Consider the following 72,089-nt stretch of genomic DNA (forward strand, 5'->3'; position numbering starts at 1 on the left):
CGATGTTGCGCCGACCATCTGACCTACACTATTCCATTTTCATCCATATGTCTATCCAATGACCACTTAAATGCCCTTAAAGTTGGCGAGTCTACTACTGTTGCAGGCAGGGCGTTCCACGCCCCTACTACTCTCTGCGTAAAGAAACTACCTCTGATATCTGTCCTATATCTTTCACCCCTCAACTTAAAGCTATGTCCCCTCGTGTTTGCCATCATCCGAGGAAAAAGACTCTCACTATCCACCCTATCTAACCCTCTGATTATCTTGTATGTCTCTATTAAGTCACCTCTCCTCCTCCTTCTCTCTAACGAAAACAACCCCAAGTCCCTCAGCCTTTCCTCGTAAGACCTTCCTTCCATACCAGGCAACATCCTAGTAAATCTCCTCTGCACCCTTTCCAAAGCTTCCACATCCTTCCTATAATGCGGTGACCAGAACTGCACGCAATACTCAAGGTGCGGCCTCACCAGAGTTTTGTACAGCTGCATCATGACCTCGTGGCTCCGAAACTCGACCCCCCTACTAATAAAAGCTAACACACCATATGCCTTCTTAACAGCCCTATTAACCTGGGTAGCAACTTTCAGGGATTTATGTACCTGGATACCAAGATCTCTCTGCTCATCTACACTACCAAGAATCTTCCCATTAGCCCAGTACTCTGCATTGCTGTTACTCCTTCCAAAGTGAATCACCTCACACTTCTCCGCATTAAACTCCATTTGCCATCTCTCAGCCCAGCTCTGCAGCCCATCTATGTCCCTCTGTACCCGACAACACCCTTCGACACTATCCACAACTCCACCGACCTTCGTGTCATCCGCAAATTTACTAACCCACCCTTCTACACCCTCATCCAGGTCATTTATAAAAATGACAAACAGCAGTGGCCCCAAAACAGAACCTTGCGGTACACCACTAGTAACTAAACTCCAGGATGAACATTTGCCATCAACCACCACCCTCTGTCTTCTTTCAGCTAGCCAATTTCTGATCCAAAGCTCTAAATCACCTTCAACCCCATACTTCCGTATTTTCTGCAATAGCCTACCGTGGGGAACCTTATCAAACGCCTTACTGAAATCCATATACACCACATCCACGGCTTTACCCTCATCCACCTGTTTGGTCACCTTCTCGAAAAACTCAGTAAGGTTTGTGAGGCACGACCTACCTTTCACAAAACCGTGCTGACTATCGCAAATGAACTTATTCTTTTCAAGATGATTATAAATCCTATCTCTTGTAACCCTTTCCAACATTTTACCCACAACCGAAGTAAGGCTCACAGGTCTATAATTACCAGGGCTGTCTCTACTCCCCTTCTTGAACAAGGGGACAACATTTGCTATCCTCCAGTCCTCCGGCACTACTCCTGTCGACAATGACGACATAAAGATCAACAACAACGGCTCTGCAATCTCCTCCCTGGCTTCCCAGAGAATCCTAGGATAAATCCCATCTGGCCCAGGGGACTTATCTATTTTCACACTTTCCAAAATTGCTAACACCTCCTCCTTGTGAATCTCAATCCCATCTAGCCTAGTAGGCTGTATCTCAGTAATCTCCTCGGCAACATTTTCTTTCTCTACTGTAAATACTGACGAAAAATATTCATTTAACGCTTCCCCTATCTCCTCTGATTCTGCACACACCTTCCCACTACTATCCTTGATTGGCCCTGTTCTAACTCTTATCATTCGTTTATTCCTGATATACCTATAGAAAGCCTTAGGGTTTTCTTTGATCCTATCCGCCAATGACTTCTCGTGTCCTCTCCTTGCTCTTCTTAGCCCTCCCTTTAGATCCTTCCTGGCTAGCTTGTAACTCTCAAGCGCCCTAACTGAGCCTTCACGTCTCATCCTAACATAAGCCGCCCTCTTCCTCTTGACAAGCGCTTCAACTTCTTGAGTAAACCACGGCTCCCTCGCTCGACAACTTCCTCCCTGCCTGACAGGTACATACTTATCAAGGACTCGCATTAGCTGCTCCTTGAATAAGCTCCACATTTCGTTTGTGCCCATCCCCTGCAGTTTCCTTCCCCATCCTACACATCCTAAATCTTGCCTAATCGCATCATAATTTCCTTTCCCCCAGCTATAATTCTTGCCCTGCGGTATATACCTGTCCCTGCCCATCGCTAAGGTAAACCTAACCGAATTGTGATCACTATCGCCAAAGTGTTCACCGACATCTAAATCGAACACCTGGCCGGGTTCATTACCCAGTACCAAATCCAATGTGGCATCGCCCCTGGTTGGCCTGTCCACATACTGTGTCAGAAAACCCTCCTGCACACACTGGACAAAAACAGACCCATCTAAAGTACTCGAACTATAGTATTTCCAGTCAATATTTGGAAAGTTAAAGTCCCCCATAACCACTACCCTGTTACTCTCGCTCCTGTCGAGAATCATCTTTGCTATCCTTTCCTCTACATCTCTGGAACTATTCGGAGGTCTATAGAAAACTCCCAACAGGGTGACCTCTCCTCTCCTGTTTCTAACCTCGGCCCATACTACCTCAGTAGACGAGTCCTCAAACGTCCTTTCTGCCGCTGTAATACTTTCCTTGATTAACAATGCCACACCCCCCCCTCTTTTACCCTCTTCTCTGTTCTTACTGAGGTTGAAAAAACATCTGGAAATCTAAAGCCGGTAACTAGTAAAATGTGACCTTGAGATGTCTGATTGTCGTAAATACTCAGCTGGCTGCCCACTGTAATGGAGACCCACTTATTTCAAGGTTATGCCTTTGAGGGATTAGTGACAGTGAGCATTATCTCTCTGCCTAGCTATAATATGTGCTCACTAACCTACACTGGCAAGCATGGACTCAATGGGCCAAATGGCCTGCAAATGGCTCCAGGTTAAATAACACCTCAATTTTAAAATTCTCATCCTTGTTTTCAAATTTAAACAACAGCAGCATTAGCTATTACTAGAAAAAAAACCAATAAATCTTAATGAGATAAATCTATATAGATGAAAAGCTCCTTATTTCCCTCGCCCACATGCACGCACACATACATTCAAAAAAATACAACAGTTAACCGGGGGGGAGGAAAAAAAAGGGATTCTGGTGTACATCTGTTTCATATGAATAAAAGGAATAATAAGATAATTCAGTTTGTCACTTTCTGGTAGGAAATCCTTGCAGTTGGGTGAGGTGTCCCAGAGTCGAATAGTCGGCTGCCACTCAAAGTCGCTCCAGGCGAGGTTGCTGAACAGACTGTGATGGGTAGGCGCTCGAGGCTATTCGGTTACAGCAGGCGTCACATAAATTTTCAAGCAGGCGTGTAGCAACAGGTCTGCTTAGGACTCACAGCAGCAGTATAGCAGTAGAAGCTTCAGGTGTTGCTCTGAGGAGGTCAAAACTTCTGGTTGGCTTCCTTAAAACTGCTTGCTTTCCTATTCTGTATATATTCTGTATACGAAGTCAACATGCAAACATTTCAGCTATTTGCAGGAATCCATGTCCACTGAAAATCCTTTTACAGTTTTTTTTTAAAAAACACACAGAATTCTAAGATTTCGTACAAAAATTAAAACCTCTTGTAACACTTGGGATGAAGCGTCATTGGCAAAGTTGGCAGATATTGCCCATACCTGGTTGCCCTTGAGAAGGTGGTGGTGAGCCGCCTTCTTGAACCGCTGCAGTCCGTGTGGTGTCGGTACACCCACAGTGCTGTTGGAGGGGTGGGAGAGGTTCCAAAAGTTTGATCCAGTGATGATGAAAGATCAGTGATATATAACTGAGTTGGGATCGCATGTGTCTCTTGGAGGGGAACTTGCAGGTGATGCTAATCGCTTGCACTTTGTCCTTTTGGGTGGGATGGATAGATTTGGGAAACACTGCCTGAAAAGTCTTGGTGAGTTGCTGCAGTGCATCTTGTAGATGGTACACACTGCCGCCACTGTGCGTCGGTGATGGAGGGAGTGAATGTTTAAGGTGGTGGATGGGGTAGCCGATCAAGCGGGCTGCTTTGTCCTGGATGGGTGTCGAGCTTCTTGAGTGTTGTTGGAGCTGCGCCCATCCAGGCAAGTGGAGAGTGTTCCGTCACACTCGTGACGTGTGCCTTGTAGATGGAGGACAGGCGTTGGGGAGACAGGAGGTGAGTGACTCGCCACAGCTTCTGAACTTCTCTAACAACCCTGGGATTCATGTGGCTGGCCAATTGAATTCCTGTTCAATAGCAATGCCCAGGGCAGGATGGTGTGGGACTGGAGTCATATGTCGATCAGAGCAGTTAGGGACGGCAGTTCTCTTCTCCAAATTGTTCGACTTTTATGACAATGTAGTCATTTACTTCAAATACCATCCTTCCAATTACCAGACTTACTGAATTCAGTTTTGCAGTTTTTCTGCTGCTACAAAAGTATTAATGAAGTACGTCCTCTGCCTTACTGCCCGCAGCCTGAGCAGGTACCAAAACATAATCCGAAATGGTACAAACCGCATAGTCATCCACCAAAAATAGAGGAGCTGATCATTTATCGCACGGCTGTGGGTGTCAAGTTACTGAATGAAAATTGGCGCCTGCGTTTACCTGCATTAATGAGATGACTGCACCTCACTCAGTGTGGTTAACTGGCGAGGAAGTACTTTGGGAGGTCCGGAGGCTGTGAGCGGCGCTATGCAGATGCAGGTTATTCTCCTCCTGCTTCCACTGCGGTTTCGAAAGATGGCAAATGCGCGAAGTTCTGTGCCATTCATTGCAAAGGACAGAACCTTCCCATAGTGACCTTCCTTACGAACAGAATGTACTTTCTTTCAGATGACTGATGTACTTCGGGCTTAGGCAATGAGCTCTGGTCCCTGGAGTGGGGTTTGAACCCGTGACCTTTGACACCGAGGCGTGAGTGCTCCCACTGGGGCAGAGCTGACACGTCATCCAACAACCATTCCCCTTCCCTCTTCCACCCTCCCACTCCCTCACCCCTCTCTCCCCCTCTTCTCTGCCCGTCTCTCCCCCCTCTCCCTTCCCCCCCCTCCCTCTATCCCTCTCTCTGTATCCCTCTCCCTCCTCTCTACACCGACACCCTCCCCTCGACCCTCCCCATGTCCCCCTTCCCATTCAACCCCCTCTTCCCCTTTCCCCCTCTACCCCTTCCCCACCCCATCTCCCTTCCCCCTCTTCCCATCTCCCTATACTCCTCTCCCCTGCCCTCTTCCTTCCATCCACCTCCCCTCCCCACCCTCGCTTTCTCTCCTCACCTCTCTTCCTCTACCCTCCCACTCCCCCTCTTCCCCTTCCGCCTCCCCTTCCCCTCCCCCTCCCCCCTTCCCCTCGCCCCTCCGCCATCCCCTCCCCTTTCCCTGCCCCCTCTCCTTTCCTCTCCCCTTTCCCTTTCCCCTCCGCCTTCCCCTCCCCTCTCCTTTCCCCTTCCCCCTCCCCTCTCCTTTCCCCTTCCCCCTCCCCTCTCCTTTCCCCTTCCCCCTCCCCCTTCCTCTCCCCTCCCCCTCTCCCTTCCTCTCCCCTCCCCCTCTCCTTTCCTCTCCCCTCCCCCTCTCCCTTCCTCTCCCCTCCCCCTCTCCTTTCCTCTCCCCTCTCCCTCTCCCTTCCTCTCCCCTCCCCCTCTCCCTTCCCCCCCTCCCCCTCCCCGCTCCCCTTTCCTCTCCCCTTATCCCCCCTCCACGCTCCCCTTTTCTCTCCCCTTACCCCCCTCCCCTTTCTCCTCCCCCTTCCTCTCCCCTCCCCCTTCCTCTCCCCTCCCCCTCTCCCTTCCTCTCCCCTCCCCCCTCACATTCCCCCTTCCCCCTCACCCTTCCCCCTTCCCCGCTCCCCTTATTCCCCTCCCCCTTCCCGCCTCCCCTTTCCCCTCCCCCTCTCCCTTCCATTCCCCCCTCCCCCATTCCCTTTCCCCCCTCCTCTCCCCAGGAACACTGGGCTGTCCAAGACCGGGGAGGAGGGGCACTGGGCTGAGTGAGACCGGGGAGGAGGGACACTGGGCTGTCTGGAAAGGGGACTGTGCCTTTAAAAGCGGCATGCTGCAGCGGGGAGAGATGCTGTCCACGACCCATCCCCCCTCAGAGGCAAATGAAGAGCTGAGAAGTGTGGCTGTCAGAGGCACACCCACAGCAGACTGCCAATGGCAGTGGGGAGGATGAACAGGATGCTGTGACGTGACGAAAGAGGCTTTCTACTCAGCCGGACGGGAGGAGGAAACAGCTGAAACTGCACGTTGTGGCCAGGAAGCTTTGTACAGGCATCTCCCTCAGTCCGGCTACTTTGAAACAAAGTCTGGGAGACCCTTTCCACACTCTCTGCGCTAAAACACGACAGAGGAATTTCTGTTAACCGCTGTTCACTTTTACAATCTCTCTCCAGCAGATAAAATGATAGCCTCCCACCTTCTGGCGTATTTCTTTACCGAGCTGAAACACGATCAAGTGCAGAAGGTAAGAGATTGCATCAATTGTTCTGACAAAAAAAAAATGCCCACTTTCCCTTCGCACCGCTGAGTTACAATGGTTTCCTTCTGCATTCTCCTTCACATTCCCCTTGTGCTGATGATGCCCGGGTGTCATTTCCCCCAATTGAGGACTCAGGACATCTTGTGAAACTGACCTGAAATGTCACGAAGGGGGGTGGGTTTGGGAGAAGGGGTGTAGTGGGGGCTAATACTGCTTTATGTGGCTCCTCACCAACTACGACAATTGTAGGTGAGCCTCTCTGAGAGAGTCTGGCACAGCAGAGTGGGGAGCTGTGGGACTTCATTCATTCTGAAAAGGTTTGTGAGGGGACAGGATGAATGGGCTGCATGTTTCAGTTTGCCACATGCTCAGATGTCTGTATTGACAGCTTAGCAAGCACTATCACACTTGGGAACAGCATTTGCAGGAGGATTTGGGGGTGCCGATGGAATCTGCGTCTCCAGTGCTGTGACTGAGTGCTCAGCGATGCTCTGCTCTCTTCTGTACGTGATCGCTGGGATTAAAGTGCTTTTTTTTAAAGTCTTGACCGATGGCTTTAGATTTTCTTGTTGCTGTGTTGTTACTAGTGTGTCCTGAGCACCAAAATTCCCACCGAATCATCAGTTCTCTGCCTCAGAGAGTTATGGAGGCTGGGTCACTAAATGTATTTAAAAAGGAGGTCGATCGCTTTTTTGAGCTCTCAGGGAGTCTCCAAAGGCTTCTCGTCCCTTCCTCGTGTGCTCCTGATGAGCTGCCTGAGGCCTAATAACTCACCGCAGACCGTGAATGGATCTTGGCATCTTTTTGGTGTGAAGGCGCAGCTATTGACCGGCTTCATCAGCTGACTCATGGAGCTGCTCACCGGCCGCACTTTCAGGAGGAACTCGTGGGGAATGCCAGAATCTTACAGCGCAGAAGAAAGCCATTTGGCCCATCGTGTCTGTGCTAGCACTTTGAACGAGTTGTTAAGTGGTCCACAACCGCAACCCATTCCCCATAGCCCGACAGACTTTTACTTTACAAGTATCTAATTTCCTTAGAAAACGAAACCTTGCTTGCTTCCACCCAGCATTTCAGGCAGGGAATTCCCGATCACAAATCTGCTGCATCCCAAATGCTCTCCTTATCAATCCCGGGGCCCCTCCTGCCAATGTACTTTTCCCCAATTATCTTCAATCTGTAACCTGTGGTTGCTAACCTTTCTGCCGCTGCTTAAGCATTCACCCGACTTATTCTATCAAAATCCTTCATGATTTTGAACACCGAAGAGCATGAGTAGGCCACTCGGCCCCTTGAGGCAGTACTATCATGGCTAATCTGATTGTAACCTCAGCTCCACATTCCCGTCTACCCGCAATAACCTTTCACCAACCCCCCCCCCTTGCTTATCAAGAATCTATCTACCCCTGCCTTAAAAATATTCAAAGACTCTGCTTCCGCCACCTTTTGAGGAAGAGAATTCCAAAGGCTCACCACCTCATGAGAGAAAAAAATGTCTCCTCATCTCTGTCTTAAATGGGTGACCCCTTATTTTTAAACAGTGACCCCTAGTTCTAGATTCTCCCACAAGGGGAAACATCCTTTCCACATCCACCCTGTCAAGACCCCTGTTTCAGTGAAGTCACCTCTTCAAAAAAAAAGGTCACCATTTTTAATCACAAAAGAAAGGTAGTTGACTTGGCCATGAAATTGGTTAAAAAAATGCAATGTAGATTGAAGAGGAATTGGTGTCAAATCTGAGAAAAACTTTCATTCAAAGGGAAGTGGCTTTCCAGCCACAGTAGCACATAATACTGGAAAAGTCCCAAAGGTTTATTTTTTATTCAGAGATACAGCACTGAATGAGGCCCTTCGGCCCACCGAGTCTGTGCCGACCGTCAACCACCCATTTATACTAATCCTACACTAATCCCATATTCCGACCACATCCCCACCTGTCCCTATATTCTCCTATCACCTACCTACACGAGGGGCAATTTTATAATGGCCAATTTACCTGTTAACCTGCAAGTCTTTGGCTGTGGGAGGAAACCGGAGCACTCGGAGGAAACCCACACAGACACAGGGAGAACTTGCAAACTCCGCACAGGCAGTACCCAGAACTGAACCCGGGTCGCTGGAGCTGTGAGGCTGCGGTGCTAACCCTGTGCTGCCAACACATCTTCAGGACATAGAAACATGGAAACTAGGAGCAGGAGTAGGCCATTCGGCCCTTCGAGCCTGCTCTGCCATTCATTATGATCATGGCTGATCATCCAACTCAGTAACCTGTTCCCGCTTTCCCCCCCATATCCTTTCGACCCAAGAGCTATATCTAACTCCTTCTCGAAAACATACAATGTTTTGGCCTCAACTGCTTTCTGCGGTAGTGAATTCCACAGGCTCACCACTCTCTGGGTGAAGAAATTTCTCCTCATCTCCATCCTGAAAGGTTTACCCCGTATCCTTAGACTATGACCCCCTGGTTCCAATCTCCCCCACCATCGGGAACATACTTCCTGCATCTACCCTGTCAAGTCCTGTTAGAATTTTATAGGTTTCTGTGAGATCCCCCCTCACTCTTCTGAACTCCAGCGAATATAATCCTAACCGACTCGATCTCTCCTCATACGTCAGTCCCGTCATCCCAGGAATCAGTCTGGTAAACCTTTGCTGCACTCCCTCTATAGCAAGAACATCCTTCCTCAGATAAGGAGACCAAAACTGCACACAATATTCCAGGTGTGGCCTCACCAAGGCCCTGTATAATTGCAGCAAGACATCCCTGCTCCTGTACTCGAATCCTCTCGCTATAAAGGCCAACATACCATTTGCCTTTTTTACCGCCTGTTGCACCTGCATGCTTACCTTCAGCGACTGGTGTACGAGAACACCCAGGTCTCGCTGCATATTCCCTCTCTCAGTTTATAGCCGTTCAGATAATCTACCTTCCTGTTTTTGCTACCAAAGTGGATAACCTCACATTTATCCACATTATACTGCATCTGCCATGCATTTGCCCACTCACTCAACTTGTCCAAATCACCCTGAAGCCTCTCTGCATCCTCCTCACAATTCACCCTCCCACCCAGTTTTGTGTCATCTGCAAATTTGGAGATACTACATTTAGTTCCCTCATCTAAATCATTAATGTATATCGTGAATAGCTACCGATCCCTGCGGTACCCCACTGCTCATTTGTCAAGCATGATCTCCCTTTGGTAAATCCATGCTGAGTCTGCCCGATTCTACTACTGTTCTCCAAGTGCTCTGCTATAAAATCTTCTGACAGCGCAACACTCTCCCAGTACTGCACTCAAGTTGTTCCTGGCTGTAGTCCTTTGGGTCAGTGGCTGATATTGCTTATTATCCAGCAGGATTATCAATTACCCAGGCATGCTCACTGAAATCGTCAATATTGTCCCTGAATTGTTGCTACGAGACAGGCTGCTTAGCTACAATGAAATGGTAAAGAGTGATAAACTCCCCCTGTGTCTGTCTTTGCCTGTGGGTTGGGCGACTGTAGTTACCAAATCCTGAGCTCCGTTTACCCTCCTCCGCTCCCAGTGATGGCCCTGCAAAAGCTTTGTCCTCCGAATAAGGAAGGATTTCACAATTTCACTCCAAAATTGCTCCCCCGCCAACCCCTGCGCAATTCTTCCTTCTATTCTTGTGCTGCTGAAAGCATTTCAGTTTGAACACTCTGCTCCTTCTGCTGTCCTTTGCCTTTAGGCGTTGAAACTCGTGATGTGTACTGCAATGTGTTTCAGCCCAGGTGGATTTCGTGCGCGCCTTGTCACGTTGATGAATCATCTGCATTGATATGCGTGAGCAACACTGAGTGGGAGACTTTTAACCCTCTAAACCAACTCTTTCTCAAAAGGTGGCAGTATGATATTTGAAACTGAATTTCCCCGTTCAAATTTGCAAGTGTTTTGAAAATCACAAATATTGTGTCAAGTAAACTGAAGTTGAAAGGTCAATCCTACAGTCTGCAGGAATTGGGGGTGAATTGTCTCGACATTGCGGCAATCAGCCCAGGAGAAATATCCATTTAAAAAGCAAAATTACAGAGAGGAATGTGGGCAATCCGGTATTCAGTGTACACGAGAAGCTGAGTAAAGTATTGTGAAGCACTCTTCTTTACAGCAAATCTTTCCATGGCCTTTCCCCCCCACCCATCCCCAACACACACCCTATCACCACTACTTTCTCAGGTGCACCAGGAAAGGGAAATACCGGCGGGCCTTGTCCGTGGCACTCAGGTCCCGAGCATGCAAAACAAAAGCTTTGTGAGTGTATTAAAATAGCAAGTGTAACTGGATCTGTCTTGAGAATGTAAGCTGAGATAGAACTGAGCAATGAAATCATACTTGAAATCAGCTTGACAATGAGATGTATTTGAACTCCCACTAAAATGACCCGGCCTTTGTTACAGACATAATATTTTAGCTGGATTACTATCAAATTCCCTTTCTCACTACTGCCTCCCGCAGGTGACCGATTCATGCCTCATGTCACGTATCACAGAAGCCCAGGGCGAGTTCTGCATGTTGCAATTTCCCTACAGAAGGTTTTTTTACACTTAAAAGAGGGCACCAGCCCAGGATTTCAGCATTTCATCATTTATAACTACAGGACTCCCATACAAAGGCTGGGGGAAGTTTGTTAATGCAGTCTTGTGCAACGAGCACAAATATCTTGACTCTCCTCACACTCGTTCTACTGCACCCTGTTTATAAAGCAGAACAAAGTCCCTCGACAACGGGTTGCACCTTTTCTGGAAAGTGGTTTGCGGATTCAAACCCGCGAAGGATGGTTCGGGCAGCGTGGTTCTTCTCGCGTGCCCACGCGCTCTCTCGCGCGCCCGCCATCTCTCGCACATGCCCGTGCACCCTCTCCCTCGTGCACCAGTGCCCGCGCTCTCTCTCTCTCCAGCTCGCCAGTGCCCGCGCTCCCTCCCTCTCTCGTGCGCGCGTGTTCTGTCGTGCCGTCGCTTCGCGCTTCATCACGCTCTCGCCCTCTGTCGGGCATGTGCGCTGTATCGCTCTCTCCCCATCTCTTGGGCGCTCGCTATCCTGTCTCCGATGCGTACTTGCCCACGCCCTGTCTGTCTCTCGCGGTCACTTGCTCTCGCTCGCTCTCGTGTGCGCTCTTGCCCGCAATCCTCTTGCATCTGTGTGTACCTATATATCTGTCTCATATATTTATCTATGTCTGTTTCTTTCCCTGTGTGTTTTCTATTCAGGCGTATCTTCTTTGGCCTCCTCATCTCGAGAGACAATGGATAAGCACCTGGAGGTGGTCAGTGGTGTGTGGAGCAGCGCCTGGAGTGGCTATAAAGGCCAATTCTAGAGTGACAGGCTCTTCCACAGGTGCTGCAGAGAAATTTGTTTGTCGGGGCTGTTACACAGTTGGCTCTCCCCTTTCGCCCCTGTCTTTTTTCCTGCCAACTGCTAAGTCTCTTCGACTCGCCACACTTTAGCCCCGCCTTTATGGCTGCCCGCCAGCTCTGGTGAACGCTGGCAACTGACTCCCACGACTTGTGATCAATGTCACAGGATTTCATGTCGCGTTTGCAGACGTCTTTAAAGCGGAGACACGGACGGCAGGTGGGTCTGATACCAGTGGCGAGCTCGCTGTACAATGTGTCTTTGGGGATCCTGCCATCTTCCATGCGGCTCACTTGGCCAAGCCATCTCAAGCGCCGCTGGCTCAGTAGTGTGTATAAGCTGGGGGTGTTGGCTGCCTCGAGGACTGCTGTGTTGGAGATACGGTCCTGCCACCTGATGCCAAGTATTCTCCGGAGGCAGCGAAGATGGAATGAGTTGAGACGTCGCTCTTGGCTGACATACGTTGTCCAGGCCTCGCTGCCATAGAGCAAGGTACTGAGGACACAGGCCTGATACACTCAGACTTTTGTGTTCCGTGTCACTTTAACCCACTGCGTTCCCACCGGTCCACTTTTAAATCATTCCAACCAGTAATTGGACAACTTCACAGAGATCTCTCGGCCTCACTGCAACCTCTTGACCCTCAAACTGCCAGCATTTCCAAGGAATTTCCTGGAGTGGGGGCCTGGTCGATTTTGCAGAAGGGCAGGATGAAGCTCGGGTTAATGCTTCCGTCTGGTCAGGTAGCCTCGTAACGTTACAGCAGAAGAAATGGGAGCAGGAGTGGGCCTCGCAGCTCCTTGAGCCGACTCCGCCATTCGTGGCTAATGCTTTGACTTCAACTCCACATCGCCGCCCGGCCCTCATGTCCCTTGATTCCCCAGCAGTCCGAATGTCTGCCTCAGCCTCGAATAAACTCAACAACAGAGCATCCACAGGATTCCAAAGATGCAAGCCCTCTCGGTGAAGAAACACCTCCTGACATGTTCCAAACAGATCGCCTCTCACTCTTCAGAGAGTAACGGCCCAATCTACTCAATCTCATCATAGGACAACCCTCTTGTTATGATTGGCTAGCTGGGCCTGAGTATGAAAGAATATATAGCGTTTGGAAGTGAAACTGAAAGTAACTCAGTGTTGTGGGGAAAACCTGACCTGGGGGCTTCTTGTAAGGTCAGATAGGCACGTGTAGCAGCAGTAAGCAAGAAGTCTTTATCAAAGCTTGTTAAATCTGCGTGAAGGTTAAATCTGTGACTTCAAGTGTGATTCTTCAAACTGAAATGTGCCACACCTCATACCAGAAATCAATCTAGTGAACTTTCACTGTATTATTCCCCCAAGGTAAAGCCTGGCGACCCAACCTGAACCCGACCACATGCGTCTTTAACTGTGCGTACGGAGAGTTTAACAAGCCCTATTTATTGCTGGTTCGCAGTAAGGGAAGTGTTGAGTTGACACACTGCTGCGACGTTGGAATAAATAGGTGATTGACAGCGATGTAAAGTTACGATGCAGTTTGATCAATTCACTTCCATTTAAAGTAGTCATTCTCAGCAACAGTACTGCAAGGTTCCTGAGCCATCTCTTTGACCTGGATCCCAGCATCCCTAGAGGCAGCTGTGCCAACACTGGCAACACTAACATGTGGCCGACTACCTCCATTGGTAGCTGGTGAGTTTGAAGCTTGGAGGCTCACGTCCCACTCGAGGGGCTTGAGTACGTACGTTAAGCAGACGCTTCAGTCCAGTTCTGAGGGAGTACTTTCAGTTCTTTTAGTTTTTAGAGATACAGCACTGAAACAGGCCCTTCGGCCCACCGAGTCTGTGCCGACCATCAACCACCCATTTATACTAATCCAACACTAATCCCCTATTCCTACCACATCCCCACCTGTCCCTATATTTCCCTACCACCTACCTATACTAGGGGCAATTGCTAATGGCCAATTTACCTATCAAACTGCAAGTCTTTGGCATGTGGGAGGAAACCGGAGCACCCGGAGGAAACCCACGCAGACACAGGGAGAACTTGCAAACTCTGCACAGGCAGTACCCGGAATTGAACCCGGTTCGCTGGAGCTGTGAGGCTGCAGCGCTAACCACTGCGCCACTGTGCCGCTGGCTGGTACTGCACCGTCGGATTCCCCTGTCCTGGCTGGACTCACCTCCAGCTCAAATCAGTCACTTGAGAACGCACCAACGAATGGGAAAATGGATTGCAAAGCCCTGCGGTACGTCACGAGCAACACACAGACACTAAATTGTGGCCCAGTGCTGTCTAGGTGGTCAGTAGGACATTCCTTTTGGGAGGAGTATCACGGATTGGTGTCCGCCACCCAGCATTCACACGCAGGCAGTGTTCAGCAAGGGAATGGGTGGACGACAGTCAGTGATCGGAAACAGAATGGCGCCCGATATTTCTCCCCCTTCCTCGATGAGGGGTACCAAAGCCAGCTGGATCCTGGTCTTTTTGACAAACTGACTCTTGCTTTTTGTCTGACTTTCGTCTCCAGGTGGATAAGTACCTGTACCACATGCGGCTGTCTGATGAAGCACTCCACGATATATCCAATCGCTACCTGGTAGAGATGGAGAAAGGCCTCGGGAAAGACACCAACCCAACGTCATCTGTCAAGATGCTTCCGACATTTGTCCGGTCGACTCCGGACGGAACAGGTAAGGAGAGGTTTTTGGATGAGCTTGACATGGCCCAGCTCAGCTCTGTTGTTTTCCATTTTAGCAGCGATGCATTGGAGGGGAAGCCAGACAAACCGGCGCGTCACGGAGGGATAGAAGGTGATGCTGATTGGGGGAGGTGAAGAGGGGTGAGAGGAGGCTCCTGTGGAGCATCCATCATGAATAACATGTTAAATCAGTGCTTGTCAAACACTTCAGGTGCTAAATGGGGCTCTGTGTTTTTCGCGGTGATATAGTTCCAAGTCAGGATGGTGTGTGTCTTGGAGGGGAACTTGCAGGTGGTGGTGTTCCCATGCATCTGCTGCCCTTGTCCTTCTAGTTGGTAGAGGTCGGGGGTTTGGAAGGTGCTGTCGAAGGAGCCTTGGTGAGTTGCTGCAGTGCATCTTGTAGATGGTACACACTGCTGCCACTGTGCGTTGGTGGTGGAGGGAGTGAATGTTTGTAGATGGGGTGCTGATCAAGCGGACTGCTTTGTCGTGGATGGTGTTGAGCTTCTTCTTGAGTGTTGTTGGAGCTGCACCCATCCAGGCAAGTGGAGAGTATTTCATCACACTCCTGACTTGTGCCTTGTAGATGGTGGACAGGCTTTGGGGAGTCAGGAGGTGAGTTACTCGCCGCAGGATTCCTAGCCTCTGACCTGCTCTCGTAGCCACGGTATTTATATGGCTACTCCAGTTCAGTTTCTGGTCAATGGTAACCCCTAGGATGTTGATAGTGGGGGATTCAGCGATGGTAATGCCATTGAATGTCAAGGGGAGATGGTTAGATTCTCTCTTGTTGTAAGCGTTGAAATTGAACAACTTACCTGAGCTTGGAGTCCGGGACGAAACTGAGTCTGCGCAGTGCGCGAGTGACGTCTCTATGACATCATCACGCATCACTGCAGCTTCCTGGAGGTTCCGAGTCGGAAGGTAAGTAAAGGGATGGTCGGGTCCGGCTCGGGCGCGTTGTGGATCAATCGGGTTCGGGTCGGGTTCTTTGTTCCCGATCTGAGCAGGCCTCCAGCACAAATGTTACTTGCCTCTTATCAGTCCGAGCCTGGATGTTATCCGGGCATTTCTACACGGGCTGCTTCAGTATCTGAGGAGTCGCAAACGGTGCTGAACATTGTGCAATCATCAGCGAACATCCCCACTTCTGACCTTATGGCTGAAGGAAGGTCATTGATGAAGCAGCTGAAGATGGTTGGGCCTAGGACACTACCCTGAGGAACTCCTACAGTGATGTCCTGGAGCTCAGATGATTGACCTCCAACAACCACAACCATCTTCCTTTGTGCTAGGTATGACTCCAGCCAGCGGAGAGTTTTCCCCTGATTCCCATTGACTCCAGTTTTGCTCGGGCTCCTCGATGCCACACTCGGTCAAATGCTGCCTTGATGCCAAGGGCAGTCACTCGCATCTCTTCTTGGAATCGAGCCTGTCTGGGAGAATGAGCAGGGACCATGTACAGCAGGACAAAGTATTAGACAATGAGCGAGAGGGATAAGGTGCTCTCAGTAGCAGCGAGAGGCCATATCCACTCAGGGTGTTCAGGGGACAATGTTTGAGATGTCTGTGCTACATGGATGAGGTAGTGACTGCAAGCTGCCGTCCACTGCAGCCACAGCGGAGGGCCCACGTTGCCCGTGACTGGCGAGCCACGATGCCAAAGCTTGGCTACTGAGAAAGAAGGGCGACCATCGGCCATGTGAGTTCATGCCACTGGCTCGCAACCCGTGCACACAAGTGCAGCAGGCATGCTACGAGAACCATGCTGCCACGTGGCATCTGATCGAGCAGCCCGTTGGCATCCAGAAGCAGTGATTCTGCTGCCCGGACCGCTGCAGCACGCCACTGAGATCCGCGCGGGTCTGCTGCCCGCGGCACGGACTCGCAAATGGCGAGGGACCAACCCCTGCCACCACCTTATCAGGTGAGAAGCTGAGGAGGAGGAATGAGGAGGACGCAGCGGAAGAACAGGAAGAGAAAAGGAGGCGAAACAGCCTTTCTGTCCAGTCTTCCACTGCTTGTGCTCCCAACAATAGCAATGGAAGTGCATGCAGAAATCATTATCATGAAGAGGCAGCACAAAGCTGGTGCTCTGCCTCCGTCCTGCCCAAGGGGCATGGGTTAATCAAGTATTGCGATGCCCGCACCCATTGTCAGAGCCTGTCCAGTTAAACTCTCTTGGTGTATCTGCTCGTACAGTCCCACCCTACTAACAATCTAAGTACTTGCAGTGAGGACTGAAGAATCAAGTTGTCTTTGTGAATGCATCCTGTCTATCCGACTGCTCACCGCCTCTGGTCCAGTACAACTACTCAGCATCTATGCTCCAACACTCTGCTCCCCACCTGAAATCAAAGACTAGTTCTACGAGGAACTCCATGGTATCATTAGCAGCATCCCCAATACCGAACATCTGTTCCTGCTGGGGGACTTTAACGCCAGGGTTGGGGCCGACCATGACTCATGGCCCTCCTGCCTTGGGCGCTATGGCGTTGGAAGGATGAATGAGAATGGACAGAGACCGCTTGAGTTGTGTACCTATCACAACCTCTGCATCACCAACTCGTTCTTTCACACTAAACCCTGTCACCAGGTTTCATGGAGGCACCCAAGATCGCGTCGTTGGCACCAGCTGGACCTCATCGTCACAAGGCGAGCCACCTTAAACAGTGTTCAAATCACACGCAGCTTCCACAGTGCGGACTGCGACACCGCCCACTCCCTGGTGTGCAGCAAGGTTAGACTCAAACCAAAGAAGCTGCATCGCTCCAATCAGAAGGGCCGCCCGCGCATCAACACTAGCAGAATTTCTCATCCACAGCTGTTGCACAAGTTTCTAAATTCACGTGAAAAAGCCCTTCAAAACACTTCGACAGGGGATGCAGAGACCAAGAGGGCCCACATCAGAGACGCAATCTGTAACTCAGCAATGACCACCGACAGCAAACGTGAGAAGCAGAATGCAGACTGGTTTCAATCTCATAATGAAGAGCTGGAACCTGTCGTAGCCGCTAAGCGCATTGCACTGTTGAACTACAAGAAAGCCCCCAGCGAGTTAACATCCGTAGCACTTAAAGCAGCCAGAAGTGCTGCACAAAGAACAGCCAGGCGCTGCGCACATGACTACTGGCAACACCTATGCAGTCGTATTCTGCTGGCCTCAGACACCAGAAACATCAGAGGAATGTATGATGGTATTAAGAGAGCTTTTGGGCCAACCATCAAGAAGATCGCCCCCCTCAAGTCTAAATCAGGGGACACAATCACTGACCAACGCAAGCAAATGGACCTCTGGGTTGAGCACTACCTAGAACTGTACTCCAGGGAGAATGTTGTCACTGAGACCGCCCTCAATGCAGCCCAGCCTCTACCAATCATGGATGAGCTGGACGTACAGCCAACCAAATCGGAACTCAGTGATGCCATTGATTCTCCAGCCAGCCGATTGTCGTCAAAACTCTTCTGACGCACGAATGTCCTTTCGGGAAGTAAATCTGCCATCGAGGCATCTCTGAGACACGACAAAGCACGATACACAGGTCAGGCTGCGCAGACTCTGCCCGTGCAGATGATGCGTTCATGGAGATTGTCAATTGTTACGTCTGCTGCTGCCTCCGTCTCATCAGAAATTCGAACTTTGTGCTTCGAAAGCTGTGAGTTTGTTTGCGAACCGTCCAATGATATTATCCTGTCAGGGCAGAATCACAACTGCGACGGTCCTCTCAAAGGCGGAGCTCCCAGGCGTGTTGGGCATGTGACATATCGGCCCTAAATGTCGACTATCGCACCTGGGAGCCACTAGATGGTGAAAGAGGGACCACGGTGACCAGCGACTGCAGCAGCTTGGCAACAGCTGCCAACGCCGAAAGTGACTCAGTGCCACTTGGCATCTTCACCTGCGGCATTCGTAGATAGAAGGATGCCAACCAACCATGCCAACTGTTGGATCGTCCAGCTTCGAAATACATGCCAAGCCTTGTTTTAGTTTGCTTTCACTTGAAGGAGACTTGACTCTTTGGCAAGGTGATGGAAGGTGTCGTTGACAGTCTCTGCAACAACCTGCTCAGTGACGCTCAGTTTGGGTTCCCCCAGGGCCACTCAGCTCCTGACCTCATCACAGCCTTGGTTCAAACGTGGACAAAAGAGCTGAACTCCAGAGGTGAGGTGAGAGTGGCTGCCCTTGACATCAAGGCAGCATCTGACCGAGTGTGGCATCAAGGAGCCCCAGCAAAATTGAAGTCAATGGAGATCAGAGGGAAAACTCGCCACTGGCTGGAGTCAATGGTTGTTGGAAGCCAATCATCTCAGCCCCAGGACATTGTTGTCGGAATTCTTCAGCGTAATGTCCGAGGCCCAGCCATCTTCAGCTGCTTCATCAATGATCAACGACCATCAATTAAGTTGGAAGTGGGGATGTTTGCTGATGATTGCACAATGTTCAGCACCATTCGCGACTCCTCAGATACTGAAGCAGCCCGTGTAGAAATGCAGCAAGACCTGGACACCATTCAGGCTTGGGCTGATAAGTGACAAGTAACATTCACACCACATAAGTGCCAGGCAATGACCACCTCCAACAAGAGAGAATCTAACCATCTCCCCTTGATGCTCAAAGGCATTACCTTCGCTCAATGCCCCATCAACATCCTAGGGGTCACCATTGACCAGACCTGATCTGGACCAGCCATATAAATAATGTGGCTACAACAGCAGGTCAGAGGCTGGGAATCCTGCGGTGAGTAACTCACCTCCTGACTCCCCAAAGCCTGTCCACCATCTACAAGGCACAAGTCAGGAGTGTGATGGAATACTCTCCACTTGCCTGGATGGGTGGCAGCTCCAACAACACTCAAGAAGCTCGACACCATCCAGGACAAAGCAGCCCGCTTGATCAGCACCCCATTCACAAACATTCACTCCCTCCACCACCGACGCACAGTGGCAGCAGTGTGTACCATCTACAAGATGCACCGCAGCAACGCACCAAGGCTCCTTAGACAGCACCTTCCAAATCTGCGACCTCTATCAACTAGATGGGCAGACTCGAAATACAAACCAGACACATGGGAACACCACCACCTGCAAGTTCCCTTCGAAGCCACACACCATCCTGACTTGGAACTATATGGCCGTTCCTTCACTGTCGCTGGGTCAAAATCCTGGAACTCCCTTCCTAACAGCACTGTGGGTGTACCTACCCCACAAGGACTGCAGCGGTTCAAGAAGGCAGCTCACCACCACCTTCTCAAGGGCAATTAGGGATGGGCAATGAATGCTGGTCTGGCCAGTGACGCCCACATCCCATGAATGAATTGAAAAAAAACTACACTTTGGAATGTTGGCTTGTTGAGTCTGGAGAATCTCAGTAGGTACAGACCCCTTTGAGTATCAATCAAGGCATTTTTCTCCTCCAAGGCAGGGTAGAGATCCATCCGCCTGCAAGGCAGGATACAGTTCCAGTGAAAGGTATTGTGTACATTAGCCTGGTCTTGATCTCACCCAAAGAGTCCACGGCCGGGATTTAACCCTGGGTGGTTGGGAGCCGCCCACCGACTGAAAAGTCAATGGCGGACCCGCTTCTGCCTCGCTTGGGGATCCCTCCCGTACTTTGCGTGGCAGATCCAGTATAATGTGGATAAATGTGAGGTTATCCACTTTGGTAGCAAAAGCAGGAAGGCAGATTATCTGAACGGCTATAAACTGAGAGAGGGGAATATGCAGCGAGACCTGGGTGTTCTCGTACACCAGTCGCTGAAGGTAAGCATGCAGGTGCAACAGGCGGTAAAAAAAGGCAAACGGTATGTTGGCCTTCATAGCGAGAGGATTCGAGTACAGGAGCAGGAATGTCTTGCTGCAATTATACAGGGCCTTGGTGAGGCCACACCTGGAATATTGTGTGCAGTTTTGGTCTCCTTATCTGAGGAAGGATGTTCTTGCTATCGAGGGAGTGCAGCGAAGTGCATTGATGTTGATTTGATATTGAAATATCAGCTTTTAATCTGCCCTAAGTTTGCTCTCATTGTAATCTCTCCTGTCCTCAGTTGCCATGTTACCGTATGCTGTAGCTCTCATGCAGCTGTATCTGCTCGGTGATTGATGTGAAGGCTGTTTAAATAATGGGTGCGATTTGTGTACATAATTTATCATCATTCCTTTCAGTGGCGTCGTGACTTATTTGAAGCCAACTCTTGTGACGGTGCTCGGAGTTACACATGAGACCTTCCTTTTAACTGTTAATGCTCCATAATTTTCATGAATAGACAGCGAGCAGGGTTTTATTTGATCAGCGGAAGATTAAAAGAACTGAGTCAATATGTCACAAGAGGATTGGGCAAAGTGGCACTTAAATTCCGTCCTGTAACTTCGCGACATCGGACCAAAGTCATTCCTCAAGCATTATCAGAATCTTAAGCATCAGTTCTGTTCGCCCGACACCCCTTTCTTCCCTGACCGACACCGACTCCTGGTTAAACGACGGTTTCCCTTTTAAAATCCTCAACCTTGTATATAAAACCCTGCATGGTATTCTCCTGCAGCTCCAAAACCCGCCGAGATATCTGCACTCCTCTAATCCAACTTCTGTTTTTTTTAAAAATCCCATTGCTTTGGGAACAAACTGACCCTTGGCGCCAGGTTTCACAATCACCTCATTGTCAACCTGCTGGTTGACTGAATCGGCCGTTTCATTATTGTCCCAAAGCTTGTGTCAACTCGAATGACCCGAAGATTTGCACAGGTCACTTCTGACGAATCCTCCCTCCTTTTGTTGCCTTCACTATTTTGCGAGTCTAAATAAAATCAGTTCACCGGGATTGCGGTAGCTTCCATTTTATGGGCATGTTACCTTGGTGTGGGTGGCTAGTGTTGTAAATCAGTTAGAAAGTGCAGCCGCAACCCCTCCTGCGTTTGTGAGCTGTGTTAACCTAGCTGGTCCTAGAGTCGCTACTATGACCAGCACTGGAGAGGTTCTTTGCTGGAGGGCATCCCGAGCATATCTGGCCCCTCTCCAAAGCTGGCAGCTTGCCCAGAAGCACGGCGGGGCTCTGCGGCCCGAGGCTGAGTTTGGAAACACAGTTAGTTGTCTAGACGTGAACAAGGGGCCAGGATTAGAGGAGTGCAGATATCTCGGCGGGTTTTGGAGCTGCAGGAGAATACCATGCAGGGTTTTATATACAAGGTTGAGGATTTTAAAAGGGAAACCGTCGTTTAACCAGGAGTCGGTGTCGGTCAGGGAAGAAAGGGGTGTCGGGCGAACAGAACTGATGCGACTTAGGATATGGGTAGCAGCGTCTCGGGTGAAGCCAGGGTTGTGAAACAAAGATGGCAGGCCAGCCAGGAGTGACTTCGAGTAGCCAAGTCTGCAGGTAATAAAAGCGTTGGATGAGGACGTTTAATCGAAAATCAACATGCTGAAGTGGTGGGTGTTTTTCGGAGACAGGAACTGGGACTCATTGAGATCAACCACAGCAGGGATTCCGCAGAATGTACCAGGGCTTGAAGGACTTTATAATATAAGGACTAATTGCAGAATGGGCGGCACAGTGGCGCAGTGGTTAGCACCGCAGCCTCACAGCTCCAGAGACCCGGGTTCAATTCTGGGTACTGCCTGTGCGGAGTTTGCAAGTTCTCCCTGTGTCTGCGTGGGTTTCCTCCGGGTGCTCCGGTTTCCTCCCACAAGCCAAAAGACTTGCAGGTTGATAGGTAAATTGGCCATTATAAATTGCCCCTAGTATAGGTAGGTGGTAGGGAAAATATAGGGACAGGTGGGGATGTGGTAGGAATTTGGAATTAGTGTAGGATTAGTATAAATGGGTGGTTGATTGTCAGCACAGACTCGGTGGGCCGAAGGGCCTGTTTCAGTGCTGTATCACTAAACTAAACTAAACTAAATTTGCCTTGAATTCCTCTGAGTTGAGAAGGCTGATAGAAGCTGAAGTTAATGTGTTTAAAATTAAAAACGGTACATAGAGAGAAACCTTTTCCTCTGGTGCGAAAATCCAGTCCAAGGGGTCATAACCATAACATTAGAGTTAGGCAGTGCAGGGGTTACATTTTGAGGCACTCTTTAAAAGGTTAGTAGAAAGTTTCGAACTCTTTCCCATAAGGGCTGTGGATGACATTTGGGAAGATTTATACTGTGGCTCAGTGAGTCGGACCTTTCGCCTCTGAAACCCACTCCAGGGTTTGAGCACCAAAATTGAGGCTGACACTCCAGTGCAGTACTGAGGGAGTGCTGCCCTGTCAGAGGTGCTGTTTTGCGGATGAGACGTCAGGCTGTGTGTGCTGTTCTGGTCGCCGCACTACAGGAAAGATGTGATTAAGCTAGAGAGGGTGCAGAAAAGATTCACAAGGATGCTGCCTGGTTTGGGGGGCTCGAGTTATAAAGAGAGATTGGATAGGCTGGGTCTGTTTTCCCTGGAGCGAAGGAGGCTGAGAGGGGACATGTACTTTCGACCGCAGGAAATGGTTGTGCTGCCCCTCTTCCCACTCCACAGACTCGAGCACATAGTCTAGGCTCCACCGATTCAGCAATGAGGCCTGTCTGCCCCCTGCAGATGGAGGTAAAAAAAATCCCATGCACCATTTGAAGGAAGAGCAAGGAAGTTTTTCCCCAGTGTCCTGGCCAATAATTGTTCCTCCGTCAACATCACAAAGACAGATTACTCGGTCATTCTCAATAACAAGAGAGAATCTAACCATCTCCCCTTGACATTCAATGGCATTACCATCGCTGAATCCCCCACTATCAACATCCTAGGGGCTACCATTGACCAGAAACTGAACTGCACCAGCTACATAAATACCATGGCTACAAGAGCAGGTCAGAGACTGGGAATCCTGCAGCGAGTAACTCACCTCCTGACTCCCCAAAGCCTGTCCACCATCTACAAGGCACAAGTCAGGAGTGTGATGGAATACTCTCCACTTGCCCTGGATGGGTGCAGCTCCAACAACACTCAAGAAGCTCGACACCATCCAGGACAAAGCAGGGCCAAGTAATTGATGAACACATCGCACAGATGAAAGGGGTGATTTAACTGAAGTGTTCAAAGGACCCGATAGCTAGATAGAGATCAACAGTTTCCTGTGGTGGCAGAGCCCAGAACTTCAGGGGTGAGGTCGGGAAGCAAACGGGGGGAGTGGAAATCGGGAGTTCTCTTCCCAGAATGGTGCTGAGGCTGGGGGTCAATTGAAAATGTAGAAAGGGGAGGTTGACCGATTTTTGTTCGGCGAGGGTTACAGAACTAGTTAAGGTACAGATCAGCCACAGTGTAACTGAATGAGCGGTGGGATAGGCTCAAAGGGCTGAGTAGCCTCATCCTGCTCCGACTGGCCAATGCCTATAAAGTTGATCCCATCTGCATTGTCTTGGCAGAAAGTGGGGAGTTTCTGGCCCTGGACTTGGGCGGCACCAACTTCCGGGTTTTGAGGGTGAAAGTTTCGGACAACGGCAAGCAGAAGGTGGAGATTGAGAACCGCATCTGTGCCATTCCCGAGCACATCATGCTCGGCACAGGCACGCAGGTAAGGGCCACCGCCTTTGTCACCTCCAGGGCTCAAGCATTTCAATCCTCTCCTGTCTAGTCTCCCATTCTCCACCCCTCCATAAACTTCCACTTATCCAAATCTCTGCTCGCCCCTTCTTGCATCAGTCATGCCCTTTCGGAACTACATTGGCGTCTGATCTCCTAATACCTTTAATTTCAAAGTCTCATGCTTGCATTTAAATCCCTTTGTTGGTCCTTATATCTGTAATCTCTTCCAGCGTTACACCTCTGCTCCTCCCACACTGCCTCCCCCCGCCCCCCACCCGGAGAGAAGTAATTCCTCCTCATCTCCATCAAATGGGAGTCCCCTTAATTTTAAACTGTGCCCCCTCGTTTTAGACCCCCCCCCATGAGGGAAAACATCCTCTCAGCATCTACCCTGTCAAACCCCCTCAGAATCTTCTACTCCATATACCCATCTTTGCCCCATAACCATTCATCTCTTTTGGTGAACGAAAATCGATCAACCACAGATTAAAGATTAATCTCGCATCAATTTCTCTTTGTGGAAGAGAGTTCCAAACTTCTACCACCCTTTGCGTGTCGACATATTTCCTCATTTCACTCCTGAAATGTCTGTCTCCAATTTTTAGACTCTGCCCCTGAGTCCGAGACTCCTCAACCAGTGGAACCAGTTTCTCTCTACCTACCTTGTCTGATCCCCTTTAATATCTTGAAAACTTTGATCAAATCATCCCTTAACCTTCGAAATTCCAGGGAGCACTTTAGTCACCTCTTCAAACAATCAGGTTCATCAGACATGACCTACCCTTTATAAATCCACACTGGCTTTGTCCGATCAACTGAAAAGGTGTTCAGTTAGCCCATCCTCAATTATCGTCTCGAGCAATTTCCCAGCAACGGATGTTAGTTTAACTGGTCTATAATTCCCTGGTTTCCCCTCTCACACTTTTTTTAAATAGTGGGCTGATATGCACAAAGGAACTTTGGAAAATCCTGGGATGGAAATCATCTGGCCCTGGGGACTTGTCACTCTTTAGTGCCATTATTGTCTTCATTACTGCTATTTTGCTTATGCTAATTTTGATATCCCAAGTTTGTGTCCGTGGCAAGTCGCACTCTTGCCCTTTACGGGTATAAACTAGTTTGATATCACCCTGAATTCTTCCTTGAATGCCTCCCCCTGATCATCTGTCCTTTTACCCGTTAATGTGTTTGCTCCCTGAATCATCGCTTATGGGCAGTTTACAATTGCCACACGTTGCATCGTCCTCGACTGTTTCCTCTCACGCCATGATTTATTTAACGGTCATTTCCTTTCCTTCATCTTAGCTGTTTGATCACATTGCCGACTGTCTGGCCGACGTCATGGAGAAATTGGACATCAAGGAGAAGAAGCTTCCTTTAGGCTTCACGTTCTCCTTTCCCTGCCAACAGAACAAGCTGGATGAGGTGAGCTGACACCCCCACCCTTTGCCAACGCCCTACTGTTACATGCTGGAGAATCGGGGCAGAATCGCCCGCCGTGGAACCTGGACACCCGATGTGCAGGGAGGGCACCTTGTAAGACGAGGCACCCTCCCTGCAGGTTTGGGGAAGTGGGTAGGGGAGTGCGCGGGGCGGTGGGGTGGGGGTGTCCCTCTTTCATGGCAATTTGTGACCCATGGAGGACATCTGTTTAAGGCTAACTTTTATTTCCGATTCTCTGCTGCAGAGTATATTAGTCACTTGGACGAAAGGATTCAAGGCAAGTGGCGTCGAGGGGCGAGATGTGGTTCACCTCCTGCGGCAGGCAATTCAGAGGCGTGGGGTGAGTACCAGGAATTGTAGAAGTAGTAGTTGCTTGGCATGAATGACGGGGCAAGGGGATTGGCCTGACATGTCTGTGGTTGTCCTTCGAGAGGAAGCATTTCCCCGTTGATCTGCGTGTTCCCCTTCTGTGTCCCTTGGGCAGGATTTCGACATTGACGTCGTCGCGGTGGTGAATGACACAGTCGGAACCATGATGACTTGTGGCTACGATGACCACAACTGCGAGATCGGGCTGATTGTGGGTAGGTTGAGCTGTTTGTTTTGGCTGTGTTGGTGGTTGGCTGTGGCAGATTGGAACTGTGCACTGGGAGTGGGTGGTGTGGCAGAAGGAAGAGGTTCTGCAGCATGCCTACATGCCCGGCTTCAGTTTGTGTGTGCGTGTTGTACGTGCACAGAGGGTGCATTTGAAAATGACTCTTGAATCTGCTTCCACCACCCTTTCAGGCAATGCATTCCAGATCGTAACAACTCACTGCATTTCAAAGCATCCTCCTCATCTTTGCTCTGGTTCATTTGCCATCTTCTCTATTTTTTATTCCTCTAATATTTCTCTTTTTGTTTGCGGGTTTACAGTGCCTGATAAAATCATAGGGAGTAGGAGCAGGAGGAGGCCATTCGGCCCGTCGAGCCTGCTCCGCCATTCAGTTAGATCGTGGCTGATCATCTACTCTACACCATTTCCCCCCCCCCCCCCCCCACTATCCCCATATCCCTTGATGTCATTAGCATCCAGATATCTATCGATCTCTGCCTTGAACCTGCCCAATGACTGAGCTTCCACAGCCCTCTGGGGTAGAGAATTCCATCGATTCATCCCCCCCTCCGAGTGAAGAAATTCATCTCAGTCTTAAACGGCCTGCTCCTTATTCTGAGACTGTGTCCCCTTGTCCGAGACTCACCACATCCACCCTGTCACGCCCTGTAAGAAGTTTGTAAGTTTCAATGAGATCGCCTCTCGTTCTTCCAAACTCTAGAGAATACAGACCCAGTTCCCTCAATCTCTCCTCATCAGACAATCCCACCATCCCAGGGATTAGTCTGGTGAACCTCCATTGCACTCCCTCTGTGGCAAGTATACCCTTCCTTAGATAAGGAGACCAAAACTGTACACAATACTCCCGGTGCGGTCTCACCAATGCTTTATACAATTGCAGCAATACATCTTTACTCCGGTACTCAAATCTCCTTGCGGTGAAGGCCAACATATCATGTGCCTTCTCAGTTGCTTAGTGACTCATGAACAAGGACACCCAGGTCTCTTTGGACGTCAACACTCCCCAACCTCTCATCATTTAAGAAATACTCTGTCTTTCTGTTTTTTCCACCAAAGTGGATCACTTCACACTTATTCACATTATATTCCATCTGCCGTGTTCTAGTGCATTCACTTAGCCTGTCTAAATCCCCTTGAAGCCTCCTTGCACCCTCTCACAACTTACGTTCCCTCCTAGTTTTGCGTCATCCGCAAATTTGGAAATATAATTGGTCCCCATATCCAAACTATTTATACTGAAGCCTGCGATACCTCACTCGTAACAGCCTGCCATCCCGAGAATGACCCATTTATTCCGACCCTCTGCTTTCTGTCTATTCACCATTTCTCAATCCATTACAGTACGTTACCCCCAATCCCATGTGCTCTCATTTTATTTACTAACCTCCTGTGCGGGACCTTATCAAAAGCCTTCTGAAAATCTAAATACATCGCATCGACTGGTTCTCCTTTATCGATGCTCCAAGGAGCATCTCAAAAAAACTCCAACTGGTTTGTCAAGCATGATTTCCCTTTCGCAAATCCACATTGACTCTACCCAATCATATCATTACCTCGGCTGCGTCATTGTGAGGCAACAGGTTGAAGATAGTATTCGGAGACACTAGTTGAAACCGAATGCTTCATTGGAATACGTAAGTTGGGCTGATAACTGTAAAAATACGTCCTGGTGTTATTCTCTTGGTGGTAACTCAGTTGCTTATGCTTCTGTAGGTACAGGTACTAACGCTTGTTACATGGAAGATATGCAACACATCGATCTGGTGGAAGGCGATGAAGGGAGGATGTGCATCAATATGGAGTGGGGTGCATTTGGTGATCTGGGAGAGCTGGATGGCATTCGAACGGAATTTGACAGGGAGATTGACAGAGGCTCCATCAACCCCGGGAAACAGCTGTAAGTCCGCAAGCGGTTCACTCGCTTGAGGGTGGCCGAAGAAGAATTTACCCCATTTGTGTTCTCCTTTTGTTTGTTTTTTTTTGCCTTTCCCGATAGATTACATGGGGGAGTGGGGGGTGTTGAGGAAGGAAGTGTTCATTCATCATGCTCTTAGTTGTGAATCTGAGGCAGGTTCAAGACCTTGTCTTCCCGTTATCGTCGTGTTAATCGCAAGTATCGGCGATGCCCCACAAGCTAATATTTATTGCAAATACTGTTAAGGAATCGGGTGCACTGCAATTCAACCCCTTTCAAGCTGCCTCATTCCTGCAGGTTTGAGAAGATGATCAGTGGAATGTATATGGGAGAGCTTGTCCGAAACATCCTCGTGAAGATGGCCAAGGATGGACTGCTGTTTGGCGGAAAGATTACATCAGAGTTACTGATCAAAGGGCACTTTGAGACCAGATATGTCTCAGCGATAGAAAAGTAAGTTTAGAAAGTGCCGCACAGTGGGAATATCACTGCACCAGTAATCCAGAGGGTAATTCCCTGGGGCATGGGTCCACCACAATAGCGGGTGGGATTTCAATTCAGTTTCTGCTTAGAACAAAGGAGGTCGTGGAGAGATTTGATAGAGGTGTACACAATCCTGACAGGCTAAGTTAGACAATGAAAAACTGTTCCCATTAACTAAAGGTACAAGGACTAGGGGATACAGATTGAAGATTTTGGCCAAGAGATGCAGGGGGGATTATGAGGACGAACTTGTTTTACACAGCGGGCGGTAATGACCTGGAACTCACTGTCCACAAGGGTGATGGAAGGGGAGACGATCAAAGACTTCAAGAGGAGGGTGGATGGCCACCTGGGAGAAAGAGGGGATCGAGCCGGGGAGTGGCACTGACGGCATAGCTCCGCGGAGAACCGGCAGGGACTTGATGGGCTGAACGGCCTTCTTCCGTGCCGTAAATGACTCTGTGATATAGTCAGATATCAGTACTAGTTGAATTCCGAGAATCGAAGAGCTGTTGAAAATGTCAAAAGTTGGGCGTCAGGAGAATGAAGCCATTTCTTTCTTTTTTGCTTTTTTTTTGCCCTGTAACTTCAGGGACAGTGACGGACTGCAGAAGGCAGAGGAGATTCTAACCAAGCTGGGTCTGCAGCCGACAACAGACGACTGTGTGGCCGTGCAGCGTATCTGCTGCATTGTATCGACTCGCTCGTCGAACCTCTGCGCTGCCACACTTGCCGCTGTCCTGAAGCGTATCAAGGAAAACAAAGGAGTTCAAAGTCTGCGTACCACCATTGGTGTCGATGGCACTGTCTACAAGAAACACCCACAGTAAGAACCAGTATTATCTGTAGGACACATCATGAGACTGCTGTTAATGCTACAAGGATGGGGGGGCGGGGGACGACGATTTAAACTAACACCAACCGTTCACTCATCCTCACCCCGACATCATGAGAACGAGGGTCTGATGAGACTTTCCACCTCCTTTCAACAGGTTTGCCAGGCGTCTGCACAAGACCGTGCGACGGCTCGTCCCCACCTGCGAGGTACGTTTCCTGCCCTCCGAAGACGGGAGCGGAAAGGGTGCCGCCATGGTAACGGCGGTCGCCTACAGGCTGACCAAGCAACAGAAGATGAGGCAGGAGATTTTGGCGGCCTTCGCCTTGACGGACGAGCAACTGCTGGAGGTGAAGGGGAGGATGCGGATCGCAATGCGACAGGGCCTCGGCAAGGAAACTCATCCCAATGCAGCTGTCAAGATGTTGGCCACCTATGTTCGGTCCACCCCAGATGGCACAGGTATTGACTGGATAAGGGGACTGCCTTTATGCACTGTTCTTTCAGAACCTGGGATCCGACCTAGTCTGGCTGGGAGGATCCAATCCCCTTCTCTTTGGCTATAAGAGTCCTGATTTGGATTGCTTCAGTTCAACATGCTGAATTGAGAATCATAGGTCACAGAATCATTACAGTGCAGAAGGAGGCCATTCGGCCCATCGTGTCCACACCGGCTCTCTGAAAGAGCAACTCCCTCAGTCCCGTTCCCCTGCCTTCTCCCCACAACCCTGCCCGTTCTTCCTTCTCATATAACGTTCTAATTCCCTTTTTGAACGCTTCAGTTGACCCTAACGAATCCCCTATCACGACTGCTCTTCTTCCTCCCCTCCTGTGCAGCTGAGCCACCTGCGGTGCCACAAACCTGGCTCTGACTGCACTCCTCTGAGGAACCTTCGCCCTCACTAGTATCCAAAATGGAAAACCGATTAGCGAGTGAGAGCATATTAGGGGACTCCTGCACTACCTGCCTGGTTCTCTCGGGCTGCCTGGCGGTCACCCTTTCTCTCCCCACTCTCTGAGTAAAGACATTTGTCCTGAATTCTTTATTGGATTTATTTGTGGTCCCGGATTTTGGACTCCCACACAAATGGAAACATCTTCTCCACGACTACCCTATCAACCCCCTTCTTAACTTTGAAGAGCTCTGTCAGGTCACCCCTCGGCTTTCTCCTTTCTCAGGACTAGAACCTGTTGAACGGGAAATCCCGCTCAAAGAGTATGTTTCTGAAATAAAACGTTAATCAATATGTGAGAGGATTCTACACCTCAGTTGTGGTCTACCTGGCTTAGGGCAATGTAGAGGGAGCTTTATTGTGTATTTGACCTGGACTCTGGGATGGGAATGTTTGGGACAGTGCTTCGGGATCTTTGCCCAATGACTGGTTCGCTCTTAGCCTGTCCTGAGTTGCCTTTCATTTCAGTAAAACTGACTGTTTTTGCCTTTGCCAGAAAAGGGAGACTTCCTGGCGCTGGATCTCGGCGGAACAAATTTCCGTGTGCTGCTGGTGAAGGTTCGTAGTGGGAAACGCCGAGCGGTTGAAATGCACAACAAGATCTACGCAATCCCTCCAGATGCCATGGAAGGAACTGGAGAGGAGGTGAGCAAAGGACAAAGCCTCTGGCGAGTTGCTGAGGTCGATGCGGAGATTTAGCTTTCTTTAGATTCGCCCGGGAGTAGGACCGAGCGTCATACAGGTCATGACAGAACTCTAGGTCAGGCACATGGCTTCAGTTCAAAATTTCATGTATGTCAATTTTCTCTCTGCTTGCAGGCATACTCTCTCGCCCCTTTCGGTCTCCCATTGACCGCTGTCCACTCACCCCTTCCTCACTCTCCCCTTCATCTCATGTCCTCACTCTCCCCTTCATCTCACCTTCTCACAGTTAGGGCTGGGCGATAAATGCTGGCATAGCCAACGACGCCCACATTCCATGAATGAATAAAAAATATATATATATAAATAGTAGTTGATGGAAGTATATGTTCAGGATGTTCAGTGGAGATTTGACAGACGATTGGTATGAACTGTGATGTTTCTTTGTTATTTGCTCCGCAGCTGTTTGATCACATTGTTCACTGCATCTCGGACTTCCTGGAGTATATGGGCATGAAGGATTGTGTCCTCCCGCTCGGCTTCACCTTCTCTTTTCCCTGTGAGCAGAGGAACTTGGATCAGGTCAGTCATACATACATCGCACCCACGTTCGCTCTTAACAGCTGACTTACCTTCGGCCGAGGCGAGGTCAAGCTTCATTGCGCATTTCGCAAAAGGGTCAACAAATCGGGGCCTTTCTCGGTACAACTGTGGGGACCGATGATTCGATTTGAAAATGATCATTTCAAGGCAGTCGAGGCCGTTGGCAATGAGGGCGAGGAGGTGGGAGGTACAGCCCTGGGACCGGGCACTTGCCCGTCGAGACTGAGAGAAGACAGTTCCATTGTTGTTGGTGTTTACCACGGATAGCGCCTCCGTGGGGAGGGAGTGTGCCAGACTGCCCGAACGTCAATCGTTGTCTTTTTACCATCTCCAGGGCATTCTTTTAAACTGGACCAAAGGGTTCAAAGCGACCGGCTGTGAAGGAGAAGACGTAGTTGACCTGCTGCGAGAAGCCATTAAGAGGAGAGAGGTAAGAAAATGATGGCTTCACAGCAGATTGGGTGCAGGGTGTCTCCGTTTGGCTGACCCTTGTGGCTGTACGCACCAGATTGAGGTGGTGTTAAATATAGGAACAGGAGGCCATTCAGCCCCTCCACCCTCGATCAATCTGTGCCTCAACCCCATTTGCCTGCCTTGATTCCATATCTCTGAAACGCCCTTACCGAACAAGAATTTTGCATTGACTGCTGAACATCCGTATCTTTTCAGGGCAGAGGGTTGCAGTTTCCAATCCCCTTGGTGTGCAGAAGCCCTTCCGGATGCTTTGATTTTAAAGTTGCCCCCTCTTGTTCTGGACTCTCCTACCAGAGGAAATCGTTTCTCTCTCTCTCTCTCTCTTTCTCTCTCCACCCTCTCACCTCAAGTTAAGGTATCATTCAATACCTGTCCTCATAATTTAACCCTTTCAGTGCCGGTATCATTCAGGCAAATCTGCGCTGTACCCACTCCCAAGCTGCAGTGCCCGGAACCGAACGCAGTTACTCCGTTGTGTCAATTCACAGCAATGTGTCGAGAGACTCGGAAACACGTCGCAGCGTTCACGTGAGGTCTGAGCTTCAGTAACAAGGCTCGTAGCAACTGAGCTGAGTCGACTGCGATTCACGGAGAGCTGTTTGTTTTCTTGTTGCGATCAGTGTGTGGAAAGAGGAAGCTCTCCCTGCCTGGCATTTCTGCTGTTCTCTTTGTATCCGTTCAGCCTGCTGGGCTGCGCGTTCTGGTGTGCCTTTGCTAATTCTGTCTCATTGCCCCTACCTCCCAGGAGTTTCAACTGGATGTCGTGGCGATCGTTAATGACACCGTCGGAACAATGATGTCCTGTGGCTACGATGATCCCTTCTGCGAGGTTGGCCTCATTGTAGGTGAGCACTTGCCAGGAAAGATAACCTGAAGTTGCAGCTGTGGATGTGGGCGTCGCTGGCCAGGCCAGCATTTATTGCCCATCCCGGACTGCCCTTGAGAAGGTGGTGGGGAAGCTGCCTTCTTGAACCGCTGCAGTCCTTGGGCTGTCGGTCGTGGACGACTCTTTGCACTGGAAGACCAGCAAGTCTCGGGCAGACCAAAGAGCGTCTTCCACCGAGTTGGTGGTCCTCCAGCAGCAGTTGATGTTTGTCTCGGCGTGCGTCCCTGGGAACAGCCCGTAGAGCACAAGAGTCCTGTGTTATCAGAGCTGCTTGGGATGAACCTCGACAAAAACCACTGCATTTTGGCGCTTGTTTGAAACTGATTCTGCCACGTGAGTTTGACAGTCTGCTCAGGAAACCACCTGACAGGATCCACTGTCTCCTTTATCTGCCGGGCCTCATGGACGTTAAGTGCGGACCACTGCCTGATGGATTTGTGGTCAAAGGTGTTTCTCTGCACAAACGTATCCATAGGTGGTACGGCAGGGTCCAACGGAGTGGAGCGTTCCACGGCAATGTGACCACACCCATCCTTCAGGGACAGATAGAACCTCAGCACATAGTGACACTTGGTGTTTGTCTGCACACCGCTTGATGAAGCCACAACCCCATTGATGTCTTAGCTTCAACTATTGTTCTTGACTGGAAATTCACTCTCCTGGGTTTTTTTTCCCATGGATAGACTTCCATCATTGTGTCGTTCGATACTCCTCCCCTTCAAACAGCTCCAAGCTGACTCCAATCCTACCTCCACCAGCTTTCCCTCACCATGAGAGTTCTGACTCCAAACATTTCTCAGTTTTGAAATTCTCACCCTTGTTTTCAAATCCCTCTTTCCCACTCCCTATCTCTGCAACCTCCTCCAGCCCTATAACCCTCTGAAATATCTGCACTCCTCCGATTCTGGCCCCTTGTACATCTCTAACTTCAATCGTTCCGCCATTGATTCCCGTGCTTTCAGTCGCTGAGCCTTTAACGTCGGGAATTCCCTCCCTAATCCTCTGCATTTCCCTTTTAAGACGTTCCTTAAAAGCTCTCTGACCAAGCTTTTGGTCATCTGTCTGAGGATCTCCTGATATGACCTGGTGTCAAACTTTGTTTGATAGCGCTCCTGTGGAGCAGTTGCGGTGTGAAAGACGTGATACAAATTCAAGTCATTGTTTCCCTTTATGATTTCAAAAAGCTAGTTTTATCTTTGAGTTGTTTGAACCGTGGTGTTCTTGTCTGCAGGGACCGGTTGTAACGCCTGCTATATGGAAGAGATGGAGAATGTGGAGATGGTAGAAGGAGATGAGGGAAGGATGTGTATTAATATGGAGTGGGGAGCGTTTGGTGATGATGGCTGCTTGGACGACATCAGAACGGAATTCGACCGTGAGGTGGATCAACTTTCAATGAACCCTGGCAAGCAGAGGTAAGGTGGCTGCGGGGAGCGCAAAGCCCAGATTCCCAACGGGATCCAGCCCCTCTCCGTGCTCTGGGTGAGCTGGCGTCCATTAGGTTGGTGGTGGTGGGGCAGCAGATCATATCAGAACAAAAGGAGCAGGAGCAGGCCATTCGGCCCCTTGAGCCTGCTACGATCCAACCACTGCTCTCTGGGAAGAGAATTCCACAGATTAACAACCCTGTTAGAGGGGAAATTCCTCCTTATTTCCATCTGAAATGGGAGCCCCCTTACTCTGAAACTGTGCCCCCTTATTCTAGATTTTCCAGTCCAGCTGTTAATGTGGTCCCCTGGAACGCTTGCACATAACAATTGGTTCCTAGTTTCTCTGGCTGAAAAAGGGTGTTGACGTCTTCCCCTTTCTGACCGGCTCCGCAGTTACGAGAAGATGATCAGCGGGATGTACCTGGGAGAGATTGTCCGCAACATCCTGATCGACTTCACGAAGCAAGGGCTGCTGTTCCGAGGAAAGATCTCGGAAAGGCTCAAGACACGGGGCATTTTTGAAACCAAGTTCCTGTCTCAGATTGAGAGGTAAGTGACAACGGCTGACAAGAGAGAGGCTCGGGGACACAGATTTAAGGTTTTGGGAAGGGGGTTGGGCACTTGAGGGAAATAAAATGGAGCGGGCGGAATGGGACTGACTGGATTGCAGTACAGCGAGCCAGCATGGACTTGATGGGCTGAATGGCCTGCTCATCCGCCATCATGATTCCATGACTATTATTCAAATATAATGTAGCTCCTCCTTGCCAAACATGGACGCTTCTCTTACTGAAACCTAATGATCGTAGCTGAAACTTGTTAGATGTTAAAACCAAATGCTCTTCCCCTGAACGCAGCAGAGGCTGGGCCATTGAATTTATTTTCAAGGCCGAGTTGGATAGATTTTTGATAGGCAAGGGAGTCAAGGTTATGGGGGGGGCTCTTCCACCCTTTTTCCTCCCCTGCTGTGCAGCAGAGCCCTCCATGGTGCCACGAACTTGGCTGTTGCTGCTTTCCCCTGGGAGGTTTTAAAAAATTTTTTAAAAACACTTTAGTAGTACTCACCTTATCACCAGAGATTTTTGTTTTGAACAAAAAAAAACTTTCCCCTTTTTTAAAAAAAGATATTTAAATGCACTAACAGCAGTGACTCACCAACCAATCACCTTGCAGCTGTCCCCTGATGTCACTGTTGGCTTTTTTTTTGGTCAAAACTCCGGCGCCCTGGAAGAGCTCCAACTGCTCCCTGCTCCGCTCCCGGAAGGTAACAGCAGTTTCATAGGACATTCCCGCCATCCCGGGAACAAGTCTGGTGAACCTTCGATGCACTCCCTCTATGGCAATAATATCCTTCCTAAGGTAAGGGGACCAAAACTGCACACAGTACTCCAAGTGCCGCCTAACCAAGGTTCTATATCGGTTTAGCATCACTTCTTTGCTTTTCAATTCGATTCCTCCAGGAGTGAACCCCAGTTATTGGAAATTTCTTTGCCAATTACACGCCCACGTTTATTCCTGCCTTCATTCTGCTTTTTCCAGTGATCGGCTGGCTTTGCTTCAGGTCCGTGCCATCCTGCAGCAGCTGGGGCTGCAGAGCACCTGTGACGACAGCATCATTGTCAAGGAGGTATGTGGAGTGGTCTCCCGCAGAGCGGCACAACTCTGCGGTGCGGGATTGGCGGCTGTGGTTGACAAAATCAGGGAGAACCGTCACCTGGACTACCTCAAAGTGACTGTCGGAATGGATGGGACACTGTACAAACTACACCCACAGTAAGTCAGCCGAGTGCAGCGGTCATTACCATTGGCCGTCTTGTCGTGTGCCAATCTCAGGTGCCCAACCATGCCAACTTCACATTTAACAGCCAGCTCAGCAATGTCAACTAAAGGATACAATTCGAAAGAGGGTGCAGGAGCAGAGAGACCGAGGGGTATATGGGGCACAAATCATTGAAGGTGACAGGACGGGTTGAGATTCAATCATGGCTTTCAAAAGAGTTGGATAGTTACCTGAAGAGAACAAAAATTGCAGGGCTACAGAGAAAAGGCAGGCATTTAGTCCTGGTCTCGTCATTATCGTAAGACGATGACAACCTCGAAAAGAGAATAGTGAAGATTGACTGGAATGATAACCAGGGATGTGAGGTTCAGGGGGATTTGTTCGAACTGAGGTTTTCAATATTTGGAACATATTTTGATAGGATGAACAGTGAAAGATTGTTTGTGAATGGCCAAAAAGGATACACTAGGATTACCAGCATAGGAATGGATTGGAGGGTAAGAAGTGCTCTGGAATATAAAGTTTGGAACACACAAGTGACGACTGAGGCGGAGACCGAGAACGTCATTGAAAATGGAAGTGGAGAAGTATTTGAAAAGGCGGAGTTTGTTGAGATGGCACTGTGCCACCGTCTGAACTCCCATGATATCAATTTTATGATTTTATGGATGTGCGATAAACACTACTGTCCCAGGATGTGTTCAGTTCCAGGAAGATAAGAATTGAGATCTGAGTGCAAACCTATTTGCTTTTGACAACAGATAAGGGAGTGTACAGACTGGAAATGTTTGCCATTTGAGTAAAGTCTATTTGATTCCTTTTCATTGCTGTCATATTTCCTGGTTCACGGACTTGTTCGCGTGCGATTGCGACTGTAGGTCTGAGCAATATCAAAGAACAAAGAGAACAAAGAAATTTACAGGCCCTTAGGCCCTCCAAGCCTGCGCCGATCCAGATCCTCTATCTAAACATGATGCCTATTTTCTAAGGGTCTGTATCTCTTTACTTCCTGCCCATTCATGTATCTGTCTAGATACATCTTAAAAGACGCTATCGTGCCCGCGTCTACCACCTCCGCTGGCAACGCGTTCCAGGCACCCACCACCCTCTGCGTATAGAACTTTCCACGCATATCCCCCCTAAACTTTTCCCCTTTCACTTTGAACTCGTGACCCCTAGTAATTGAATCCCCCACTCTGGGAAAAAGCTTCTTGCTATCCAACCTGTCTATACCTCTCATGATTTTGTACACCTCAATCAGGTCCCCCCTCAACCTCCGTCTTTCTAATGAAAATAATCCTAATCTGCTCAACCTCTCTTCATAGCTAGCGCCCTCCAGACCAGGCAACATCCTGGTGAACCTCCTCTGCACCCTCTCCAAAGCATCCACATCCTTTTGGTAATGTGGCGACCAGAACTGCACGCAGTATTCCAAATGTGGCCGAACCAAAGTCCAACACAACTGTAACATGACCTGCCAACTCTTGTACTCAATATCCCGTCCGATGAAGGAAAGCATGCCGTCTGCCTTCTTGACCACTCTATTGACCTGCGTTGCCACCTTCAGGGAACAATGGACCTGAACACCCAAATCTCTCTGTACATCAATTTTCCCCAGGACTTTTCCATTTACTGTATAGTTCACTCTTGAATTGGTTCTTCCAAAATGCATCACCTCGCATTTGCCCTGATTGAACTCCATCTGCCATTTCTCTGCCCAACTCTCCAGTCTATCTATATTCTGCTGTATTCTCTGACAGTCCCCTTCACTATCTGCTACTCCACCAATCTTAGTGTCGTCTACAAACTTGCTAATCAGACCACCTATACTTTCCTCCAAATCATTTATGTATATCACAAACAACAGTGGTCCCAGCACGGATCCCTGTGGAACACCACTGGTCACACGTCTCCATTTTGAGAAACTCCCTTCCACTGCTACTCTCTGTCTCCTGTTGCCCTGCCAGTTCTTTATCCATCTAGCTAGTACACCCTGGATCCCATGCGACTTCACTTTCTCCATCAGCCTACCATGGGGAACCTTATCAAACGCCTTACTGAAGTCTATGTATATGACATCTACAGCCCTTCCCTCATCAATCAACTTTGTCACTTCCTCAAAGAATTCTATTAAGTTAGTAAGACATGACCTTCCCTGCACAAAACCATGTTGCCTATCACTGATAAGCCCATTTTCTTCCAAATGGGAATAGATCCTATCCCTCAGTATCTTCTCCAGCAGCTTCCCTACCACTGACGTCAGGCTCACCAGTCTATCATTACCTGGATTATCCCTGCTACCCTTCTTAAACAAGGGGACAACATTAGCAATTCTCCAGTCCTCCGGGACCTCACCCGTGTTTAAGGATGCTGCAGAGATATCTGTTAAGGCCCCAGCTATTTCCTCTCTCGCTTCCCTCAGTAACCTGGGATAGATCCCATCCGGACCTGGGGACTTGTCCACCTTAATGCCTTTTAGAATACCCAACACTTCCTCCCTCCTTATGCCGACTTGACCTAGAGTAATCAAACATCTGTTCCTAACCTCAACATCCGTCATGTCCCTCTCCTCGGTGAATACCGATGCAAAGTACTCGTTTAGAATCTCACCCATTTTCTCTGACTCCACGCATAACTTTCCTCCTTTGTCCTTGAGTGGGCCAATCCTTTCTCTAGTTACCCTCTTGCTCCCTATATATGAATAAAAGGCTTTGGGATTTTCCTTAACCCTGTTTGCTAAAGATATTTCATGACCCCTTTTAGCCCTCGTTTCAGATTGGTCCTACATTCCCGATATTCTTTCAAAGCTTCGTCTTTCTTCAGCCACCTAGACCTTATGTATGCTTCCTTTTTCCTCTTAGCTAGTCTCACAATTTCACCTGTCATCCATGGTTCCCTAATCTTGCCATTTCTATCCCTCATTTTCACAGGAACATGTCTCTCCTGCACGCTAATCAACCTCTCTTTAAAAGCCTGCCACATATCAAATGTGGATTTACCTTCAAACAGCTGCTCCCAATCTACATTCCCCAGCTCCTGCCGAATTTTGGTATAGTTGGCCTTCCCCCAATTTAGCACTCTCCCTTTAGGACCACTCTCGTCTTTGTCCATGAGTATTTTAAAGCTTACGGAATTGTGATCACTATTCCCAAAGTAGTCCCCTACTGAAACTTCAACCACCTGGCCGGGCTCATTCTCCAACACCAGGTCCAGTATGGCCCCTTCCAGAGTTGGACTGCTTACATACTGCTCTAGAAAACCCTCCTGGATGCTCCTGACAAATTCTGCTCCATCTAGACCTCTAACACTAAGTGAATCCCAGTCAATGTTGGGAAAATTAAAATCTCCTATCACCACCACCCTGTTGCTCCTACATCTTTCCATAATCTGTTTACATATTTGGACCTCTATCTCACGCTCACTATTGGGAGGCCTGTAGTACAGCCCCAACATTGTTACCGCACCCTTCCTATTTCTGAGTTCTGCCCATATTGCCTCACTGCTCGAGTCCTCCATAGTGCCCTCCTTCAGCACAGCTGTGATATCCTCTTGGACCAGTAATGCAACTCCTCCACCCCTTTTACCTCCCTCTCTATCCCGCCTGAAGCATCGATATCCTGGGATATTTAGTTGCCAATCATGCCCTTCCCTCAACCAAGTCTCAGTAATAGCAATAACATCATACTCCCAGGTACTAATCCTTGTGGGGGAAAAGCAGAGGCAATATCCGGGTAGCTCACTGTATCTGTTTAATGTGGATCATTGGCTGTTGTAAATCTTTGACTTTTACAAATAGGACGAGTCTATAATGAAGAATGAGAGGTGCTCTCATTGAAGCATAGAAACATTTCAGTGGCTTGACAGGGTCGATGTTGGCACGCTCTTTCTCCTGGCTGGGAAGTCCAGGACTAGGGGGGGTCTCAGGATAAGAAGTCAGTCATTTTGAACTGAGATGAGGAGAAATTCCTTCACTCAGAGGGTTGCGGATCTTTGGAATTGTCCGCTCAGTCGAGTATATTTAAAGCTGAGACCGCTGGATCGTTTGAACTGAATTGAGGGATATGGGGATAGTGCAGGAAGGTGTCAGTGAGGTAGAAGACTGGCCCATGATCTTATTGAATGACAGAGCTGGCTGGAGGGGCCGAATGGCCTCTTGCTGCTCCTATCTGATTTTGAACTGCCCCCACCCCCCCCCCCTTTTTGCTTTGGATCCCCGTTTAATCGAAGCCTCTTTCTCTTCCCCTTGTTGCAGCTTCTCTACAATAATGCACGAAACGGTCGGGCGCTTGGCCCCCAAATGCGAGGTGTCGTTTGTGCAGTCGGAGGACGGCAGCGGTAAGGGAGCAGCGCTGATCACCGCGGTGGCCTGTCGCATCCGAGAGGCCGGGCAGCACTAGGAGCACGTTTGTAGAAGGTTGTCTTCTTTCATCTCCAGGAGAGATCTTCCCTTCTCCCTCTCTCTGCCATCACCTCACCAATTTGGCAAAGGACCAAAAACGTTTTCAGGATTTCAAGCACTCAATTTAAAAGGGGGGGTGGGGGGGGGGGTGGGGAATCAAAATTGAAAATATATATTTATATATTTTTATACCAAAACAAAATCATTGTCGATTACTTGAAGGGGATCTGCATGAAGGATGTGACAGGAAAATGATCAGTGCAGCCGCCCTGCAGTCGGGCTCTCAGTGCAGTCGATGTAAAAGTGAGTGCACTATTTTGTATCACCAAGTGAAACCCAGTCTCTATGCAGTAACTCAGCACAAATGAACTACCCTGCGTGCCCAGCCCGAGGGCCTCTTTGTTGCTCTTGCCTAGTTCTATGCATTTAGACACGTCCCTTGATCAGAATGAATGGATTTGCTCAGTCCAGGTGGAGGTGTGCGGGATTGAAATGGCGTTAACTCAATCCAGACTTGGTTGAACATGAGATTTTGATCAGGGTGGCTTTTACTGTAACTCCCATATTCCAGTGCACTGCGGCTTCGTGGAAGGCAACCCTCACATCCCTCAGGTTAACAGCTCAATAATCTCCTTAATTTATGCTTCTGTGTAAGGAAAGGTACATCCAGTTAACTGTCTCGACCTATTGTAACTGCACACAAATGACCCTTCAGATCAGGAGACTCCTCTATGTGAAACAGATGAGATCCAGCACATATGATCACTAGGACCACTTGTATGTGGAATTCTTGAGGACTCTTAACTGTTACCTGCAGGCAAGAGATCTTGGTAAAGAGGCTGCATTGGTTTCATTGTCCTTGAGTTCTGCTCAGTTTATTTATTTGGTGTTCTGTTAAGATAAATTTTCTTTTTTGCCAGAAGCTGTTTGTTTGGGTTAGGGAGATGTCGACTAAACAACAATTGTGACCGTCATTCTTGCTTTACATCGCCTCCAAAGCGGAACATCAACCTTCCGCTGTGTAAAACAAATTCTCCTTATCTCATCTCTAATGATTTTGCTCGCACCTTAAATTTGTGTCTTCTTGTTACCGAGCTTTCTCCACTGCAGACGGTTTCTCGGTATCTACTCGATCAAAACCCTTCCTGATTTTTGAAATCCTTTATTAAGAGACCCCGTAACCTCTCTGCTCCAACAAAGAATTTATATGTACCTCACTATCTTTTCAGCTTCTGAAAGCAATATTTTAATGGGGAAGGAACTGTTTCTTCTGAACAATATTCAGTGATATGGAAAGTTACAATCGCTTGTCGTTGAGGAATCACCTCTGCTTTTTTGAGCACGAGGAATACATTAAATGCTGGGGAATTACTTACCGTCACAAAATTCTACAGCGTTGCAGTCAATATCTATGATCCCACAGTATCGGTACCTTTTCTGGAAGAACTCCACGTGTGGGCATTTGGAATGATACTCAGGTGATCTGTGCTGTCGAGGCCCTGAATAATTGTGTACGTGGGACTAACTAGCTTCAGTCGCATTTGTGACTCAACAGGCAGATTCAACTTTCCAACCAGATTTTCACTCATTTCTCTTTTGATTTACTGTCGCCTCTTTCGTGCGAATGAATCGTTCATGAAAGGCGAGTATTACTTCACTTGCAACACAGTATATGGCAAGAGCCCACTGGGTCTGCTTAATAAGAGAAGGAACTTCTCATCAATAACATCACTGCCTCAATCTCCAGACCAGCTCTAACTCTGAACCCTCTTCCTAGCCTTCGCTGGACTGTGTCTGTACGGGATTATGACAGTCCAGGTGAAACCAGTTTGTGTTATCCCATCTCTGTGGGCTACTGTGCGAATACCTCAGTTGGAACTCACTCTCAGATTGTACCTTTCAACCATTCGGAGTTCCTTGACTAGTTTGCAGCCCATGATATTATATTTCATTACTAATGACTTCTACAATAATAGCAAAACTGCTCCAGCCCAGATTAAACAGTATACACTGCACAACCTTCCCAAGGAATCTTTGCACCGCATTCCTGGATGTTAATGTGTGAGATCTCTACCTGGGTTATCAGTAGAAAGTTAAGTCCTTAAACGTCTGATAAATGATGTTGTACGCTTGCTGCTCTGGGCAAAGATTGTGCAATAGACTCGAGCCTTGCATTGCAGATCTTGAAATGTAGGAAGGAAGCTGTTATTTATTCATATTTATTTTGATGCTTTACTGTGATAGATCAGGTCTGTCATTTCTCTGTAGGGTCTCGGCTGTTTATAAGGCTGCTATAACTGTTCCATTCGGTTTTTACTCCTCCTTTTCACACTTCATGGATTAAATTAAAGACTATATTTCCCGTAGAAAAGCCTGGTTGCACTTATTTTGTCTCGGGTTTGTTTGTTTTTTCAAGTAAGGCGATCTGCAGTGTTTCAAATGGTCAGCGATTTAAATTCAGAAAATGTCTTTCGCGCCGTGATTTCAGAAGTGGGACTTGAACCCATATCCCCAGGGCATTAGCCTGGGTCTCTGGATTACTGGTCTCGTGACGTTCCCACTACTAATTTCAATTCAATTAATTCATAAAGTCAATTAATTGAAAGCTAGTCTCGGTAATGGTGCGATTAAACTATCATCAATTGTCCTAAAAACCCATCTGGTTCACTAATGCCCTTCAGGGAAGGAAATCTGCCCTCCTTACCTGGTCTGGCCGACATGTGACTCCAGACCCACAGCAATGTTGTTGACTCTTACATGCCCTCTGAAATGGCCCAGCAAGCCACTCAGTTGTACCTAACCGCTACGAAGTCAATAAAAAGGAATGAAACCGGACGGACCACCCGGCATCGACCGAGGTACCAGAAACGACAACGGCAAACCCAGCCCTGTCGACCCTGCAAAGTCCTCCTTACTAACATCTGTGCCAAAGTTGGGAGAGCTGTCCCACAGAGTAGTCAAGCAACAGCCTGACATAGTCATACTCACAGAATCATACATTACAGACAATGTCCCAGACACTGCCATCACCATCTCCGGGTATGTCCTGTCCCACCGGCAGGACAGACCCACCAGAGGTGGTGGCACAGTGATATACAGTAGGGAGGGAGTTGCCTTGGGAGTCCTCAACATTGACTCTGGACCCCATGAAGTCTCATGGCATCAGGACAAACATGGGCAAGGCAACCTCCTACTGATTACCACCTACCGCCCTCCCTCAGCTGATGAGTCAGTACTCCTCCATGTTGAGCACCACTTGGAGGAAGCACTGAGGGTGGCAAGGGCACAGAATGTACTCTGGGTGGGGGACTTCAATGTCCATCACCAAGAGTGGCTCGGTAGCACCACTACTGACCGAGCTGGCCGAGTCCCGAAGGACATAGCTGCTAGACTGGGTCTGCGGCAGGTGGTGGAGGAACCAACACGAGGGAAAAACATACTTGACCTCGTCCTCACCAATCTGCCTGCCGCAGATGCTTCTGTCCGTGACAGTATTGGTAGGAGTGACCACCGCACAGTCCTTGAGGAGACGAAGTCCCGCCTTCACATTGAGGATACCGTCCATCGAGAGAACCATGGAGAGAACCCGGAAAGCTGGGATGAAGCTAGTGACTGGTGCACAAGGACACCCAGGTCTCGCTGCACCTCCCCCTTTCCCAATCTATCGCCGTTCAGATAATCTGCCTTCCTGTTTTTGCCACCAAAGTGGATAACCTCACATTTATCCACATTATACTGCATCTGCCATGTATTTGCCCACTCACTCAACCTGTCCAAATCACTATTTGTATCTCATTCAAGTTTGGTATCATCGGCAAATATTAAACATTTATTCAAACACTAAAACATTGCAGAGAGCGAGGCTCACAAATTTAACACAAGTTTCCTTTTCTGAGTCTCGCTGGTCTGTTCTGATTTTCTGTTGGGTGACATCAGCCTAGATTTTGTGTTCTGACCTGAACCCACAAACGTATAACTCAGAGGCAGGATTATTACCCACGGAGCCACAGCTGGCTGCAATGTTCCCAGAAAATGTCGTCGTTGTGCAGGGCCAGTTATTTTTTCGTGCGTTGTCCCGTTAAAATATTTGAAGAATCTTTGCAGACGTGTGTTATTTATCACGGAACAGGACCTGCCAGGCTGCTGCACACAGCTTTGCGGGAACACTGACCGACATTCTCCATCCCAATCTCTTCCTCATTCTCTCTGGTACTCTCTCCCCATTGCTATCCTTCCCTCTCTCTGCTCTTCCCTCTTTATATCTATCCCTGTCTTTCTCATTGTGTCCATCCCATCTGGATGGAGGAGGAGAAAGAGAGGCATATATAGAGGCAGCTTTACTCTGTATCTAATCCCACACTGTACCTGCCCTGGGAGTGTTTTATAGAAGAGAGAAGACAGAGATTTACTCTGTAGATAACTTGGCTTGGCAGCATTTGATGGGACAGTGTAGACAGAGCTTTACTCTGTATCCCTGGAATTAAGACGGGTAAGGGGTGATTTGATCAAAGTTTATAAGATAATCCTGGAAGCTGATGGGGTAGATAGAGAGAAAATCCTTTCACTGATTGGGGAATCTCGGACGATGGACACAATCTAAAAATATATAATTAATCTAAAACCCTTTCAAGCTGAAATCTATTCACACTTCGACACGCAAAGGGTGGTGGAATTTTGGAATTCTTCCACAAATGACCCCTCCCTATCTCTGCAACCTCCTCCAGCTCCACAATCCTCCAATATCTGGGATCCTCTAATTCTGGCCTCTTGAACATCCCCAATTTGAATCGTTCCACCATTGGTGGCCGTGCCTTCAAGCTGCCAAGGCCCTAACTCTGGAATTCCTTTCCTAAACCTCTCCGTCTCTCGAACTCTCTTTCCTCTTTGAAGATTCTCCCTCAAACCAACCTCAGACCAAGTTTTTGGTCGTCAAGTCTAATATCTCCCGAAGTTACTCGGTGTCAAATTGTTATTGTTTTATATTCATTTAACTATTATGTTTCTCAGAATTTTTCCCAATAATTTGCCCAACACACTCTCTCCACAGATGCTGCCCTGACCGTCTCAAACTAATGCAGACCCTCAAACTGAGGCAGACCCTCAAACTAATGCAGACCCTCAAACTAATGCAGAACCTCAAACTGAGGCAGATCCTCAAACTGAGGCAGACCCTCAAACTAATGCAGCTCCTCAAACTAATGAAGAACCTCAAACTAATGCAGAACCTCAAACGAATGCAGACCCTCAAACTGAGGCAGATCCTCAAACTAATGCAGAACCTCAAACTGAGGCAGATCCTCAAACTGAGGCAGACCCTCAAACTAATGCAGCTCCTCAAACTAATGAAGAACCTCAAACTAATGAAGAACCTCAAACTAATGCAGATCCTCAAACTGAGGCAGATATTCAAACTAATGCAGGTCCTCAAACTGAGGCAGATCCTCAAACTGAGGCAGCTCCTCAAACTAATGAAGAACCTCAAACTAATGCAGATCCTCAAACGAATGCAGATCCTCAAACTGAGGCAGATCCTCAAACTAATGCAGGTCCTCAAACTGAGGCAGATCCTCAAACTAATGCAGAACCTCAAACTAATGCAGATCCTCAAACGAATGCAGATCCTCAAACTGAGGCAGATCCTCAAACTAATGCAGGTCCTCAAACTGAGGCAGATCCTCAAACTAATGCAGAACCTCAAACTAATGCAGATCCTCAAACGAATGCAGATCCTCAAACTGAGGCAGATCCTCAAACTAATGCAGGTCCTCAAACTGAGGCAGATCCTCAAACTAATGCAGACCCTCAAACTATTGCAGAACCTCAAACTAATGCAGACCCTCAAACTAATGCAGAACCTCAAACTAATGCAGACCCTCAAACTAATGCAGACCGTCAAACTAATGCAGACCCTCAAACTGTGGCAGACCCTCAAACTAATGCAGAACCTCAAACTAATGCAGACCCTCAAACTAATGCAGACCCTCAAACTAATGCAGAACCTCAAACTAATGCAGACCCTCAAACTAATGCAGACCCTCAAACTAATGCAGAACCTCAAACTGAGGCAGATCCTCAAACTAATGCAGACCCTCAAACTAATGCAGAACCTCAAACTAATGCAGACCCTCAAACTAATGCAGACCCTCAAACTAATGCAGACCCTCAAACTGAGGCAGACCCTCAAACTAATGCAGAACCTCAAACTAATGCAGACCCTCAAACTAATGCAGACCCTCAAACTAATGCAGAACCTCAAACTAATGCAGACCCTCAAACTAATGCAGACCCTCAAACTAATGCAGACCCTCAAACTGAGGCAGACCCTCAAACTAATGCAGAACCTCAAACTAATGCAGACCCTCAAACTAATGCAGAACCTCAAACGAATGCAGATCCTCAAACTAATGCAGAACCTCAAACGAATGCAGATCCTCAAACTAATGCAGAACCTCAAACTAATGCAGAACCTCAAACGAATGCAGAACCTCAAACGAATGCAGATCCTCAAACTAATGCAGACCCTCAAACTAGTGCAGAACCTCAAACTAATGCAGAACCTCAAACTGAGGCAGATCCTCAAACTGAGGCAGACCCTCAAACTAATGCAGCTCCTCAAACTAATGAAGAACCTCAAACTAATGCAGAACCTCAAACGAATGCAGATCCTCAAACTAATGCAGACCCTCAAACTAGTGCAGAACCTCAAACTAATGCAGAACCTCAAACTGAGGCAGATCCTCAAACTGAGGCAGACCCTCAAACTAATGCAGCTCCTCAAACTAATGAAGAACCTCAAACTAATGCAGATCCTCAAACGAATGCAGATCCTCAAACTGAGGCAGATCCTCAAACTAATGCAGACCCTCAAACTAATGCAGATCCTCAAACTAATGCAGGTCCTCAAACTGAGGCAGATCCTCAAACTAATGCAGGTCCTCAAACTAATGCAGATCCTCAAACGAATGCAGATCCTCAAACTGAGGCAGATCCTCAAACTAATGCAGGTCCTCAAACTAATGCAGAACCTCAAACTAATGCAGCTCCACAAACTAATGAAGAACCTCAAACTAATGCAGATCCTCAAACGAATGCAGATCCTCAAACTGAGGCAGATCCTCAAACTAATGCAGGTCCTCAAACTGAGGCAGATCCTCAAACTAATGCAGAACCTCAAACTAATGCAGATCCTCAAACGAATGCAGATCCTCAAACTGAGGCAGATCCTCAAACTAATGCAGATCCTCAAACTGAGGCAGATCCTCAAACTAATGCAGGTCCTCAAACTGAGGCAGATCCTCAAACTAATGCAGATCCTCAAACTGAGGCAGATCCTCAAACTAATGCAGAACCTCAAACTATTGCAGAACCTCAAACTATTGCAGAACCTCAAACTAATGCAGAACCTCAAACTAATGCAGAACCTCAAACTATTGCAGAACCTCAAACTAATGCAGACCCTCAAACTAATGCAGAACCTCAAACTAATGCAGATCCTCAAACTGAGGCAGATCCTCAAACTAATGCAGAACCTCAAACTAATGCAGAACCTCAAACTAATGCAGACCCTCAAACTAATGCAGAACCTCAAACTAATGCAGATCCTCAAACTGAGGCAGATCCTCAAACTAATGCAGAACCTCAAACTAATGCAGAACCTCAAACTATTGCAGAACCTCAAACTATTGCAGACCCTCAAACTAATGCAGAACCTGAAACTAATGCAGAACCTCAAACTATTGCAGAACCTCAAACTAATGCAGAACCTCAAACTAATGCAGAACCTCAAACTAATGCAGACCCTCAAACTAGTGCAGAACCTCAAACTAATGCAGAACCTCAAACTATTGCAGAACCTCAAACTAATGCAGACCCTCAAACTATTGCAGAACCTCAAACTAATGCAGAACCTCAAACTATTGGAGAACCTCAAACTAATGCAGACCCTCAAACTAATGCAGAACCTCAAACTAATGCAGAACCTCAAACTATTGCAGAACCTCAAACTAATGCAGACCCTCAAACTAATGCAGCTCCTCAAACTAATGAAGAACCTCAAACTAATGCAGCCACTCAAACTAATGCAGATCCTCAAACTGAGGCAGATCCTCAAACTAATGCAGCCACTCAAACTAATGCAGACCCTCAAACTAATGCAGAACCTCAAACTAATGCAGACCCTCAAACTAATGCAGAACCTCAAACTAATGCAGAACCTCAAACTGAGGCAGATCCTCAAACTAATGCAGAACCTCAAACTGAGGCAGATCCTCAAACTAATGCAGAACCTCAAACTAATGCAGAACCTCAAACTGAGGCAGATCCTCAAACTATTGCAGATCCTCAAACTAATGCAGACCCTCAAACTAATGCAGCCACTCAAACTAATGCAGACCCTCAAACTAATGCAGAACTTTAAACTAATGCAGAACCTCAAAATAATGCAGACCCTCAAACTAATGCAGACCCTCAAACTAATGCAGAACCTCAAACTGAGGCAGATCCTCAAACTAATGCAGAACCTCAAACTAATGCAGAACCTCAAACAATTGCAGAAATTCAAACTAATGCAGACCCTCAAACTAATGCAGACCCTCAAACTAATGCAGACCCTGAAACTAATGCAGAACCTCAAACAATTGCAGAAATTCAAACTAATGCAGACCCTCAAACTAATGCAGAACCTCAAACTAATGCAGACCCTCAAACTAATGCAGCTCCTCAAACTAATGAAGAACCTCAAACTAATGCAGAACTTCAAAATAATGCAGAACCTCAAACTAATGCAGAACCTCAAACTGAGGCAGATCCTCAAACTAATGCCGAACCTCAAACTAATGCAGAACCTCAAACAATTGCAGAACCTCAAACTAATGCAGACCCTCAAACTAATGCAGACCCTCAAACTAATGCAGAACCTCAAACTAATGCAGAACCTCAAACTGAGGCAGATCCTCAAACTAATGCAGAACCTCAAACTAATGCAGAACCTCAAACAATTGCAGAACCTCAAACTAATGCAGAACCTCAAACTAATGCAGACCCTCAAACTAGTGCAGAACCTCAAACTAATGCAGAACCTCAAAATTTGCAGACCCTCAAACTAATGCAGACCCTCAAACTAATGCAGAACCTCAAACTAATGCAGAACCTCAAACTATTGCAGAACCTCAAACTAATGCAGACCCTCAAACTAGTGCAGAACCTCAAACTAATGCAGACCCTCAAACTAATGCAGCTCCTCAAACTAATGAAGAACCTTAAACTAATGCAGCCACTCAAACTAATGCAGACCCTCAAACTAATGCAGCCACTCAAACTAATGCAGAACCTCAAACTGAGGCAGATCCTCAAACTAATGCAGAACCTCAAACTAATGCAGAACCTCAAACAATTGCAGAACCTCAAACTAATGCAGACCCTCAAACTAATGCAGCTCCTCAAACTAATGCAGAACCTCAAACTAATGCAGAACCTCAAACAAATGCAGATCCTCAAACTAATGCAGATCCTCAAACTAATGCAGAACCTCAAACTAATGCAGATCCTCAAATTAATGCAGACCCTCAAACTAATGCAGAACCTCAAACTAGTGCAGCCACTCAAACTAATGCAGACCCTCAAACTAATGCAGAACCTCAAAAAAATGCAGCCACTCAAACTAATGCAGAACCTCAAACTAATGCAGAACCTCAAACAAATGCAGATCCTCAAACTAATGCAGATCCTCAAACTAATGCAGAACCTCAAACAAATGCATCCACTCAAACTAATGCAGAACCTCAAACTAATGCAGATCCTCAAACTAATGCAGAACCTCAAACTAATGCAGATCCTCAAACTAATGCAGAACCTCAAACTAATGCAGATCCTAAAACTAATGCAGAACCTCAAACTAGTGCAGCCACTCAAACTAATGCAGACCCTCAAACTAATGCAGAACCTCAAACAAATGCAGCCACTCAAACTAATGCAGAACCTCAAACTAATGCAGATCCTCAAACTAATGCAGAACCTCAAACTAGTGCAGCCACTCAAACTAATGCAGACCCTCAAACAAATGCAGCCACTCAAACTAATGCAGACCCTCAAACTAATGCAGCCACTCAAACGAATGCAGACCCTCAAACTAATGCAGCCACTCAAACTAATGCAGACCCTCAAACTAATGCAGACCCTCAAACTAATGCAGAACCTCAAACTAATGCAGACCCTCAAACTAATGCAGAACCTCAAACTAATGCAGACCCTCAAACTAATGTAGCTCCTCAAACTAATGAAGAACCTCAAACTAATGCAGAACCTCAAACTAATGCAGATCCTCAAACTAATGCAGAACCTCAAACTAGTGCAGCCACTCAAACTAATGCAGACCCTCAAACTAATGCAGACCCTCAAACTAATGCAGATCCTCAAACTAATGCAGAACCTCAAACTAATGCAGAACCTCAAACAATTGCAGAACCTCAAACTAATGCAGACCCTCAAACTAATGCAGACCCTCAAACTAGTGCAGAACCTCAAACTAATGCAGACCCTCAAACTATTGCAGAACCTCAAACTAATGCAGAACCTCAAACTAATGCAGAACCTCAAACTGAGGCAGATCCTCAAACTAATGCAGAACCTCAAACTAATGCAGAACCTCAAACAATTGCAGAACCTCAAACTAATGCAGACCCTCAAACTAATGCAGACCCTCAAACTAGTGCAGAACCTCAAACTAATGCAGACCCTCAAACTATTGCAGAACCTCAAACTAATGCAGAACCTCAAACTATTGCAGACCCTCAAACTAATGCAGACCCTCAAACTAATGCAGAACCTCAAACTAATGCAGAACCTCAAACTATTGCAGAACCTCAAACTAATGCAGACCCTCAAACTAGTGCAGAACCTCAAACTAATGCAGACCCTCAAACTAATGCAGCTCCTCAAACTAATGAAGAACCTTAAACTAATGCAGCCACTCAAACTAATGCAGAACCTCAAACTGAGGCAGATCCTCAAACTAATGCAGAACCTCAAACTAATGCAGAACCTCAAACAATTGCAGAACCTCAAACTAATGCAGAACGTCAAACTAATGCAGCTCCTCAAACTAATGAAGAACCTTAAACTAGTGCAGCCACTCAAACTAATGCAGACCCTCAAACTAATGCAGCCACTCAAACTAATGCAGAACCTCAAACTGAGGCAGATCCTCAAACTAATGCAGAACCTCAAACTAATGCAGAACCTCAAACAATTGCAGAACCTCAAACTAATGCAGACCCTCAAACTAATGCAGCTCCTCAAACTAATGCAGAACCTCAAACTAATGCAGAACCTCAAACAAATGCAGATCCTCAAACTAATGCAGATCCTCAAACTAATGCAGAACCTCAAACTAATGCAGATCCTCAAATTAATACAGACCCTCAAACTAATGCAGAACCTCAAACTAGTGCAGCCACTCAAACTAATGCAGACCCTCAAACTAATGCAGAACCTCAAACAAATGCAGCCACTCAAACTAATGCAGAACCTCAAACTAATGCAGAACCTCAAACAAATGCAGATCCTCAAACTAATGCAGATCCTCAAACTAATGCAGAACCTCAAACAAATGCATCCACTCAAACTAATGCAGAACCTCAAACTAATGCAGATCCTCAAACTAATGCAGAACCTCAAACTAATGCAGATCCTCAAACTAATGCAGAACCTCAAACTAATGCAGATCCTCAAACTAATGCAGAACCTCAAACTAGTGCAGCCACTCAAACTAATGCAGACCCTCAAACTAATGCAGAACCTCAAACAAATGCAGCCACTCAAACTAATGCAGAACCTCAAACTAATGCAGATCCTCAAACTAATGCAGAACCTCAAACTAGTGCAGCCACTCAAACTAATGCAGACCCTCAAACAAATGCAGCCACTCAAACTAATGCAGACCCTCAAACTAATGCAGCCACTCAAACGAATGCAGACCCTCAAACTAATGCAGCCACTCAAACTAATGCAGACCCTCAAACTAATGCAGACCCTCAAACTAATGCAGAACCTCAAACTAATGCAGACCCTCAAACTAATGCAGAACCTCAAACTAATACAGACCCTCAAACTAATGTAGCTCCTCAAACTAATGAAGAACCTCAAACTAATGCAGAACCTCAAACTAATGCAGATCCTCAAACTAATGCAGAACCTCAAACTAGTGCAGCCACTCAAACTAATGCAGACCCTCAAACTAATGCAGACCCTCAAACTAATGCAGATCCTCAAACTAATGCAGAACCTCAAACTAATGCAGAACCTCAAACTAATGCAGATCCTCAAACTAATGCAGAACCTCAAACTAATGCAGATCCTCAAACTAATGCAGAACCTCAAACTAATGCAGAACCTCAAACTGGTGCAGCCACTCAAACTAATGCAGACCCTCAAACTAATGCAGATCCTCAAACTAAGGCAGCCCCTCAAACTAATGCAGCTCCTCAAACTAATGCAGATCCTCAAACTAATGCAGATCCTTAAACTGAGGCAGATCCTCAAACTGAGGCAGATCCTCAAATTAATGCAGATCCTCAAACTGAGGCAGATCCTCAAACTGAGGCAGATCCTTAAACTAATGCAGATACTCAAACTAATGCAGATCCTCAAACTGAGGCAGATCCTCAAACTAAGGCAACCCTTAAACAAAGGCAACCCTCAAACGAAGGGAACCCCGTAAACTAAGGAAACCCTCAAACTAAGGCAACCGTCAAACTGAGGCAACCCTCAAACTAAGGCAATCCTCACACTAAAGCAGGCCCTCAAACTAAGCCAACCCTCAAAGTAAGGCAACCCTCAAACTAAGGCAGCGGTTCAAACTAAGCCAACACTCAAACTAAGGCAACCCTCAAACTAAAGCAACCCTCATACTAAGGCAACCCTTCAAACTAAAGCAACCCTCAAACTAAGGCAACCCCTCAAACTAAGGCAACCCTCAAACTAAGGCAGGCCCTCAAACTAAGGCAACCCTTAAACTAAGGCAACCCTCAAACTAAAGCAGGCCCTCAAACTAAGGCAACCGTCAAACTGAGGCAACCCTCAAACTAAGGCAAACCTCACACTAAATCAGGTCCTCAAACTAAGCCAACCCTCAAAGTAAGGCAACCCTCAAACTAAGGCAACCGTCAAACTAAGGCAACCCTCAAACTAAGGCAACCCTCAAACTAAGGCAACCCTCATACTAAGGCAACCCTCAAACTAAGGCAACCCTCAACCTAAGCCAACCCTCAAACTAAGGCAACCCGTCAAATTAAGGCAACCCTCAAACTAAGGCAACCCTCAACCTAAAGCAACCCTCAAACTAAGGAAACACACAAACTAAGGCAACCCTTAACCGAAAGCATCCCTCAAACTAAGGCAACCCTCAAACTAAAGCAGGCCCTCAAACTAAGGAAACCCTCAAACTAAAGCAACCCTCAAACTAAGGCAACGCTGAAAGTAAGGCAGGCCCTCAAACAAAGGCAGCCGCTCAAACTAAAGCAACCCTCAAACTAAGGCAGGCCCTCAAACTAAGACAACCATCAAACTAAGGCAACCATCAAACTAAGGCAGTCGCTCAAACTAAAGCAACCTCAAACTAAGACAACCCTCAAACTAAGACAACCCTCAAACTAAGGCAACTCTCAAACTAAGGCAGTCGCTCAAACTAAAGCAACCCTCAAACTAAGGCAAAACCTCAAACTGAGGCAACCCTCAAACTAAGGCAACCCTCAAACTTAGGCAACCCCTCAAACTAAGGCAACTCTCAAACTAAAGCAACCCTCAAACTAAAGCAACCCTCAAACTTAGGCAACCCCTCAAACTAAGGCAACCCTCAAACTAAGGCAACCCTCAAACTAAGGCAGGCCCTCAAACTAAGGCAACCCTCAAACTAAGGGAACCCTCAAACTAAGGCAATCCTCAAACTAAGGCAGGCCCTCAAACTAAGGCAACCCTCAAACTAAGGAAACCCTCAAACTAAGGCAATCCTCAAACTAAGGCAACCCCTCAAACTAAGGAAACCCTCAAACTAAGGCAACCCTCAAACTGAGGCAACCCTCAAACTAAGGCAGCCGCTCAAACTAAAGCAACCCTCAAACTAAGGCAAGACCTCAAACTAAGGCAGCCGCTCAAACTAAAGCAACCCTCAAACTAAGGCAACCCCTCAAACTAAGGCAACCCTCAAACTAAGGCAGGCCCTCAAACTAAGGCAACCCTCAAACTAAGGCAGGCGCTCAAACTAAAGCAACCCTCAAACTAAAGCAACCCTCAAACTAAGGAAGGCCCTCAAACTAAAGCAACCCTCAAACTAAGGCAACCCTCCAACTAAGGTAACCCTCAAACTAAGGAAGGCCCTCAAACTAAGGCAGCCGCTCAAACTAAAGCAAGCCGCAAACTAAGGAAGGCCCTCAAACTAAGGCAACCCTCAAACTAAAGCAACCCTCAAATTAACGCAACCCCACAAACTAAGGCAACCCTCAAACTTAGGCAAGCTTAAAACTAAGGCAGGCCCTCAAACTAAGGCAACCCTTGAATTAAGGCAACCCTCAAACTAAGGCAACCCTCAAACTAAAGCAACCCTTCAAACTAAAGCAACCCTCAAACTAAGGCAACCCTCAAACTAAAGCAACCCTTCAAACGAAAGCAACCCTCAAACTAAGGCAACCCCTCAAACTAAGGCAACCCTCAAACTAAGGCAGGCACTCAAACCAAGGCAACCCTCAAACTAAGGCAGCCGCTCAAACTAAGGCAACCCTCAAACTAAGACAACCCTCAAACTAAGGCAACTCTCAAACTAAGGCAACCCTCAAACTAATGCAACCCCTCAAACTGAGGCAACCCTCAAACTAAGGCAACCCTTCAAACCAAGGCAACCCTCAAGCTAATACAACCCCTCAAACTAAGGCAACCACTCCATCTAATGAAGCCCCTCAAACTAAGGCAGCCCCTCAAACTAAGGCAGGCCCTCAAACTAAGGCAACCCTCAAACTAAGGCAACCCCTCAAACTAAGGCAACCCTCAAACTAAGGCAGCCGCTCAAACTAAAGCAACCCTCAAACTAAGGCAGGCCCTCAAACTGAGGCAAACCTCAAACTAAGGCAGCCGCTCAAACTAAGGTAACCCCTCAAACTAAGGCAACCCTCAAACTAAGGCAACCCTCAAACTAAGGCAGCCGCTCAAACTAAGGTAACCCCTCAAACTAAGGCAACCCTCAAACTAAGGCAGCCGCTCAAACTAAGGTAACCCCTCAAACTAAGGCAACCCTCATACTAAGGCAACCCTTCAAACTAAAGCAACCCTCAAACTAAGGCAACCCCTCAAACTAAGGCAACTCTCAAACTAAGGCAGCCGCTCAAACTAAGGTAACCCCTCAAACTAAGGCAACCCTCAAACTGAGGCAATTCTCAAACTAAGGCAACCCTCAAACTAATGCAACCCCTCAAACTAAGGCAACCCACAAGCTAAGGAAACCCCTCAAACTAATACAACCCCTCAAACTAATGCAACCATTCCATCCAATGCAGCCCCTCAAACTAATGCAGCCCCTCAAACTAAGGCAACCCTTAAACAAAGGCAACCCTCAACCTAAGGCAACCATCAAACTAAGGCAATCGTCAAACTGAGGCAACCCTCAAACTAAGGCAACTCTCAAACTAAGGCAGCCGCTCAAACTAAGGCAACCCTCAAACTGAGGCAACTCTCAAACTAAGGCAACCCTCAAACTAATGCAACCCCTCAAACTAAGGCAACCCACAAGCTAAGGAAACCCCTCAAACTAATACAACCCCTCAAACTAAGGCAACCATTCCATCCAATGCAGCCCCTCAAACTAATGCAGCCCCTCAAACTAAGGCAACCCTTAAACAAAGGCAACCCTTAAACAAAGGCAACCCTCAACCTAAGGCAACCATCAAACTAAGGCAATCGTCAAACTGAGGCAACCCTCAAACTAAGGCAACGCTCAAACTAAAGCAGGCCCTCAAACTAAGGCAACCGTCAAACTGAGGCAACCCTCAAACTAAGGCAACCCTCAAACTAAAGCAGGCCCTCAAACTAAGCCAACCCTCAAACTAAGGCAACCCTCAAACTAAAGCAGGCCCTCAAACTAAGCCAACCCTCAAACTAAGGCAACCCTCAAACTAAAGCAGGCCCTCAAACTAAGCCAACCCTCAAACTAAGGCAACCGTCAAACTAAGGCAACCCTCAAACTAAAGCAACCCTCAAACTAAGGCAACCCTCAACCTAAAGCAACCCTCAAACTAAGGCAACCCTCAAACTAAGGCAGCCGCTCAAACTAAAGCAACCCTCAAACTAAGACAACCCCTCAAACTAAGGCAGCCGCTCAAACTAAAGCAACCCTCAAACTAAGGCAACCCTCAAACTTAGGCAAGCTTAAAACTAAGGCAGGCCCTCAAACTAAGGCAACCCTCGAATTAAGGCAACCCTCAAACTAAGGCTGCCGCTCAAACTAAGGCAACCCTCAAACTAAAGCAACCCTTCAAACTAAAGCAACCCTCAAACTAAGGCAACCCCTCAAACTAAGGCAACCCTCAAACTAAGGCAGGCCCTCAAACTAAGGCAACCCTCAAACTAAGGCAACCCTCAAACTAAGGCAGGCCCTCAAACTAAGGCAACCCTCAAACTAAGGCAACCCCTCAAACTAAGGCAACCCTCAAACTAAGGCAGGCCCTCAAACTAAGGCAACCCTCAAACTAAGGCAGGCCCTCAAACTAAGGCAACCCCTCAAACTAAGGCAACCCTCAAACTAAGGCAGGCCCTCAAACTAAGGCAACCCTCAAACTAAGGCAACCCCTCAAACTAAGGCAACCCTCAAACTAAGGCAGGCCCTCAAACTAAGGCAACCCTCAAACTAAGGCAACCCTCAAACTAAAGCAACCCTCAAACTAAGACAACCCCTCAAACTAAGGCAACCATCAAACGAAGGAAGGCCCTCAAACTAAGGCAGCCGCTCAAACTAAGGCAACCCTCAAACGAAGACAACCCCTCAAACTAAGGCAACCCTCAAACTAAAGAAGGCCCTCAAACTAAGGCAACCCTCAAACTAAGGCAGCCGCTCAAACTAAAGCAACCCTCAAACTAAGGCAACCCTCAAACTTAGGCAAGCTTAAAACTCAGGCAGGCCCTCAAACTAAGGCAACCCTCGAATTAAGGCAACCCATCAAACTGAGGCAACCCTCAAACTAAAAGAGGCCCTCAAACTTAGGCAACCCTCAAACTAAGGAAACCCTCAAATTAAGGCAGCCGCTCTAACTAAGGCAACCCTCAAACTAAGGCAACCCTCAAACTAAGGCAGGCCCTCAAACTAAGGCAACCCTCAAACTAAAGCAACCCTCAAACTAAGGCAACCCCTCAAACTAAGGCAACCCTCAAACTAAGGAAGGCCCTCAAACTAAGGCAACCCTCAAACTAAGGCAACCCCTCAAATTAACGCAACCCCACAAACTAACGCAACCCTCAAACTTAGGCAAGCTTAAAACGAAGGCAGGCCCTCAAACTAAGGCAACCCTCGAATTAAGGCAACCCATCAAACTGAGGCAACCCTCAAACTAAAATAGGCCCTCAAAGTTAGGCAACCCTCAAACGAAGGCAAACCTCAAACTAAGGCAACCCTCAAACTAAGGCAACCCCTCAAACTAAGGCAACCCTCAAACTAAGGCAAACCCTCAAACTAAGGCAACCCTCAAACTCAGGCAGGCCCTCAAATTAAGGCAACCCTCAAACTAAGGCAACCCTCACACTGAGGCAACCCCTCAAACTGAGGCAGTGACTCAAAATAAGGCAACCCTCAAACTAAGGCTACCCTCAAGCTAAGTGAACCCCTCAAACTAAGGCAGGCACTCAAACTAAGGCAACCCTCACACTAAGGCAACCCCTCAAACTGAGGCAGTGACTCAAACTAAGGCAACCCTCAAACTAAGGCAACCCTCAAACTAAGGAAACCCCTCAAACTAAGGCAACCCTCAAGCTAAGTGAACCCCTCAAACTAAGGCAGGCCCTCAAACTAAGGCAACCCTCAAACTAAAGCAGGCCCTCAAACGAAGGCAACCGTCAAACTATGGCAACACCTCAAACGAAGACAGGCCCTCAAACTAAGGCAACCGTCAAACTAAGGCAACCCCTCAAACAAAGTCAACCCTCAATCTAAGGCAGCCCCTCAAACTAAGGCAACGCTCAAACTAAGGCAGCCCCTCAAACTAAGGCAACCCTCAAACTAAGGCAGCCGCTCAAACTAAAGCAACCCTCAAACTAAGGCAACCCCTCAAACTAAGGCAACCCTCAAACTAAGGAAGGACCTCAAACTAAGGCAACCCTCAAACTAAGGCAGCAGCTCAAACTAAGGCAACCCTCAAACTAAGGCAGGCCCTCAAACTGAGGCAACCCTCAAACTAAGGCAACCCTTAAACAGAGGCAAACCTCAAACTAAGGCAAACCCTCAAACTAAGACAACCCCTCAAACTATGTCAGGCCCTCAAACTAAGGCAACCCACAATCAAAGGCAACCCTCAAAGTAAGGCAACCCCTCAAACTGAGGCAGGGCGTCAAACTAAGTTAACCCTCAAACTAAGGCAACCGATCAAACTAAGGCTACCCTCAAACTCAGGCAGGCCCTCCATCTAAGGCAACCCTCAAACTAAGGCAACCCACAAACAAAGGCAACCCTCAAAGTAAGGCAACACCTCAAACTGAGGCAGGGCCTCAAACGAAGTTAACCCTCAAGCTAAGGTCCCCTCAAACTCAGGCAACCCTCATACTAAGGCAACCGCTCAAACGAAGGCAACCCTCAAACTAAGGCAACCCTCAATCTAAGGAAAACCTCAAACTAAGGCAACCCTCAAATTGAGGCAGGCCCTCAAACCAAGGCAACCCTCAAACGAAGGCAAACCTCAAACTAAGGCATGCCCTCAAACTAAGGCAACCCTCAAACTAAGGCATGCCCTCAAACTAAGGCAACCTTCAAACTAAGGCAACCCTCAAACTAAGGCAACCCTCAAAGTAAGGCATGCCGTCAAACTAAGGCAACCCTCAATCTAAGGAAAACCTCAAACTAAGGCAACCCTCAAATTGAGGCAGGCCCTCAAACCAAGGCAACCCTCAAACGAAGGCAACTCCCAAACAAAGGCAGGCCCTCAAACTAAGGCAACCCTCAAATTAAGGCAACCCCTCAAACTGAGTAAACTCTCATACTAAGGAAGGCCCTCATCTAAGTCAACGCACAAACTAAGGCAAACCTCAAACTAAGGCAACCCTCAAACTAAGGCAACCCTCAAACTAAGGCATGCCCTCAAACTAAGGAACACTCAAACCAAGTCAACCCTCAAATTGAGGCAGGCCCTCAAACTAAGGCAACCCTCAAACTAAGGCGACCCTCAAACTAAGGCAACCCCTCAAACTGAGGCAACCCTCAAACTAAGGCAAAACCTTTAACTAAAGCAGGCCCTCAAATTAAGGCAGCCCCTCAAATTAAGGCAACCCCTCAAACTGAGTAAACCCTCATACTAAGGAAGGCCCTCATCTAAGTCAACGCACAAACTAAGGCAAACCTCAATCTAAGGCAACCCTCAAACTAAGGCAGGCCCTCAAACTAAGGCAACACCTCAAACTAAGGCAACCCTTAAACTGAGGCAAACCTCAAACAAAGACAACCCCTCAAACTATGTCAGGCCCTCAAACTAAGGCATCCCACAAACAAAGGCAACCTTCAAAGTAAGGCAACCCCTCAAACTGAGGCAGCGCCTCAAACTAAGTTAACCCTCAAACTAAGGCAACCGATCACACTAAGGCAACCCTCAAAGTAAGGGAGGCCCTCAAACTAAGGCAACCCTCAAACTAAGGCAACCCACAAACAAAGGCAACCCTCAAAGTAAGGCAACCCCTCAAACTGAGGCAGGGCCTCAAACTAAGTTAACCCTCAAACTAAGGAAACCCCCCAAACTAAGTTAACCCTCAAAATAAGGCAGGCCCTCAAACTAAGGCAACCCTCAAACTAAGGAAGGCCCTCAAACTAAGGCAACCCTCAAACTAAGGCAACCCCTCAAATTAACGCAACCCCACAAACTAACGCAACCCTCAAACTTAGGCAAGCTTAAAACGAAGGCAGGCCCTCAAACTAAGGCAACCCTCGAATTAAGGCAACCCATCAAACTGAGGCAACCCTCAAACTAAAATAGGCCCTCAAAGTTAGGCAACCCTCAAACGAAGGCAAACCTCAAACTAAGGCAACCCTCAAACTAAGGCAACCCCTCAAACTAAGGCAACCCTCAAACTAAGGCAAACCCTCAAACTAAGGCAACCCTCAAACTCAGGCAGGCCCTCAAATTAAGGCAACCCTCAAACTAAGGCAACCCTCACACTGAGGCAACCCCTCAAACTGAGGCAGTGACTCAAAATAAGGCAACCCTCAAACTAAGGCTACCCTCAAGCTAAGTGAACCCCTCAAACTAAGGCAGGCACTCAAACTAAGGCAACCCTCACACTAAGGCAACCCCTCAAACTGAGGCAGTGACTCAAACTAAGGCAACCCTCAAACTAAGGCAACCCTCAAACTAAGGAAACCCCTCAAACTAAGGCAACCCTCAAGCTAAGTGAACCCCTCAAACTAAGGCAGGCCCTCAAACTAAGGCAACCCTCAAACTAAAGCAGGCCCTCAAACGAAGGCAACCGTCAAACTATGGCAACACCTCAAACGAAGACAGGCCCTCAAACTAAGGCAACCGTCAAACTAAGGCAACCCCTCAAACAAAGTCAACCCTCAATCTAAGGCAGCCCCTCAAACTAAGGCAACGCTCAAACTAAGGCAGCCCCTCAAACTAAGGCAACCCTCAAACTAAGGCAGCCGCTCAAACTAAAGCAACCCTCAAACTAAGGCAACCCCTCAAACTAAGGCAACCCTCAAACTAAGGAAGGACCTCAAACTAAGGCAACCCTCAAACTAAGGCAGCAGCTCAAACTAAGGCAACCCTCAAACTAAGGCAGGCCCTCAAACTGAGGCAACCCTCAAACTAAGGCAACCCTTAAACAGAGGCAAACCTCAAACTAAGGCAAACCCTCAAACTAAGACAACCCCTCAAACTATGTCAGGCCCTCAAACTAAGGCAACCCACAATCAAAGGCAACCCTCAAAGTAAGGCAACCCCTCAAACTGAGGCAGGGCGTCAAACTAAGTTAACCCTCAAACTAAGGCAACCGATCAAACTAAGGCTACCCTCAAACTCAGGCAGGCCCTCCATCTAAGGCAACCCTCAAACTAAGGCAACCCACAAACAAAGGCAACCCTCAAAGTAAGGCAACACCTCAAACTGAGGCAGGGCCTCAAACGAAGTTAACCCTCAAGCTAAGGTCCCCTCAAACTCAGGCAACCCTCATACTAAGGCAACCGCTCAAACGAAGGCAACCCTCAAACTAAGGCAACCCTCAATCTAAGGAAAACCTCAAACTAAGGCAACCCTCAAATTGAGGCAGGCCCTCAAACCAAGGCAACCCTCAAACGAAGGCAAACCTCAAACTAAGGCATGCCCTCAAACTAAGGCAACCCTCAAACTAAGGCATGCCCTCAAACTAAGGCAACCTTCAAACTAAGGCAACCCTCAAACTAAGGCAACCCTCAAAGTAAGGCATGCCGTCAAACTAAGGCAACCCTCAATCTAAGGAAAACCTCAAACTAAGGCAACCCTCAAATTGAGGCAGGCCCTCAAACCAAGGCAACCCTCAAACGAAGGCAACTCCCAAACAAAGGCAGGCCCTCAAACTAAGGCAACCCTCAAATTAAGGCAACCCCTCAAACTGAGTAAACTCTCATACTAAGGAAGGCCCTCATCTAAGTCAACGCACAAACTAAGGCAAACCTCAAACTAAGGCAACCCTCAAACTAAGGCAACCCTCAAACTAAGGCATGCCCTCAAACTAAGGAACACTCAAACCAAGTCAACCCTCAAATTGAGGCAGGCCCTCAAACTAAGGCAACCCTCAAACTAAGGCGACCCTCAAACTAAGGCAACCCCTCAAACTGAGGCAACCCTCAAACTAAGGCAAAACCTTTAACTAAAGCAGGCCCTCAAATTAAGGCAACCCCTCAAACTGAGTAAACTCTCATACTAAGGAAGGCCCTCATCTAAGTCAACGCACAAACTAAGGCAAACCTCAAACTAAGGCAAACCTCAAACTAAGGCAACCCTCAAACTAAGGCATGCCCTCAAACTAAGGAACACTCAAACCAAGTCAACCCTCAAATTGAGGCAGGCCCTCAAACTAAGGCAACCCTCAAACTAAGGCGACCCTCAAACTAAGGCAACCCCTCAAACTGAGGCAACCCTCAAACTAAGGCAAAACCTTTAACTAAAGCAGGCCCTCAAATTAAGGCAGCCCCTCAAATTAAGGCAACCCCTCAAACTGAGTAAACCCTCATACTAAGGAAGGCCCTCATCTAAGTCAACGCACAAACTAAGGCAAACCTCAATCTAAGGCAACCCTCAAACTAAGGCAGGCCCTCAAACTAAGGCAACACCTCAAACTAAGGCAACCCTTAAACTGAGGCAAACCTCAAACAAAGACAACCCCTCAAACTATGTCAGGCCCTCAAACTAAGGCATCCCACAAACAAAGGCAACCTTCAAAGTAAGGCAACCCCTCAAACTGAGGCAGCGCCTCAAACTAAGTTAACCCTCAAACTAAGGCAACCGATCACACTAAGGCAACCCTCAAAGTAAGGGAGGCCCTCAAACTAAGGCAACCCTCAAACTAAGGCAACCCACAAACAAAGGCAACCCTCAAAGTAAGGCAACCCCTCAAACTGAGGCAGGGCCTCAAACTAAGTTAACCCTCAAACTAAGGAAACCCCCCAAACTAAGTTAACCCTCAAAATAAGGCAGGCCCTCAAACTAAGGCAACCCTCAAACTAAGGCAGGCCCTCAAACTAAGGCAAGCCTCAAACTAAGGCAAACCCTCAAACAAAGGCAAACCCTCAAACTAAGGCAACCCTCAAACTAAGTCAAACCTCAAACAAAGGCAAACCCAAAAACTAAGGCAACCCTCAAACTGAGGCAGGGCCTCAAACTAAGTTAAACCTCAAACTAAGACAACCCCTCAAACTCAGGCAACCCACAAACTATGGAAACCCCTTAAACGAAGGCAACACTCAAACTCAGGCAAATTCAATCTAGGGAAAACCTCAAACTAAGGCAACCCTCAAATTGAGGCAGGCCCTCAAACTGAGGCAACCCTCAAACTAAGGCAACCCTCAAACTACGGCAAAACCTTAAATGAAAGCAGGCCCTCAAATTAAGGGAACCCCACTAACTAAGGCAACCCTCAAACGAAGGCAACCCTCAAACAAAGGCAACCCTCAAACAAAGGCAGGCCCTCAAACTAAGGCAACCCTCAAACTAAGGCAACACTCAAACTCAGGCAACCCTCAAAGTAAGGCAACCCCTCAAACTGAGGCAGGGCCTCAAACTAAGTTAACACTCAAACTAAGGTCCCCTCAAACTCAGGCAGCCCTCAATCGAAGGAAACATCTCAAACTAAGTTAACCCTCAAACTAAGGCAGGCCCTCAAACTAAGGCAACCCTCAAACTAAGGCAGGCCCTCAAACTAAGGCAACGCTCACAATAAGGCAGGCCCTCAAACAAAGGCAACCCTCAAACTAAGTCAAACCTCAAACTAAGGCATCCCCAAAAACTAAGGCAACCTCTCAAACTGAGGCAGGGCCTCAAACCAAGTTAAACCTCAAACTAAGGCAACCCCTCAAACTCAGGCAACCCACAAACTATGGAAACCCCTTAAACGAAGGCAACACTCAAACTCAGGCAACCCTCAATCTCAGGAAAACCTCAAAGTGGGGCAACCCTCAAATTGAGGCAGGCCCTCAAACCAAGGCAACCCTCAAACTAAGGCAACCCTCAAACTCAGACAGACCCTCAAACTAAGGCAACCCTCAAACTAAGGCAACCCCTCAAACTGAGGCAACCCTCAAACTGAGGCAAACCACAAACTAGGGCAACCCTCAATCTAAAGCAGACCCTCAAACTAAGGCAATCCTCAAACTAAGGCACCCCTCAAACTAAGGCAACCCTCAAACTGAGGCAACCCCTCAAACTGAGGCAAACCACAAACTAGGGCAACCTTCAAACTAAAGCAGGTCCTCAAACTCAGGCAACCTTCAAACTAAGGCAACCCTCAAACTCAGACAGGCCCTCAAACTAAGGCAACCCTCAAACTAAGGCAACACCTCAAACTGAGGCAACCCTCAAACTGAGGCAACCCACAAACTAGGGCAACCCTCAAACTAAGGCAACCCTCAAACTAAGGAACACTCACACTAAGTCAACCCTCAAATTGAGGCAGGCCCTCAAACTAAGGCAAACCCTAAAACTAAGGCAACCCCTCAAACTGAGGCAGGGCCTCAAACTAAGTAAACCCTCAAACTAAGGTCCCCTCAAACTCAGGCAACCCTTAAACTAAGGAAACCTTCAAACTAAGGCGACCCTCAAATTGAGGCAGGCCCTCAAACAAAGGCAACCCTCAAACTAAGGCAACCCTCAAACTAAGGGAACCCCGCAAACTAAGGAAACCCTCAAACTAAGGCAACCCTCAAACTAAGGAACACTAAAACTAAGTCAACCCTCAACTTGAGGCAGGCCCTCAAACTAAGGCAACCCTCAAACTAAGGCGACCCTCAAACGAAGGCAACCCCTCAAACTCAGGCAACACTCAAACTAAGGCAAAACCTTAAACTAAAGCAGGCCCTCAAATTAAGGCAGCCCCTCAAATTAAGGCAACCCCACAAATTAAGGCAACCCTTTTACGAAGGCAACCCTCAAACAAAGGCAGGCCCTCATCTAAGTCAACGCACAAACTAAGGCAAACCTCAAACTAAGGCAACTGATTAAACTGAGGCAACCCTCAAACAAAGGCAGGCCCTCAAACTAAGGCAACCCTCAAACTATGGCAACCCCTCAAACTAAGGCAACCCTTAAACTGAGGCAAACCTCAAATTAAGGGAACCCTCAAACTAAGGCAACCCCTCAAACTAAGGCAACCCTCAAACTGAGGCAAACCTCAAACTAAGTCAACCCTCAAACGAAGGCAACCCACAAACAAAGGCAACCCTCAAAGTAAGGCAACCCTTAAACTGAGGCAAACCTCAAACTAAGACAACCCCTCAAACTATGTCAGGCCCTCAAACTAAGACAACCCCTCAAACTATGTCAGGCCCTCAAACTAAGACAACCCCTCAAACTATGTCAGGCCCTCAAACTAAGGCATCCCACAAACAAAGGCAACCTTCAAAGTCAGGCAACCCCTCAAACTGAGGCAGCGCCTCAAACTAAGTTAACCCTCAATCTAAGGCAACCGATCACACTAAGGCAACCCTCAAACTAAGGAAAACCTCAAACTAAGGCAACCCTCAAATTGAGGCAGGCCCTCAAACTGAGGCAACCCTCAAACTAAGGCAACCCTCAAACTCAGACAGACCCTCAAACTAAGGCAACCCTCAAACTAAGGCAACCCCTCAAACTGAGGCAACCCTCAAACTGAGGCAAACCACAAACTAGGGCAACCCTCAAACTAAAGCAGGCCCTCAAACTAAGGCAATCCTCAAACTAAGGCACCCCTCAAACTCAGACAGGCCCTCAAACTAAGGCAACCCTCAAATTAAGGCAACCCCTCAAACTGAGTAAACCCACATACTAAGTATGGAAGCCCCTCATCTAAGTCAACGCACAAACAAAGGCAAACCTCAAACTAAGGCAACCCACAAACAAAGGCAACCCTCAAAGTAAGGCAACCCCTCAAACTGAGGCAGGGCCTCAAACTAAGTTAACCCTCAAACTAAGGTCCCCTCAAACTCAGGCAACCCTCAAACTAAGGAAACCCCTCAAACTAAGTTACCCCTCAAACTAAGGCAACCCTCAAACTCAGACAGACCCTCAAACTAAGGCAACCCTCAAACTAAGGCAACCCCTCAAACTATGTCAGGCCCTCAAACTAAGACAACCCCTCAAACTATGTCAGGCCCTCAAACTAAGGCATCCCACAAACAAAGGCAACCTTCAAAGTAAGGCAACCCCTCAAACTGAGGCAGCGCCTCAAACTAAGTTAACCCTCAAACTAGGGCAACCGATCACACTAAGGCAACCCTCAAACTAAGGGTGGCCCTCAAACTAAGGCAACCCTCAAACTAAGGCAACCCACAAACAAAGGCAACCCTCAAAGTAAGGCAGCCCCTCAAACTGAGGCAGGGCCTCAAACTAAGGCAACCCTCAAACTAAGGCAACCCTCAAACAAAGGCAGGCCTTCAAACTAAGGCAACCCTCAAATTAAGGCAACCCCTCAAACTGAGTAAAACCTCATACTAAGGAAGGCCCTCATCTAAGTCAACGCACAAACTAAGGCAAACCTCAAACTAAGGCAGCCGATCAAACTAAGGCAACCCTCAAACTAAGGCAACCCTCAAACTAAGGCATGCCCTCAAACTAAGGCAACCCTCAAACTAAGTCAACCCTCAAATTGAGGCAGGCCCTCAAACTAAGGCAACCCTCAAACTAAGGCGACCCTCAAACTAATGCAACCCCTCAAACTAAGGCAAAACCTTTAACTAAAGCAGGCCCTGAAATTGAGGCAGCCCCTCAAATTAAGGCAACCCCATAAACTAAGGCAACCCTCAAACGAAGGCAACCCTCAAACAAAGGCAACTCTCAAACAAAGGCAGGCCCTCAAACTAAGGCAACCCTCAAATTAAGGCAACCCCTCAAACTGAGTAAACCCTCATACGAAGGAAGGCCCTCATCTAAGTCAACGCACAAATTAAGGCAAACCTCAAACTAAGGCAACCGATCAAACTAAGGCAACCCTCAAACTAAGGCAACCCCTCAAACTGAGTAAACCCACATACTAAGTATGGAAGCCCCTCATCTAAGTCAACGCACAAACAAAGGCAAACCTCAAACTAAGGCAACCGATCAAACTAAGGCAACCCTCAAACTAAGGCAACCCTCAAACTAAGGAAGGCCCTCAAACTAAGGCAACCCTCAAACTAAGGCAACCCACAAACAAAGGCAACCCTCAAAGTAAGGCAACCCCTCAAACTGAGGCAGGGCCTCAAACTAAGTTAACCCTCAAACTAAGGTCCCCTCAAACTCAGGCAACCCTCAAACTAAGGAAACCCCTCAAACTAAGTTACCCCTCAAACTAAGGCAACCCTCAAACTCAGACAGACCCTCAAACTAAGGCAACCCTCAAACTAAGGCAACCCCTCAAACTATGTCAGGCCCTCAAACTAAGACAACCCCTCAAACTATGTCAGGCCCTCAAACTAAGGCATCCCACAAACAAAGGCAACCTTCAAAGTAAGGCAACCCCTCAAACTGAGGCAGCGCCTCAAACTAAGTTAACCCTCAAACTAAGGCAACCGATCACACTAAGGCAACCCTCAAACTAAGGGAGGCCCTCAAACTAAGGCAACCCTCAAACTAAGGCAACCCACAAACAAAGGCAACCCTCAAAGTAAGGCAACCCCTCAAACTGAGGCAGGGCCTCAAACTAAGTTAACCCTGAAACTAAGGTCCCCTCAAACTCAGGCAACCCTCAAACTAAGGAAACCCCCCAAACTAAGTTAACCCTCAAACTAAGGCAGGCCCTCAAACTAAGGCAACCCTCAAACTAAGGCAGACCCTCAAACTCAGGCAACCCTCAAACTAAGGCAAGCCCTCAAACAAAGGCAACCCCTCAAACTAAGGCAACCCTCAAACTAAGTCAAACTTCAAACTAAGGCAAACCCAAAAACTAAGGCAACCTCTCAAACTGAGGCAGGGCCTCAAACTAAGTTAAACCTCAAACTAAGGCAACCCCTCAAACTCAGGCAACCCACAAACTATGGAAACCCCTTAAACGAAGGCAACACTCAAACTCAGGCAACCCTCAATCTAAGGAAAACCTCAAACTAAGGCAACCCTCAAATTGAGGCAGGCCCTCAAACTGAGGCAACCCTCAAACTAAGGCAACCCTCAAACTCAGACAGACCCTCAAACTAAGGAAACCCTCAAACTAAGGCAACCCCTGAAACTGAGGCAACCCTCAAACTGAGGCAAACCACAAACTAGGGCAACCCTCAAACTAAGGAAACCCTCAAACTAAGGCATGCCCTCAAACTAAGGAACACTCAAACTAAGTCAACCCTCAAATTGAGGCAGGCCCTCAAACTAAGGCAACCCTCAAACTAAGGCGACCCTCAAACTAAGGCAACCCCTCAAACTAAGGCAACCCTCAAACTAAGGCAAAACCTTTAACTAAAGCAGGCCCTCAAATTAAGGCAGCCCCACAAACTAAGGCAACACTCAAACGAAGGCAACCCTCAAACAAAGGCAACCCTCAAACAAAGGCAGGCCCTCAAACTAAAGCAACCCCTCAAACTGAGTAAACCCTCATACTAAGGAAGGCCCTCATCTAAGTCAACGCACAAACTAAGGCAAACCTCAAACTAAGGCAACCGATCAAACTAAGTCAACCCTCAAACTAAGGCAGGCCCACAAACTAAGGCAACCCTCAAACTAAGGCAACACCTCAAACTAAGGCAACCCTTAAACTGAGGCAAACCTCAAACTAAGACAACCCCTCAAACTATGTCAGGCCCTCAAACTAAGGCATCCCACAAACAAAGGCAACCTTCAAAGTAAGGCAACCCTTCAAACTGAGGCAGCGCCTCAAACTAAGTTAACCCTCAAACTAAGGCAACCGATCACACTAAGGCAACCCTCAAACTAAGGGAGGCCCTCAAACTAAGGCAACCCTCAAACTGAGGCAACCCACAAACAAAGGCAACCCTCAAACTAAGGCAGACCCCTCAAACTGAGGCAGGGCCTCAAACTAAGTTAACCCTGAAACTAAGGTCCCCTCAAACTCAGGCAACCCTCAAACTAAGGAAACCCCCCAAACTAAGTTAACCCTCAAACTAAGGCAGGCCCTCAAACTAAGGCAACCCTCAAACTAAGGCAGACCCTCAAACTAAGGCAACCCTCAAACTAAGGCAAGCCCTCAAACAAAGGCAACCCCTCAAACTAAGGCAACCCTCAAACTAAGTCAAACTTCAAACTAAGGCAAACCCAAAAACTGAGGCAACCTCTCAAACTGAGGCAGTGCCTCAAACTAAGTTAAACCTCAAACTAAGGCAACCCCTTAAACTCAGGCAACCCACAAACTATGGAAACCCCTTAAACGAAGGCAACACTCAAACTCAGGCAACCCTCAATCTAAGGAAACACTCAAACTAAGGCAACCCTCAAATTGAGGCAGGCCCTCAAACCAAGGCAACCCTCAAACTAAGGCAACCCTCAAACTCAGACAGACCCTCAAACTAAGGCAACCCTCAAACTAAGGCAACCCCTCAAACTGAGGCAACCCTCAAACTGAGGCAAACCACAAACTAGGGCAACCCTCAAACTAAAGCAGGCCCTCAAACTAAGGCAATCCTCAAACTAAGGCAACCCCTCAAACTAAGGCAACCCTCAAACTACGGCAAACCTTAAACTAAAGCAGGCCCTCAAATTAAGGCAGCCCCTCAAATTAAGGGAACCCAACAAACTAAGGCAACCCTCAAACAAAGGCAACCCTCAAACAAAGGCAGGCCCTCAAGCTAAGGCAACCCTCAAATTAAGGCAACCCCTCAAACTGAGTAAACCCACATACTAAGGAAGGCCCTCATCGAAGTCAACGCACAAACTAAGGCAAACCTCAAACTAAGGCAACCGATCAAACTATGGCAACCCCTCAAACTGAGGCAGCGCCTCAAACTAAGTTAACCCTCAAACTAAGGCAACCGATCACACTAAGGCAACCCTCAAACTAAGGGAGGCCCTCAAACTAAGGCAACCCTCAAACTGAGGCAACCCACAAACAAAGGCAACCCTCAAAGTAAGGCAACCCCTCAAACTGAGGCAGGGCCTCAAACTAAGTTAACCCTGAAACTAAGGTCCCCTCAAACTCAGGCAACCCTCAAACTAAGGAAACCCCCCAAACTAAGTTAACCCTCAAACTAAGGCAGGCCCTCAAACTAAGGCAACCCTCAAACTAAGGCAGGCCCTCAAACAAAGGCAACCCCTCAAACTAAGTCAAACTTCAAACTAAGGCAAACCCAAAAACTAAGGCAAACTCTCAAACTGAGGCAGGGCCTCAAACTAAGTTAAACCTCAAACTAAGGCAACCCCTCAAACTCAGGCAACCCACAAACTATGGAAACCCCTTAAACTAAGGCAACACTCAAACTCAGGCAACCCTCAAACTAAGGAAAACCTCAAACTAAGGCAACCCTCAAATTGAGGCAGGCCCTCAAACTGAGGCAACCCTCAAACTAAGGCAACGCTCAAACTCAGACAGACCCTCAAACTAAGGCAACCCTCAAACTAAGGCAACCCCTCAAACTGAGGCAACCCTCAAACTGAGGCAAACCACAAACTAGGGCAATCCTCAAACTAAAGCATGCCCTCAAACTAAGGCAATCCTCAAACTAAGGCAACCCCTCAAACTAAGGCAACCCTCAAACTACGGCAATACCTTAAACTAAAGCAGGCCCTCAAATTAAGGGAACCCCACAAACTAAGGCACCCCTCAAACGAAGGCAACCCTCAAACAAAGGCAGGCCCTCAAACTAAGGCAACCCTCAAATTAAGGCAACCCCTCAAACTGAGTAAACCCACATACTAAGTAAGGAAGCCCCTCATCTAAGTCAATGCACAAATTAAGGCAAACCGCAGACTAAGGCAACCGATCAAACTAAGGCAACCCTCAAACTAAGGGAGGCCCTCAAACTAAGGCAACCCTCAAACTAAGGCAACCCACAAACAAAGGCAACCCTCAAAGTAAGGCAACCCCTCCATCTGAGGCAGGGCCTCAAACTAAGTTAACCCTCAAACTAAGGTCCCCTCAAACTCAGGCAACCCTCAAACTAAGGAAACCCCTCAAACTAAGTTAACCCTCAAACTAAGGCAGGCCTTCAAACTAAGGCAACCCTCAAACTAAGGCAACCCTCAAACTCAGAAAGACCCTCAAGCTAAGGCAACCCTCAAACTAAGGCAACCCCTCAAACTATGTCAGGCCCTCAAACTAAGACAACCCCTCAAACTATGTCAGGCCCTCAAACTAAGGCATCCCACAAACAAAGGCAACCTTCAAAGTAAGGCAACCCCTCAAACTGAGGCAGCGCCTCAAACTAAGTTAACCCTCAAACTAAGGCAACCGATCACACTAAGGCAACCCTCAAACTAAGGGTGGCCCTCAAACTAAGGCAACCCTCAAACTAAGGCAACCCACAAACAAAGGCAACCCTCAAAGTAAGGCAACCCCTCAAACTGAGGCAGGGCCTCAAACTAAGTTAACCCTCAAACTAAGGTCCCCTCAAACTCAGGCAACCCTCAAACTAAGGAAACCCCTCAAACTAAGTTAACCCTCAAACTAAGGCAGGCCCTCAAACTAAGGCAACCCTCAAACTAAGGAAGGCCCTCAAACTAAGGCAACCCTCACAATAAGGCAGGCCCTCAAACAAAGGCAACCCCTCAAACTAAGGCAACCCTCAAATGAAGTCAAACCTCAAA

The 72,089-nt window shown here is 47.8% G+C and overlaps 1 protein-coding gene across 1 annotated transcript; it reads left to right on the forward strand.

The window, feature by feature from the left end:
* The first annotated feature begins 6,130 nt into the window (after window positions 1-6,130).
* On the forward strand, window positions 6,131-42,836 carry LOC137366183 (hexokinase-2-like). The gene is made up of 18 exons (XM_068028172.1): window positions 6,131-6,405; window positions 14,305-14,467; window positions 23,855-24,003; window positions 25,320-25,439; window positions 25,702-25,797; window positions 25,942-26,041; window positions 27,787-27,970; window positions 28,286-28,441; window positions 29,064-29,297; window positions 29,464-29,768; window positions 30,756-30,904; window positions 31,364-31,483; window positions 31,839-31,934; window positions 32,724-32,823; window positions 34,096-34,279; window positions 34,688-34,843; window positions 35,834-36,067; window positions 40,327-42,836. Exons 1-18 carry the CDS (start codon window positions 6,343-6,345, stop codon window positions 40,469-40,471), a joined length of 2,754 nt encoding a protein of 917 aa, XP_067884273.1. The 5' UTR covers window positions 6,131-6,342; the 3' UTR covers window positions 40,472-42,836.
* The last annotated feature ends 29,253 nt before the right edge of the window (window positions 42,837-72,089 follow it).

This window comes from Heterodontus francisci, unplaced genomic scaffold (genome assembly GCF_036365525.1).
Source record: "Heterodontus francisci isolate sHetFra1 unplaced genomic scaffold, sHetFra1.hap1 HAP1_SCAFFOLD_319, whole genome shotgun sequence".
In the NCBI taxonomy this organism is placed as follows: domain Eukaryota; kingdom Metazoa; phylum Chordata; class Chondrichthyes; order Heterodontiformes; family Heterodontidae; genus Heterodontus; species Heterodontus francisci.

Bases quoted from the DNA above. Each gene is read 5' to 3' on its own strand.
- LOC137366183 (XM_068028172.1), top strand. From the start codon at position 6,343: ATGATAGCCTCCCACCTTCTGGCGTATTTCTTTACCGAGCTGAAACAC. The intron at 25,440-25,701 runs GTGAGCTGACAC...TCTCTGCTGCAG, and splicing joins AACAGAACAAGCTGGATGAG to AGTATATTAGTCACTTGGAC. The intron at 27,971-28,285 runs GTAAGTCCGCAA...TCATTCCTGCAG, and splicing joins ATCAACCCCGGGAAACAGCT to GTTTGAGAAGATGATCAGTG.